Source organism: Ambystoma mexicanum, unplaced genomic scaffold (assembly GCF_040938575.1).
Source record: "Ambystoma mexicanum isolate Mex_15411 unplaced genomic scaffold, UKY_AmexF1_1 Mex_scaf4, whole genome shotgun sequence".
In the NCBI taxonomy this organism is placed as follows: domain Eukaryota; kingdom Metazoa; phylum Chordata; class Amphibia; order Caudata; family Ambystomatidae; genus Ambystoma; species Ambystoma mexicanum.
The window spans coordinates 5,602,219-5,674,307 of NW_027182455.1; positions in this window are offsets into that span (position 1 = coordinate 5,602,219).

The following is a 72,089-nucleotide window of genomic DNA, read 5'->3' on the forward strand; positions in this document are numbered from 1 at the left end:
ATATCACATCTCATGGGGTCTCAGGGTCTCAGGATTGGAATGGGAAGGAGTTGGATATCACATCTCATGTTATAGGAAAGATCTCAGGTTTGGTATTAGAAGCATTGAGACATCACATCTCATGTTATAGGAAGGGTCTCAGGATTGGAATGGGAAGAAGTTGGATATCACATCTCATGCTATAGGAAGAGTCTCAGGTTTGGAAGGGGAAGGAGTTGGATATCCAATCTCATGTTATAGGACTGGTCTCGGGTTTGGTATTAGAAGCATTGAGATATCACGTCGCATGCTGTAGGAAGGTTCTCAGGTTTGGAATGGGGAGGAATTGGATATCACATCTCATGTCATAGGAAGGATCTCAGGTTTGGTATTAGAAGCATTGAGATATCACATCTCATGCTATAGGAATGGTCTCAGGATTGGAATGGGAAGGAGTTGGATATTACACTCTTGCTATAGGAAGGGTCTCATGTTTGGAATGGGAAGGAGTTGGATATCACATATGCTATAGGAAGGGTCTCAGGTTTGGACCGGGAAGGAGTTGGATATCACATCTCATGTTATAGGAAGGGTCTCAGGTTTGGTATAAACATTGAGATATCACATCTCTGCTATCGGAAGTGTCTCAGGATTGGAATGGGAAGGAGTTGGATATCCCATCTCATGTTATAGGACGGGTCTCAGGTTTGTTATTAGAATCATTGAGATATCATATTGCATGCTGTAGGAAGGGTCTAAGGATTGGAATGGGAAGGAGTTGGATATCACATCTTATGCTATAGGAAGGGTCTCAGGTTTGGAACGGGAAGGAGTTGGATATCACATCTCATGTTATAGGAAGAGTCTCAGGTTTGGTATAAGCATTGAGATATCACATCTCTGCAATCGGAAGTGTCTCAGGATTGGGATGGGAAGGAGTTGGATATCACATCTCATGCTATAGGAAGGGTCTCAGGTTTGGAACGGGAAGGAGTTGGATATCCCATCTCATGTTATAGGACGGGTCTCAGGTTTGGTATTAGAAGCATTGAGATATCACATCGCATGCTGTAGGAAGGGTCTGAGGATTGGAATGGGAAGGAGTTGGATATTACATTCTTGCTATAGGAAGGGTCTCATGTTTGGAATGGGAATGTGTTGGATATCACATATGCTATAGGAAGGGTCTCAGGTTTGGAACGGGAAGGAGTTGGATATCACATCTCATGTTATAGGAAGGGTCTCAGGTTTGGTATAAGCATTGAGATATCACATCTCTGCTATCGGAAGTGTCTCAGGATTGGAATGGGAAGGAGTTGGATATCACATCTCATGTTATAGGACGGGTCTCAGGTTTGTTATTAGAATCATTGAGATATCATATTGTATGATGTAGGAAGGGTCTAAGGATTGGAATGGGAAGGTCTTGGATATCACATCTCATGCTATAGGTAGGCTCTCAGGTTTGGAAAGGGAAGGAGTTGGATATCACATTTCATGTTAGAGGAAGGATCTCAGGATTGGAATGGGAAGGAGTTGGATATCACATCTCATGCTATAGGAAGGGTCTCAGGTTTGGTATGAACAATGAGATATCACATCTCATGCTATAGGAAGGGTCTCAGGATTGGAATGGGAAGGAGTTGGATATCACATCTCATGCTATAGGAAGGGTCTCAGGTTTGGTATGAACAATGAGATATCACATCTCATGCTATAGGAAGGGTCTCAGGATTGGAATGGGAAGGAGTTGGATATCACATCTGATGTTATAGGAAGGATCTCAGGTTTGGTATTAGAAGCATTGAGACATCACATCTCATGCTATAGGAAGGGTCTCAGGATTGAAATGGGAAGGAGTTGGATATCACATCTCATGCTATAGGAAGGGTCTCAGGTTTTGTAGAAGCATTGGGATATCACATCCTATGCTATCGGAAGGGTATCAGGATTGGATTTGGAAGGAGTTGGATATCCCATCTCATGCTATAGGAAGGGTCTCAGGTTGGAATGGGAAGGAATTGGATATCACATCTCATGTTATAGGAAGGGTATCAGGATTGGAATGGGAAGGACTTGGATATCACATCTCATGCTATAGGAAGGCTATCAGGTTTGGAAGGGGAAGGAGTTGCATATCAAATTTCATTTTAGAGGTAGGATCTCAGGTTTGGTATTAGAGGCATTGAGATATCACATCTCATGCTATAGGAAGGGTCTCACGATTGGAATGGGAAGGATTTGGATATCACATCTCATGCTATAGGAAGGGTCTCAGGTTTGGTATAAGCATTGAGATATCACATCTCATGCTATAGAAACGGTCTCAAGATTGTAATGGGAAGGAGTTGGATATCACATCTCATGTTATAGGAAGGATCTCAGATTTGGTATTAGAAGCATTGAGACATCCCATCTCATGCTATAGGAAGGGTCTCAGGATTGGAATGGGAAGGAGTTGGATATCACATCTCATGTTATAGGAAGGGTCTCAGGATTGGAATGGGAAGCACTTCGATATCACATCTCATGTTATAGGAAGTCTCCCAGGTTTAGAAGGGGAAGGAGTTGGATATCACATTTCATGTTAGAGGTAGGATCTCAGGTTTGGTATTAGAGGCATTGAGATATAACATCTCATGCTATCAGAAGGGTCTCAGGATTGGAATGGGAAGGAGTTGGATATCACATCTCATGCTAAAGGGAGGGTCTCAGGTTTGGAAGGGGAAGGATTTGGATATCACATCTCATGCTATAGGAAGGGTCTCAGGATTGGAATGGGAAGGATTTGGATATCACATCTCATGCTATAGGAAGGGTCTCAGGTTTGGTATAAGCATTGAGATATCACATCTCATGCTATAGGAAGGGTCTCAGGATTGGAATGGAAAGGAGTTGGATATCACATTTCATGCTATAGGTAGGCTCTCAGTTTTGGAAAGGGAAGGTTTTGGATATCACATCTCATGCTATAGGAAGGGTCTCACGATTGGAATGGGAATGATTTGGATATCACATCTCATGCTATAGGAAGGGTCTCAGGATTGGAATGGGACGGAGTTGGATATCACATCTCATGCTATAGGAAGGGTCTCAGGAATGGAATGGGAAGGAGTTTTATATGACATCTCATGCCATCGGAAGGATCTCAGGTTTGGTATTAGAAGCATTGAGACATCACATCTCATGTTATAGGAAGGGTCTCAGGATTGGAATGGGAAGGAGTTGGATATCACATCTCATGCTATAGGAAGGGTCTCAGGTTTGGTATAAGCATTGAGATATCACATCTCATGCTATAGGAAGGGTCTCAGGATTGGAATGGGAAGGAGTTGTATATGACATCTCATGCCATAGGAAGGGTCTCAGGTTTGGTATCAGCATTGAGATATCACATCTCTGCTATCGGAAGGGTCTCAGGATTGGAATGGGAAGGAGTTGGATATCCCATCTTATGTTATAGGAAGGGTCTCAGGTTTGGTATTAGAAGCATTGAGATATCACATCTCATGCTATAGGAAGGCTCTCACGTTTGGAAAGGGAAGGAGTTGGATATCACATTTCATGTTAGAGGTAGGATCTCAGGTTTGGTATTAGAGGCATTGAATATCACATCTCTTGCTATCAGAAGGGTCTCAGGATTGGAATGGGAAGGAGTTGGATATCACATCTCATGCTAAAGGGAGGGTCTCAGGTTTGGAAGGGGAAGGATTTTGATATCACATCTCATGTTATAGGAAGGATCTCAGGTTTGGTATTAGAGGGATTGAGATATCACATCTCATGCTATCGGAAGGGTATCAGGATTGGATTTGGAAGTAGTTGGATATCCCATCTCATGCTATAGGAAGGGTCTCAGGTTGGAATGGGAAGGAGTTGGATATCACATCTCATGTTATAGGAAGGGTCTCAGAATTGGAATGGGAAATACTTCGCTATCACATCTCATGCTATAGGAAGGCTCTCAGGTTTGCAAGGGGAAGGAGTTGGATATCACATTTCATGTTAGAGGTAGGATCTCAGGTTTGGTATTAGAGGCATTGAGATATCACATCTCATGCTATCAGAAATGTCTCAGGATTGGAATGGGAAGGAGTTGGATATCACATCTCATGCTAAAGGGAGGGTCTCTGGTTTGGAAGGGGAAAGATTTGGATATCACATCTCATGTTATAGGAAGGATCTCAGGTTTGGTATTAGAAGCATTGAGATATCACATCTCATGCTATAGGAAGGGTCTCAGGTTTGGAATGGGAAGGAATTGGATATCACATCTCATGTCATAGGAAGGATCTCAGGTTTGGTATTAGAAGCATTGAGATATCACATCTCATGCTATAGGAATGGTCTCAGGATTGGAATGGGAAGGAGTTGTATATGACATCTCATGCCATAGGAAGGGTCACAGGTTTGGTATCAGCATTGAGATATCACATCTCTGCTATCGGAAGGGTCTCAGGATTGGAATGGGAACGAGTTGGATATCCCATCTTATGTTATAGGAACGGTCTCAGGTTTGGTATTAGAAGCATTGAGATATCACATCTCATGCTATAGGAAGGGTCTCAGGATTGGAATGGGAAGGACTTGAATATCCCATCTCATGCTATAGGGAGGCTCTCACGTTTGGAAAGGGAAGGAGTTGGATATTACATTTCATGTTAGAGGTAGGATCTCAGGTTTGGTATTAGAGGCATTGAATATCACATCTCATGCTATCAGAAGGGTCTCAGGATTGGAATGGGAAGGAGTTGGATATCACATCTCATGCTAAAGGGAGGGTCTCAGGTTTGGAAGGGGAAGGATTTTGATATCACATCTCATGTTATAGGAAGGATCTCAGGTTTGGTATTAGAGGGATTGAGATATCACATCTCATGCTATCGGAAGGGTATAAGGATTGGATTTGGAAGTAGTTGGATATCCCATCTCATGCTATAGGAAGGGTCTCAGGTTGGAATGGGAAGGAGTTGGATATCACATCTCATGTTATAGGAAGGGTCTCAGGATTGGAATGGGAAATACTTCGATATCACATCTCATGCTATAGGAAGGCTCTCAGGTTTGCAAGGGGAAGGAGTTGGATATCACATTTCATGTTAGAGGTAGGATCTCAGGTTTGGTATTAGAGGCATTGAGATATCACATCTCATGCTATCAGAAATGTCTCAGGATTGGAATGGGAAGGAGTTGGATATCACATCTCATGCTAAAGGGAGGGTCTCTGGTTTGGAAGGGGAAGGATTTGGATATCACATCTCATGTTATAGGAAGGATCTCAGGTTTGGTATTAGAAGCATTGAGATATCACATCTCATGCTATAGGAAGGGTCTCAGGTTTGGAATGGGAAGGAATTGGATATCACATCTCATGTCATAGGAAGGATCTCAGGTTTGGTATTAGAAGCATTGAGATATCACATCTCATGCTATAGGAATGGTCTCAGGATTGGAATGGGAAGGAGTTGGATATTAGATTCTTGCTATAGAAAGGGTCTCAGGTTTGGAACCGGAAGGAGTTGGATATCACATCTCATGTTATAGGAAGGGTCTCAGGTTTGGTCTAAGCATTGAGATATCACATCTCTGCTATCGGAAGTTTCTCAGGATTGAAATGGGAAGGAGTTGGATATCCCATCTCATGTAATAGGACGGGTCTCAGGTTTGGTAATAGAATCATTGAGATATCACATCTCATGCTGTAGGAAGTGTCTAAGGATTGGAATGGGAAGGACTTGGATATCACATCTCATGCTATAGGTAGACTCTCTGGTTTGGAAAGGGAAGGAGTGGGATATCACATTTCATGTTCAAGGAAGGATCTCAGGTTTGGTATTAGAGGCATTGAGATATCACATCTCATGCTATAGGAAGGGTCTCAGGATTGGAATGGGAAGGATTTGGATATCACATCTCATGCTATAGGAAGGGTCTCAGGTTTGGTATAAGCATTGAGATATCACATCTCATGCTATAGGAAGGGTCTCAGGATTGGAATGGGAAGGAGTTGGATATCACATCTCATGCTATAGGTAGGCTCTCAGGTTTGGAAAGGGAAGGATTTGGATATCACATTTCATGTTAGAGGAAGGATCTCAGGTTTGGTATTAGAGGCATTGAGATATCACATCTCATGCTATAGGAAGGGTCTCACGATTGGAATGGGAAGGATTTGGATATCACATCTCATGCTATAGGAAGGGTCTCAGGTTTGCTATAAGCATTGAAATATCACATCCCATGCTATAGGAAGGGTCTCAGGATTGGAATGGAAGGAGTTGGATATCACATCTCATGTTATAGGAAGGATCTCAGATTTGGTATTAGAAGCATTGAGACATCACATCTCATGCTATAGGAAGGGTCTCAGGATTGGAATGGGATGGAGTTGGATATCACATCTCATGTTATAGGAAGGGTCTCAGGATTGGAATGGGAAGGACTTCGATATCACATCTCATGTTATAGGAAGGCTCCCAGGTTTGGAAGGGGAAGGAGTTGGATATCACATTTCATGTTAGAGGTAGAATCTCAGGTTTGGTATTAGAGGCATTGAGATATAACATCTCATGCTATCAGAAGGGTCTCAGGATTGGAATGGGAAGGAGTTGGATATCACATCTCATGCTAAAGGGAGGGTCTCTGGTTTGGAAGGGGAAGGATTTGGATATCACATCTCATGTTATAGGAAGGATCTCAGGTTTGGTATTAGAAGCATTGAGATATCACATCTCATGCTATAGGAAGGGTCTCAGGTTTGGAATGGGAAGGAATTGGATATCACATCTCATGTCATAGGAAGGATCTCAGGTTTGGTATTAGAAGCATTGAGATATCACATCTCATGCTATAGGAATGGTCTCAGGATTGGAATGGGAAGGAGTTGGATATCACATCTCATGCTAAAGGGAGGGTCTCAGGTTTGGAAGGGGAAGGATTTGAATATCACATCTCGTGTTATAGGAAGGATCTCAGGTTTGGTATTAGAAGAATTGAAATATCACATCTCATGCTATCGGAAGGATCTCAGGTTTGGTATTAGAAGCATTGAGATATCACATCTCATGCTATCAGAACGGTCTCAGGATTGGAATGGGAAGGAGTTGGATATCACATCTCATGCTAAAGGGAGGGTCTCAGGATTGGAATGGGAAGGACTTGGATATCACATCTCATGTTATAGGAAGGGTCTCAGGTTTGGTATTAGAAGCATTGAGATATCACATCTCATGCTATAGGAATGGTCTCAGGATTGGAATGGGAAGGAGTTGGATATTAGATTCTTGCTATAGAAAGGGTCTCAGGTTTGGAACGGGAAGGAGTTGGATATCACATCTCATGTTATAGGAAGGGTCTCAGGTTTGGTCTAAGCATTGAGATATCACATCTCTGCTATCGGAAGTTTCTCAGGATTGAAATGGGAAGGAGTTGGATATCCCATCTCATGTTATAGGACGGGTCTCAGGTTTGGTAATAGAATCATTGAGATATCACATCTCATGCTGTAGGAAGTGTCTAAGGATTGGAATGGGAAGGACTTGGATATCACATCTCATGCTATAGGTAGACTCTCAGGTTTGGAAAGGGAAGGAGTGGGATATCACATTTCATGTTCAAGGAAGGATCTCAGGTTTGGTATTAGAGGCATTGAGATATCACATCTCATGCTATAGGAAGGGTCTCAGGATTGGAATGGGAAGGATTTGGATATCACATCTCATGCTATAGGAAGGGTCTCAGGTTTGGTATAAGCATTGAGATATCACATCTCATGCTATAGGAAGGGTCTCAGGATTGGAATGGGAAGGAGTTGGATATCACATCTCATGCTATAGGTAGGCTCTCAGGTTTGGAAAGGGAAGGATTTGGATATCACATTTCATGTTAGAGGAAGGATCTCAGGTTTGGTATTAGAGGCATTGAGATATCACATCTCATGCTATAGGAAGGGTCTCACGATTGGAATGGGAAGGATTTGGATATCACATCTCATGCTATAGGAAGGGTCTCAGGTTTGCTATAAGCATTGAAATATCACATCCCATGCTATAGGAAGGGTCTCAGGATTGGAATGGAAGGAGTTGGATATCACATCTCATGTTATAGGAAGGATCTCAGATTTGGTATTAGAAGCATTGAGACATCACATCTCATGCTATAGGAAGGGTCTCAGGATTGGAATGGGAAGGAGTTGGATATCACATCTCATGTTATAGGAAGGGTCTCAGGATTGGAATGGGAAGGACTTCGATATCACATCTCATGTTATAGGAAGGCTCCCAGGTTTGGAAAGGGAAGGAGTTGGATATCACATTTCATGTTAGAGGTAGAATCTCAGGTTTGGTATTAGAGGCATTGAGATATAACATCTCATGCTATCAGAAGGGTCTCAGGATTGGAATGGGAAGGAGTTGGATATCACATCTCATGCTAAAGGGAGGGTCTCAGGTTTGGAAGGGGAAGGATTTGAATATCACATCTCGTGTTATAGGAAGGATCTCAGGTTTGGTATTAGAAGAATTGAAATATCACATCTCATGCTATCGGAAGGATCTCAGGTTTGGTATTAGAAGCATTGAGATATCACATCTCATGCTATCAGAACGGTCTCAGGATTGGAATGGGAAGGAGTTGGATATCACATCTCATGCTAAAGGGAGGGTCTCAGGATTGGAATGGGAAGGACTTGGATATCACATCTCATGTTATAGGAAGGGTCTCAGGTTTGGTATTAGAAGCATTGAGATATCACATCTCATGCTATAGGAAGGGTCTCAGGAATGGAATGGGAAGGACTTGGATATCACATCTCATGATAAAGGAAGGGTCTAAGGTTTGGAAGGGGAAGGATTTGGATATCACATCTCATGTTATAGGACGGGTCTCAGGTTTGGTATTAGAAGCATTGTGATATCACATCTCATGCTATAGGAAGTGTCTCAGGATTGGAATGGGAAGGAGTTGGATATCACTTCTCATGCTATAGGAAGGGTTTCAGGTTTGGTAGAAGCATTGAGATATCACATCTCATGCTATAGGAAGAGTCTCAGGTTTGGGAAGGGAAGGATTTGGATTTCACATCTCATGTTATAGGATGGTTCTCATGTTTGGTTTTTGAAGCATTGAGATATCACATCTCATGCTATCGGAAGGGTCTCAGGTTTGGAATGGGAAGGAGTTGGATATCACATCTCATGTTATAGGAAGGATCTCATGTTTGGTATTAGAAGCATTGAGATATCACATCTCATGCTATAGGAAGGGTCTCCGGATTGGAATGTGAAGGATTTGGATATTACATCTCATGCTAAAGGAAGGATCTCAGGTTTGGAATGGGAAGGAGTTGGATATGACATCTCTTGTTATAGGGAGGGTCTCAGGATTTGAATGGCAAGGAGTTGGATATCACATCTCATGCCATAGGAAGGGTCTCAGGTTTGGTATAAGCATTGAGATATCACATCTCTGCTATCGGAAGGGTCTCAGGATTGGATTGGGAAGGAGTTGGATATCCCTTCTCATGCTATAGGAAGGGTCTCAGGTTGGAATGGGAAGGAGTTGGATATCACATCTCATGTTATAGGAAGGGTCTCAGGATTGGAATGGGAAGGATTTGGATATCGCATCTCTTGCTATAGGAAGGGTCTCAGGTTTTTTATTAGAAACATTGAGATATCACATCTCATGCTATAGGAAGGGTTTTAGGATTGGAATGGGAAGTATTTGGATATCACATCTCATGCTAAAGGAAGGTTCTCAGGTTTGGAAGGGGAAGGATTTGGATATCATATCTCATGTTATAGGACGGGACCCAGGTTTGGTATTAGAAGCATTGAGATATCACATCTCATGGTATAGGAAGGGTCTCAGGGTTGGAATGGGAAGGAGTTGGATATCACATCTCATCCAATAGTAAGGGTCTCAGGTTTGGAATGGGAAGGAATTGGATATCACATCTCATCTTATAGGAAGGGTCTCAGGTTTGGTAGAAGCGTTGAGATATCACATCTCTGCTATCGGAAGGGTCTCAGGATTGGATTGGGAAGGAGTTGGATATCCCTTCTCATGCTATAGGAAGGGTCTCAGGATTTGAATGGCAAGGAGTTGGATATCACATATCATGCCATAGGAAGGGTCTCAGGTTTGGCATAAGAAGGAGTTGGATATCCCATCTCATGCTATAGGAAGGGTCTCAGGTTGGAATGGGAAGGAGTTGGATATGACATCCCATGTTATAGGAAGGGTCTCAGGATTGGAATGGGAAGGACTTGGATATCACATCTCATGCTGTAGGAAGGCTCTCAGGTTTGGAAAGGGAAGGAGTTGGATATCACATTTCATGTTAGAGGTAGGATCTCAGGTTTGGTATTAGAGGCATTGAGATATCACATCTCATGCTATCAGAAGGGTATCAGGATTGGAATGGGAAGGAGTGGGATATCACATCTCATGCTAAAGGGAGGGTCTCAGGTTCGGAAGGGGAAGGATTTGGATATCACATCTCATGTTATAGGAAGGATCTCATGTTTGGTATTAGAAGCATTGAGATATCACATCTCATGCTATCGGAAGGATCTCAGGTTTGGTATTAGAAGCATTGAGATATCACATCTCATGCTATAGGAAGGGTCTCAGGATTGGAATGGGAAGGAGTTGGATATCACATCTCATGTTATAGGAAGGATCTCAGGTTTGGTATTAGAAGCATTGAGATATCACATCTCATGCTATAGGACTGGTCTCAGGATTGGAATGGGAAGGAGTTGGATATCACATCTCATGCTAAAGGAAGGGTCTCAGTTTTGGTAGAAGCATTGAGATTTCACATATCATGCTATAGGAAGGGTCTCAGGATTGGAATGGGAAGGAGTTGGATATCACATCTCATGCTATAGGAAGGGTCTCAGGTTTGGTATAAGCATTGAGATATCACATCTCTGCTATCGGAAGGGTCTCAGGATTGGAATGGGAAGGACTTAGATATCACATCTCATGCTATAGGGAGGGTCTCAGTATTGATATTAGAAACATTGAGATATCACATCTCAAGCTATCGGAAGGGTCTCAGGATTGGAATGGGAAGGAGTTGGATATCACATCTCATGCTATAGGAAGGGTCTCAGGTTAGGAAGGGGAAGGAGTTGGATATCACATTTCATGTTATAGGAAGGATCTCAGGTTTGGTATTAGAGGCCTTGAGATATCACATCTCATGCTATAGGAAGGGTCTCAGGATTGGAATGGGAAGGAGTTGGATATCACATCTCAAGCTATAGGAAGGGTCTCAGGTTTGGTATAAGCATTGAGATATCACATCTCATGCTATAGGAAGGGTCTCAGGATTGGAATGGGAAGGAGTTGGATATCACATCTCATGTTATAGGAAAGATCTCAGGTTTGGTATTAAAAGCATTGAGACATCACATCTCATGTTATAGGAAGGGTCTTAGGATTGGAATGGGAAGAAGTTGGATATCACATCTCATGCTATAGGAAGGGTCTCAGGTTTGGTATAAGCATTGAGATATCACATCTCATGCTATAGGAAGGGTCTCAGGATTGGAATGGGAAGGAGTTGTATATGACATCTCATGCCATAGGAAGGGTCTCAGGTTTGGTATACGCATTGAGATATCACATCACATGCTATAGGAAGGGTCTCAGGATTGGAATGGGAAGGACTTGAATATCACATCTCATGCTATAGGCAGGGTCTCAGGTTTGGAAAGGGAAGGAGATGGATATCACATTTCATGTTAGAGGTAGGATCTCAGGTTTGGTATTAGAGGCATTGAGATATCACATCTCATGCTATCAGAAGGGTCTCAGGATTGGAATGGGAAGGAGTTGTATATCACATCTCATGCTAAAGGGAGGGTCTCAGGTTTGGAAGGGGAAGGATTTGGAAATCACATCTCATGTTATAGGAAGGATCTCAGGTTTGGTATTAAAAGCATTGAGATATCACATCTCATGCTATCGGAAGTATCTCAGGTTTGGTATTAGAGGCATTGAGATATCACATCTCATGCTATCATAAGGGTCTCAGGATTGGAATGGGAAGGAGTTGGATATCACATCTCATGTTATAGGAAGGATCTCAGGTTTGGTATTAGAAGCATTGAGATATCACATCTCATGCTATAGGAAGGGTCTCAGGATTGGAATGGGAAGGAGTTGGATATCACATCTTATGCTATAGGAAGGGTCTCAGATTTGGTATAAGCATTGAGATATCACATCTCATGCTATAGGAAGGGTCTCAGGATTGGAATGGGAAGGAGTTGGATATCACATCTCATGCTATAGGAAGGGTCTCAGGTTTGGAACGGGAAGGAGTTAGATATCACATCTCATGTTATAGGAAGAGTCTCAGGTTTGGTATAAGCATTGAGATATCACATCTCTGCTGTCGGAGGTGTCTCAGGATTGGGATGGGAAGGAATTGGATATCACATCTCATGCTATAGGAAGGGTATCAGGTTTGGAACGGGAAGGAGTTGGATATCCGATCTCATGTTATAGGACAGGTCTCAGGTTTGATATTAGAAGCATTGAGATATCACATCTCATGCTATAGGAAGGGTCTCAGGAATGGAATGGGAAGGACTTGGATATCACATCTCATGATAAAGGAAGGGTCTAAGGTTTGGAAGGGGAAGGATTTGGATATCACATCTCATGTTATTGGACCGGTCTCAGGTTTGGTATTAGAAGCATTGAGATATCAAGACTCATGGTATAGGACGGGAGTTTGATATCACATCTCATGCCATGGTATGGGTCTCAGGTTTTGTAGAAGCATTGGGATATCACATCTCATGCTATCGGAAGGGTATCAGGATTGGATTTGGAAGGAGTTGGATATCCCATCTCATGCTATAGGAAGGGTCTCAGGTTGGAATGGGAAGGAGTTGGATATGACATCTCATGTTATAGGAAGGGTCTCAGGATTGGAATGGGAAGGACTTGGATATCACATCTCATGCTGTAGGAAGGCTCTCAGGTTTGGAAAGGGAAGGAGTTGGATATCACATTTCATGTTAGAGTTAGGATCTCAGGTTTGGTATTAGAGGCATTGAGATATCACATCTCATGCTATCAGAAGGGTATCAGGATTGGAATGGGAAGGAGTTGGATATCACATCTCATGCTAAAGGGAGGGTCTCAGGTTCAGAAGGGGAAGGATTTGGATATCACATCTCATGTTATAGGAAGGATCTCAGGTTTGGTATTAGAAGCATTGAGATATCACATCTCATGCTATCGGATGGATCTCAGGTTTGGTATTAGAAGCATTGAGATATCACATCTCATGCTATAGGAAGGGTCTCAGGATTGGAATGGGAAGGAGTTGGATATCACATCTCATGTTATAGGAAGGATCTCAGGTTTGGTATTAGAAGCATTGAGATATCACATCTCATGCTATAGGACTGGTCTCAGGATTGGAATGGGAAGGAGTTGGATATCACATATCATGCTAAAGGAAGGGTCTCAGTTTTGGTAGAAGCATTGAGATTTCACATATCATGCTATAGGAAGGGTCTCAGGATTGGAATGGGAAGGAGTTGGATATCACATCTCATGCTATCAGAAGGGTCTCAGGATTGGAATGGGAAGGACTTAGATATCACATATCATGCTATAGGGAGGGTCTCAGTATTGATATTAGAAGCATTGAGATATCACATCTCAAGCTATCGGAAGGGTCTCAGGATTGGAATGGGAAGGAGTTGGATATCACATCTCATGTTATAGGAAGAGTCTCATGCTAAGACCTGATAGACCCTTCCTATAACATGAGATGGGAATATCCAACTCCTTCCCATTCCAATCCTGAGACCCTTCCGATAGCAGAGATGTGATATCTCAATGCTTATACCAAACCTGAGACCCTTCCTATAGCATGAGATGTGATATCTCAATGCTTCTAATATCAAACTTGAGACCCTCCCTATAGCATGAGATGTGATATCCAAGTCCTTCCCATTCCAATCCTGAGACACTTCCTATAGCATGAGATGTGATATCTCAATGCTTCTAATACCAAACCTGAGACTCTTCCTATAACATGAGATGGGATATCCAACTCCTTCCCATTCCAATCCTGAGACCCTTCCGAAAGCAGAGATGTGATATCTCAATGCTTATACCAAACCTTAGACCCTTCCTATGGCATGAGATGTCATATACAGATCCTTCCCATTCCAATCCTGAGACCCTTCCTATAGCATGAGATGTGATATCTCAATGCTTATACCAAACCTAAAACCCTTCCTATAGCATGAGATGTGATATCCAACTCCTTCCCATTCCAATCCTGAGACCCTTCCTATAGCATGAGATGTGATATCCAATGGCTCTAATACCAAACCTGAGATCCTTCCTCTAACATGAAATGTGATATCCAACTCCTTCCCTTTCCAAACCTGAGAGCCTACCTATAGCATGAGATGTGATATCAAAGTCCTTCCCATTCCAATCCTTAGACCCTTCCTACAGCATGCAATATGATATCTCAATGATTCTAATAACAAACCTGAGACCCGTCCTATAACATGAGATGTGATATCCAACTCCTTCCCATTCCAATCCTGAGACACTTCCGATAGCAGAGATGTGATATCTCAATGCTTATACCAAACCTGAGACCCTTCCTATAACATGAGATGTGATATCCAATTCCTTCCCATTCCAAACCTGAGACCCTTCCTACAGCATGTGATGTGATATCTCAATGCTTCTAATACCAAACCTGAGACCAGTCCTATAACATGAGATGGGATATCCAACTCCTTCCCGTTCCAAACCTGAGACCCTTCCTATAGCATGAGATGTGATATCCAACTCCTTCCCATCCCAATCCTGAGACACTTCCGATTGCAGAGATGTGATATCTCAATGCTTATACCAAATCTGAGACTCTTCCTATAACATGAGATGTGATATCCAACTCCTTCCCGTTCCAAACCTGAGATCCTTCCTATAGCATGAGATATGATATCCAACTCCTTCCCATTCCAATCCTGAGACCCTTCTGATAGCATGAGATGTAATATCTCAATGCCTCTAATACCAAATCTGAGATTCTTCCGATAGCATGAGATGTGATATCTCAATGCTTCTTATACCAAACCTGAGATCCTTCCTATAACATGAGATGTGATATCCAAATCCTTCCCCTTCCAAACCTGAGACCCTCCCTTTAGCATGAGATGTGATATCCAAGTCCTTCCCATTCCAATCCTGAGACCCTTCCTATAGCATGTGATGTGATATCTCAATGCTTATACCAAACCTGAGACTCTTCCTATGGCATGAGATGTCATATACAACTCCTTCCCATTCCAATCCTGAGCCCTTCCTATATCATGAGATGTGATATCTCAATGCTTATACCAAACCTGAGACTCTTCCTATAGCATGAGATGTGATATCCAACTTCTTCCCATTCCAATCCTGAGACCCTTCCTATAACATGAGATGTGATGTCTCAATGCTTCTAATACCAAACCTGAGATCTTTCCTATAACATGAGATGTGATATCCAACTCCTTCCCATTCCAATCCTGAGACCCTTCCTATAGCATGTGATGTGATATCTCAATGCTTATACCAAACCTGAGACCCTTCCTATAGCTTGAGATGTGATATCCAACTCCTTCCCATTCCAATCCTGAGACCCTTCCTATAGCATGAGATGTGATATCTCAATACTTCTAATACCAAACCTGAGATCCTTCTGATAACATGAGATGTGATATCCAAATCCTTCCCCTTCCAAACCTGAGACCCTCCCTTTAGCATGAGATGTGATATCCAACTCCTTCCGATTCCAATCCTGAGACCATTCTGATAGCATGAGATGTGATATCTCAATGCTTCTAATACCAAACCTGAGATCCTTCCGATAGCATGAGATGTGATATCTCAATGCTTCTAATACCAAACCTGAGATCCTTCCTATAACATGAGATGCGATATCCAAATCCTTCCCCTTCCAAACCTGAGACCCTCCCTTTAGCATGAGATGTGATATCCAACTCCTTCCCATTCCAATCCTGAGACCCTTCTGATAGCATGAGATGTGATATATCAATGCCTCTAATACCAAACCTGAGATCCTACCTCTAACATGAAATGTGATATCCAACTCTTTCCCCTTCCAAACCTGAGAGCCTTCCTATAGCATGAGATGTGATATCCAAGTCCTTCCCATTCCAATCCTGAGACCCTTCCTATAACATGAGATGTGATATCCAACTCCTTCCCATTCCAACCTGAGACCCTTCGTATAGCATGAGATGGGATATCCAGCTCCTTCCAAATCCAATCCTGATACCCTTCCGATAGCATGAGATGTGATATCCCAATGCTTATACCAAACCTGAGACCCATACTATTGCATGAGATGTGATATCAAACTCCTTCCCATTCCAATCCTGAGACCCTTCCTATAGCTTGAGATGTGATATCCAACTCTTTCTGATTCCAATTCTGAGACCCTTCCTATACCATGAGACTTGATATCTCAGTGCTTCTAATACCAAACCTGAGACCCGTCCTATAACATGAGATGTGATATCCAAATCCTTCCCCTTCAAACCTTAGACCCTTCCTTTATCATGAGATGTGATATCCAACTCCTTCCCATTCCAATCCTGAGACCCTTCCGATATCGTGAGATGTGATATCTCAATGCGTCTAATATCAAACTTGAGACCCTCCCTATAGCATGAGATGTGATATCCAAGTCCTTCCCATTCCAATCCTGAGACCCTTCCCATAGCATGAGATGTGATATCTCAATGCTTCTAATACCAAACCTGAGACCCTTCCTATAACATGAGATGGGAATATCCAACTCTTCCCATTCCAATCCTGAGACCCTTCCGATAGAAGAGATGTGATATCTCAATGCTTATACCAAACCTGAGATCCTTCCTATAGCATGAGATGTGATATCCTACTCCTTCCCATTCCAATCCTGAGACCCTTCCTATAGCATAAGATGTGATATCTCAATGCTTCTAATATCAAACTTGAGACCCTCCCTATAGCATGAGATGTGATATCCAAGTCCTTCCCATTCCAATCCTGAGACACTTCCTATAGCATGAGATGTGATATCTCAATGCTTCTAATACCAAACCTGAGACTCTTCCTATAACATGAGATGGGATATCCAACTCCTTCCCATTCCAATCCTGAGACCCTTCCGATAGCAGAGATGTGATATCTCAAAGCTTATACCAAACCTGAGACCCTTCCTATGGCTTGAGATGTCATATACAACTCCTTCCCATTCCAATCCTGAGACCCTTCCGATAGCATGAGATGTGATATCTCAATGCTTATACCAAGCCTGAGACCCTTCCTATAGCATGAGATGTGATATCCAACTCCTTCCCATTCCAATCCTGAGACCCTTCCTATAGCATGAGATGTGATGTCTCAATGCTTCTAATACCAAACCTGAGATCCTTCGTTTAACATGAGATGTGATATCCAACTCCTTCCATTCCAATCCTGAGACCCTTCCTATAGCATGAGAAGTGATATCTCAATGCTTATACCAAACCTGAGACCCTTCCTATAGCATGAGATGTGATATCCAACTCCTTCCCATTCCAATCCTGAGACCCTTCCTATAGCATGAGATGTGATATCTCAATGCCTCTAATACCAAACCTGAGATCCTTCCTCTAACATGAAATGTGATATCCAACTCCTTCCCTTTCCAAACCTGAGAGCCTATCCATAGCATGAGATGTGATATCCAAGTCCTTCCCATTCCAATCCTTAGACCCTTCCTACAGCATGCAATATATATGATATCTCAATGATTCTAATAACAATCCTGAGACCCGTCCTATAACATGAGATGGGATATCCAACTCCTTCCCATCCCAATCCTGAGACACTTCCGATTGCAGAGATGTGATATCTCAATGCTTATACCAAACCTGAGACTCTTCCTATAACATGAGATGTGATATCTGTTAGGAAAGATTTCGTAATTGTAGGTAATTTTCCTTCCATGTGGCAACCCCTAAACTTTTTGCTGTTGTTTTTCACCTTGTTCTCGACTTTGCCAGAGAAGTGCAGCCTTCTGCCGCACTCCTCTGGGCTTTCGTTCCTTTCTTACGGGGAAACTTGCATGGCCTTAAGACAGTCAGTACCGGGAAACGCTGTTTTCCGTAGTTTCTTTTATCATGTTGCGGCTTTCGTGCAACATGACACAAGAGGGCACTGTAAGCTAAGTTACTGCTCTCTTGGGATTCTAGCCTTCTACAGGCCCTAGATACTCTTTCAGGATTGTAACTGATCGGTGCAAGTGATTCACGGACGGGAATGGTGGCAGCGATCGTTTCTTGTGTTTTGAGCTCCTTTTGGCGTTCTAAGCGCGTTTCTCGCACTTAACCCAAAATGATGGCCTGGCTCCCAAAATTGGCCAGACCACGAGGCTCCTTTGTCCTGTCCGCTGACCGTCTTGCTCCCTTCACCTTCCCCAGGTCGAGCCGACCCGGGGCCTTCCTTATTTGGGCATGTACTTTCCCGCGAAACACGGATGCTTTCGCGGGCTTCTACATGTCTTGTGTGTGCCTCCAGGATGTGGGCTGGGATGTCTGGTCCCGTGTGAATGCCTGGGACCACCGTGGTCCGTGATAGGTCCACGAATGGTGTGAGTGTTGATGAGCGGATCTCCCATTGGGTCCCCACCGTTTTGGCGCGAAGGGAACCGTGGATAAGAGGGGGCTGGAAACACCACTACCATGTCGATCTCCTGAGTTCTCACGAACGAAGGAATACAGGAGCCAAGTATCCTGCAACCAAGAGGCTGAACCGAGGAATCGCTGGTGACCCGCTGAAGGACTGCTCCTCTGCACTGCTGTCGCCTTGTGAAACCCTTTTCACCTTTGATCGAACCAGAAGGCCTGTACTAGTACTTCGACCCTTGGAATAGCGGGGACAGCTATTCTCGGCATCTTCACCAGCTCCTGCTAGTAAGCCTTCGGAAGCGTCTCTGGCCCATCCAGCAGACTGACCAGCCTACACAGGAGTCTTGCTCTGTAACTGCCACCAGGTTGTGTAGTATATCGAGTCCTTGTCACTCTCACACGATTCGTACACTTGGCGTTCCCAGGTCTGAAGTGAGTAGTGTACATTTGGCTCAGATACACACGGCCGCTCCGTTGCCCTGCTGTGGTAACAAACTGTGCGGGTTCCTTCGTTTGGGACGTCTTTTACTCAACTCTGCTGCTGCAGACTCAACACGACGACGAGACATCCCCTGCTCTTCTGAACCTGCCAGCGACTGAAACTGACGCGGAGAAGCCTGGGTCTGCTTGCATCGGGGACCGGTGAGTAGCATAGCTAGGAACTGGTCGCCCTCCTGCAGGAACCCATAGCTTTTCCCCGCTGTGTCAAAACAGCACGCCTTTCCGTACTCGCGCTCTGCTTCTGCCCTTGAGTCGCGGAACACTGTTCTTCTTCGTTTGTGCACTAAACTGAACTGCCTGATCTCCCTCGAAGAGACTCCCCTTTTGCCCGTTGGCACCAGCGTGTGCAGGTACTTTTGAGCACAAGGCTCCACTCTTCGTAGGGCTCGGACTTCCTTTTAGTTAGGTGCCTCTGAAGGCGGACTGGGTCTAAGCATTATTTCGCACTGCCTGTTTTCCTTCCCTTTTAGGTGGACTACACATTTCGTGCATCTAACGCTTGAGACTTGTTTGTATTTGTATATATATTGTATTGGTATGGTATGTGTTGGTTTACTAGAGTTGTATTGTGATTTCTCGCTACGGTCATTGTTTTAAAGGCCTTGGAATAAATGTGTATATATTTTTAATATAGCACCTGTTTGGAGTAGTTTGTAAGTGTCCTTGCTTTGTGTGCTCATTGCAGGCTTTCAGTCACCCTCACCCCTCTTGAGACCTAGTCTTGACCGCCGCGATCGCTACCTTGATTGGTCTGGCTTGTCCAGAGGTTACCCTGTTCCAAGTAATTAGGTTGGCCTTCTGAACTTCTGCGCCACCAGGACAGAGTTCAGAAATCCGTCTTAACAAATTGGTGTACAGCGGTGGGATACCACTGAAGGTATCCAGTGTTGCGCACGAACTAAGGCATTTCAAGTTATTCCTACCAGGACACGTAGTGAATTGTTGTAGTATAACTTTAAAAAGGCCATAGTCCTATCTAACAGTATGGAAACAAATACCTTGTTAACTTTAAATGCTTACAAATCAGAAACATTGAAAAAGATGTGTGCGGAGAGAGGTGTTTCCTCTCATGGCACGAAATTGGATATGATCCAAAGAATCGTGGCGTGGCAAGAAGCGCAGCTTGACGCTATAACTTCTGAGGACAGTGCGGAAGGAAGTGGGGCTGCTCTCACTGGTAGAACCGACGGTTCTGCCGCTGCACTGATCCACCGCGACCACGAGGACAGGGAGGATGAGATGTCTAATGTTTCCTCTGCCAGTGTAGATGGGGAGGCTATGCTTGAATTCAAGAAGCAAGAGCTGCGGTTTAGGCAGAAGGAGCTTGAATTCAGCATAGCCAAACTAAAAATCGAACAGTCAGAAAAACAGAAAGACAGGGATCACCAGTTGGAACTGGCCAAGCTTCAGGTTGCAAATGGGTCCAAGGGTCCTGGACATGGGTCTGGGGCCTCCTCTCATCCACGGTTGTTAAGACGGATTTCTGAACTCTGTCCTGGTGGCGCAGAAGTTCAGAAGGCCAACCTAATTACTTGGAACAGGGTAACCACTGGACGAGCCAGACCAATCAAGGTAGCGATCGCGGCGGTCAAGACTAGGTCTCAAGAGGGGTGAGGGTGACTGAAAGCCCGCAATGAGCACACAAAGCAAGATCACTTACAAACTACTCCAAACAGTTGTTATATCAAAAATATATACACATTTATTTTAAGGCCTTTAAAACAATGACCGTAGCGAGAAAATCACAATATCAATATTAAGCCAACTCTTACAATATATACAAATACGACAGTCGCAAGCGTTATATGCACGAAATGTGTAGTCCACCTGAAAGGGAAGGAAAACAGGCAGTGCGATAATGCTTTAGACTCAGTTCGCCTTCAGGGGCACCTAACTAGATGGAAGTCCGAGCCCTGCGAAGAGTGGAGCCTTGTGCTCAAAGTACCTGCACACGCTGGTGCCAACGGGCAAAAGGAGAAGCTCTTCGGAGGAAGTCAGGCAGTTCGGGTTAGTGCACAACAGAAGAAGAACAGGTTCCGCGACTCAAGCGCAGCCTCCACAGTGAGCAGAAGCAGAGCGCGAGTACGGACAAAAGGGTGCTGTTTTTACACAGCGGGGAAAAGCAATGGGCTACTGCAGGAGGGCGACCAGATCCTAGCTATAGTACTCACCGGTCCCCGATGCAAGCAGACCCAGGCTTCTCCACGTTAGTTTCAGCAGCTGGCAGGTTCAGAAGAGCCGGGAATACCTCGTCGTCGTGTAGAGAAAAAAGACGTCCCAATCGAAGAAACCTGCACAGTTTTGTCACCACAGCAGGGCAACGGAGCGGCTGTGTGTATCTGAGCCAAATGTACACTACTCACTTCAGACTTGGGAACGCCAAGTGTACTAAGCGTGTGAGAGTGACAAGGACTCGAAATACAACACAACCTGGCGGCGGTTACAGAGCAGGTCTCCCGTGTAAGCTGGTCAGTCAACTGGATGGCCCAGAGACGCTTCCGAAGGCTTACTGGCAGGAGATGATGAAGTCGCCGAGAATAGCTGTTCCTGCTATTCCAAAGGTCGAAGCACCAGTACAGGCCTTCTGGTTCGATCAAAGGAGGAAAGGGTTTCACAGGACGACAGCAGTGCAAAGGAGGAGTCCTTCAGCGGGTCACCAGCGATTCCTCGGTCCAGCCTCTTGGTTGCAGGATACTTGGCTCCTGTATTCCTTTGTTCGTGAGAACTCAGGAGATCGACATGGTAGTGGTGTTTCCAGCCCCCTCTTATCCACGGTTCCCTTCGCGCCAAAACGGAGGGGAGCCAATGGGAGATCCGCTCATCAACACACACACCATTCGTGGACCAATCACGGACCACGGTGGTCCCAGGCATTCACACTACCCTAGACTCTCTGGCACCCAGGATGTGTATTGGGACCAGACATCCCAGCCCACACCCTGGAGGCACACAAAAGACATGTAGAAGCCGCGAAAGCATCTGTGTTTCGCGGGAAAGTACATGCCCAAATAAGGAAGGCCCCGGGTCGCTCGACCTGGGGAAGGTGAAGGGGGCAAGACGGTCAGTGGACAGGACAAAGGAGCCTCGTGGTCTGGCCATTTTGGGAGCCAGGCCACCATTTTGGGTTCAGCGCGAAAAACGCGCTTAGAACGCCAAAAGGAGCTCAAAATACACAAAACGATCGCTGCCACCATTCCAGTCCCTGAATGACTTGCACCGATCAAATACAATCCTAAACGAGTATCTAGGGCCTGTAGAAGGCTAGAGACCCAAGAGAGCTGTAACTTAGCTTACAGTGCCCTCTTGTGTCATGTTGCACTAAAGCCGCAACATGATAAAAGAAACTACGGGAAACAGCGTTCCCCGGTGCTGAATGTCTTAAGGGCATGTCAGTTTCCCCGTAAGAAAAGAGCGAAAGCCCAGAGGAGTGCGGCAGAAGGCTGCACTTCTCTGGCAAAGTCAAGAACAAGGTGAAAAACAACAGCAAAAAGTTTAGGGGTTGCCACATGGAAGGAAAATTACCTACAATTACGAAATCTTTCCTAACACTCGCCCCTCCCAGACTATGGACAGGGGGAACTAATCCACCCCTGGATGAGTCTCTTGTTCAGGTCGATTAAACATTCTGGACAACCCATCAGCATTGCTATGTTGGACACCTGGCCTATGCTCAATAGTGAAGTCGAAGCCTTGTAGACTTATGGACCACCTAAGCAAATTTGGATTCTCCCCCTTCATGTTCATTAGCCACTTTAACGGCTTATGGTCAGTTTGCACAGTGAAGTGGGTCCCATAGAGGTATGGCCTCAGCTTCGTTAGGGCCCACACAACAGAGAAACATTCTTTCTCTACCGTGGACCATCTGAGCTCTCTGTCCTTAAGCTGGCGACTAATAAAACCGATAGGGTGTTCCTTACCCTTCTCATCTACTTGTGATAGTACAGCTCCTATCCCAGTGTCAGAGGCGTCCGTCTGCACGATAAAAGGTCTTTGATAATCAGGGGCCCTGAGGACAGGGGCCTGGCACAAGGAGTCTTTTAAGCCATTGAAGGCCTTCTCACACTCGTCGGTCCAAGTTACCTTCTTGGGTTTCTTCGGAGTTGGGAGGGCAGTCAGAGGAGCAGCTATGGTGCCATAGTCTGCCACAAAATTGCGGTAATACCCCGTGAGTCCTAAGAAGGCTCTCACTTGGGTTTGCGTAGTGGGGGTAGGCCAGTCTTGTACTGCTTGTACTTTACTGGGTAGAGGCTGTATCCTCCCTCCACCTACTTCATGTCCAAGGTAAACCACTGAGCCTTGTCCAATCTGGCATTTACTAGCCTTAATGGTCAAGTGGGCTTTCTGAAGAGCCTGGAGCACAATCCCGAGGTGTTTTACATGGTCTTCCCAGGTGGCACTGAAAACTGCTATATCATCCAGATATGCAAGACAGAATTCGTCCAACCCATTCAACACATGATTCACAAGCCTCTGGAAAGTGGCAGGTGCATTCTTCAACCTGAACAGCATTACCCGGAATTGGTAAAGGCCGTCTGGAGTAGAAAATGCTGTCTTCTCCTTGGCATGTTCTGCTAAAGCTATTTGCCAATAGCCAGCAGTGAGGTCAAACGTGCTGAGGTACTTGGAGGCACCCAAAGTATCCACCAGCTCATCTGTTCGAGGCAAGGGGTGTGCATCTGTCTTGGTGACAGCATTCAGAGCCCTGTAATCCATGCAGAACCTCAATTCAGAAGTGCCTGCCTTTGGAACCAAAACCACAGGGCTGGACCAAGGACTACTAGAGGGTTCAATCACCCCAAGGTCTAACATTTTGTTGACCTCGGTCTTAATATAAGACCGTACTTTGTCTGAAATCCTGTATCCCCTACTTTTGGTAGGTACACTGTCTCCTGTGTCAATGTTATGTTTGCACCAAGGTGTCAAACCAGGCGACTGTGAAAACAGGGGGGAAAACTGCCTAAGCAAACTTTTCACCTCAGCCTGCTGATCAGAAGTCAGGTGAGGGGCCACTCGGACACCCTCAAAGGAGCTATCTGAAGGACCGCTTTGGAACAGGTCGGGGAGAGGTTCAGACTCCTCTTCCTCAACATCTGAAGCCAGTAGCAGTGCTGCGATTTCGACTCTTGGGACGAAAGCCTTCAGCCTATTTACGTGAAACACTTTTGGAGCCTGTCCAGGCCTTCCAAGGTCCACTAAATAGTTAACCTCACCCAGGGGCTCCACCACTGTGTAAGGGCCTGACCATTTGTCCTGTAAAGCTCGAGGCCTTATGGGATTCATGATCAGGACTTGCTGACCAGGTGTAAAGTTGATGAGGGAAGCTTTCTGGTCGTACCAATGTTTCACCAGCGCTTGCCCTGCCTTCAATTTATCACTAGCCAAGCCCTTCAGAAGTACCATCCGTTTTCTGAGCCCTAGCACATAATCAACTACGTTGGTAGTGACAGGGGGAGTGGGCATCTCCCATCCCTCTTTGACGATGGATAAGGGTCCCCGTACGGGATGACCGAACAGAAGTTCGAAGGGGCTCAAGCCAACACCCTCCTGTGGTACCTCTCGGTAGGCAAACAGTAAGCATGGTAACAGAAGATCCCATTTTCTTCTCTGAGGCTCCTCCAGAGCCCCAATCATGCTCTTTAACGTTCTATTGAAACGTTCCACCAGACCATTGGTCTGGGGGTGGTATGCAGAAGAGAACTTGTAGGTGACCCCACATTCTTTCCACATAGCCTGCATATACTTCGACATAAAGTTGCTGCCACGATCTGACACAACTTCTTTAGGGAAGCCAACCCTAGTAAATATGCCGAGTAAAGCTTTTGCAACTGACTTGGCAGTTACAGTTTTCAATGGGATGGCCTCAGGATACCTGGTTGCATGGTCGACCAGCACCAGGATAAACCTATTTCCCGAGGATGTTTGCGGGTCAAGGGGACCAACGATGTCGATCCCTACCCTTTCAAATGGTACCCCCACAACTGGGAGCGGTACCAACGGAGCTTGGATTGTCGCGCCAACCTTACCAGACAACTGGCAGGAGGTACAACTCCTGCAGTGACTTTCTACTTGCACCCCCATCTTGGGCCAGTAGAAGTGCATGGATAACCTTTGCTTGGTCCTCTTCATACCAAGGTGACCAGCAAGGGGAACTTCATGCGCCAACTGCAGGAGGAAGGGCCTAACAGCAAGGGGAACCACCAACCTCCTATGGTCTCCTTCTGTAGACTCTGTGGGCTCGCTATACAGGAGTCCACCTTCCCAATAAATCCTATGCGTCCCAGGAGGTTCACCCTCAAGCTGGGCGCAGGCCTGTCTCCTTAGGCCTTCCAGAGATGGGCACTCACGTTGGCCTTTACTGAATTCGTCCCTATCAGGACCTCCTTCAACTAACAAGTCTTTTAGTTCAGGATGATCGTTGGGGTCAAATACTTCAGGCATCGCCACCTCCTCGTCAGGCCCGGGCGATTGACCAACTTCCTCCACCGCAGTGGTAGGCGAGCTCGGGGGAATATTCTCTTTCCCTCGTCGTGACTTGTTGACTCCTTTCTCCTTGGGTTTCCCCTTTGGCTGGGGCGGCGTATTGGACTTGGCCAATGCTGCCCGTGCTTGAGACCGTGTGTAGGGTCTTTCGGCAGTGTCTCCTACGAGCCCTAAAGCTCTGAGATCATTACCTAACAAGACCTTTCCCGGGACGTTTCTCTGAATGCTCACTGGAATCCTGACTGCTGTACCATTTAAAGTAAGATTTACAGGTATTACTGGAAACATACGGAGGGGGCCGTCAGCCAACTTAGTGGGCATCAGAGTAGCTCTGGCAACTTCCTCTGAGTCTACCAAGGTAGAATCCACTACAGTGCGACTGCACCCACTATCCCTAAGAGCTGGAGTATCCACTCCATTGATCAGCACACTGTCTTTATAGTAGTGCTTGGTATTATCCGGAATCCTAGCATAAGCCTCTGCGACTTTAGGCTCCCAGGAACCCAGGGACACTAAAACTACCTCAGCCTCTATCCCGCTGGGAAATGAGTCTGAGGAGAAGGATGCTCCTGTAATCTCTTCTTCCTCGTAGGAGGAGAAGGCCAGATTAGCGGAGTGGACCCCCAAAGGTCTAACCTTACAACGGGGATCCCCCTTCACATGGTCAGTTGATCCACAAGCAAAACACGATCCATTGGGTCTGTTTACATAGGGAGGCTTATTGTAACCAGAGTTCTGTTTCGGAGGCGGACCTCCACTACCCTGCGAGTTCTCTTGTGTCTTACCCTTATTTTTCTTTTTGTGGCCCTTATGAGAAGAAGATTTAGCAGATTCTCCACCCTCCATATCTTTGGACTTTTTCCCTTCCTCCTGCTTACCAGGATGAGTTTTGTCCTTATGGGACACTCGATGTGACACCCATAAGTCTGCTGCAATGGCCAGCTTCTTAGGATCTATCTCCTTCGAATCGGCCAAATGCTGCTTAAGCTACGGGGAAGAAGAAGCAAAAATGTGTTCCAGCATGACAAGATTTATCATGCCTTCGAAGGTAGAAACCTTATAACCTTCGACCCAGCCAGTTAAGTTTTTCAAGGATTCAGTGACATAAGATACCCAAGTACCACCTTCCTTTTTCTTATACTCTCTGAAACGTTTCAAATATTGGGCCGGAGTCTTCCCAAACTTTAAAATGAGAGTTTGCTTTAACATTGCGAAATCAGCTCGCTCAGCCTTCGACATTTCCATAATGGCACTACAGCCAGAATGGGGCAGTCTGCTGAGTAACCAGGCAATCTTATCAGCATTGTCAACTTGTTGAACTTCGCATGCATACTCAAGCGCATTCAGCCAGTCCATAATGTCATTCCTTTCTTCATACACACTGAGCAGATCTTTCGGAAACCGTGGATGAGAGGAAGCCCCAGACCCATGTCCAGGACCCTTGGACCCATTTGCAAACTGAAGCTTGGCCAGTTCCAACTGGTGATCCCTGTCTTTTTGTTTTTCTGCCTGTTCGATTTTTAGTTTGGCTATGCTGAATTCAAGCTCCTGCTGCCTAAACCGCAGCTCTTGCTTCTTGAATTCAAGCATAGCCTCCCCATCAACACTGGCAGAGGAAACATTAGACATCACATCCTCCCTGTCCTCGTGGTCGCGATGGATCAGTGCAGCGGCAGAACCGTCGGTTCTACCAGTGAGAGCAGCCCCACCACCTTCTGCACTGTCCTCAGAAGTTATAGCGTCAAGCTGCGCTTCTTGCCACGCCACGATTCTTTGGATCATTTCCAATTTAGTGCCTTGAGAGGAAACACCTCTCTCCGCACACATCTTCTTCAATGTTTCTGATTTGGAAGCATTTAAAGTTAACAAGGTATTTGTTTCCATACTGTTAGATAGGACTATGGCCTTTTTAAAGTTATACTACAACAATTCACTACGTGTCCTGGTTGGAATAACCTGAAATGCCCTAGTTCGTGCGCAACACTGGATACCTTCAGTCGTATCCCACCACTGTACACCAATTTGTTAAGACGGATTTCTGAACTCTGTCCTGGTGGCGCAGAAGTTCAGAAGGCCAACCTAATTACTTGGAACAGGGTAACTTCTGGACGAGCCAGACCAATCAAGGTAGCGATCGCGGCGGTCAAGACTAGGTCTCAAGAGGGGTGAGGGTGACTGAAAGCCCGCAATGAGCACACAAAGCAAGATCACTTACAAACTACTCCAAACAGTTGTTATATCAAAAATATATACAAATTTATTTTAAGGCCTTTAAAACAATGACCGTAGCGAGAAAATCACAATATCACAATATTAAGCCAACACATACCATATCAACACAATATATATACAAATACGACAGTCGCAAGCGTTATATGCACGAAATGTGTAGTCCACCTGAAAGGGAAGGAAAACAGGCAGTGCGATAATGCTTTAGACTCAGTTCGCCTTCAGGGGCACCTAACTAGATGGAAGTCCGAGCCCTGCAAAGAGTGGAGCCTTGTGCTCAAAGTACCTGCACACGCTGGTGCCAACGGGCAAAAGGAGAAGCTCTTCGGAGGAAGTCAGGCAGTTCGGGTTAGTGCACAACAGAAGAAGAACAGGTTCCGCGACTCAAGCGCAGCCTCCACAGTGAGCAGAAGCAGAGCGCTAGTACGGACAAAAGGGTGCTGTTTTTACACAGCGGGGAAAAGCAATGGGCTACTGCAGGAGGGCGACCAGATCCTAGCTATACTACTCACCGGTCCCCGATGCAAGCAGACCCAGGCTTCTCCACGTTAGTTTCAGCAGCTGGCAGGTTCAGAAGAGCCGGGAATGCCTTGTCGTCGTGTAGAGAAAAAAGACGTCCCAATCGAAGAAACCTGCACAGTTTTGTCACCACAGCAGGGCAACAGAGCGGCCGTGTTTATCTGAGCCAAATGTACACTACTCACTTCAGACTTGGGAACGCCAAGTGTACTAAGCGTGTGAGAGTGACAAGGACTCGAAATACAACACAACCTGGCGGCGGTTACAGAGCAGGACTCCCGTGTAAGCTGGTCAGTCAACTGGATGGCCCAGAGACGCTTCCGAAGGCTTACTGGCAGGAGATGATGAAGTCGCCGAGAATAGCTGTTCCTGCTATTCCAAAGGTCGAAGCACCAGTACAGGCCTTCTGGTTCGATCAAAGGAGGAAAGGGTTTCACAGGACGACAGCAGTGCAAAGGAGGAGTCCTTCAGCGGGTCACCAGCGATTCCTGCTTGTCATGCTGGAACACATTTTTGCATCTTTTTCCCCGGAGCTTAAGCAGCATTTGGCCTATTCGAAGGAGATAGATCCTAAGAAGCTGGCCATTGCAGCAGACTTATGGGTGTCACATCGAGTGTCCCATAAGGACAAAACTCATCCTGGTAAGCAGGAGGAAGGGAAAAAGTCCAAAGATAAGGAGGGTGGAGAATCTGATAAATCTTCTTCTCAAAAGGGCCACAAAAAGAAAAATAAGGGTAAGACACAAGAGAACTCACAGGGTAGTGGAGGTCAGCCTCCGAAACAGAACTCTGGTTACAATAAGCCTCCCTATGTAAACAGACCCAATGGATCTTGTTTTGCTTGTGGAGCAACTGACCACGTGAAGGGGGATCCCCGGTGTAAGGTTAGACCTTTGGGGGTCCACTCCGCTAATCTGGCCTTCTCCTCCTACGAGGAAGAAGAGATTACAGGAGCATCCTTCTCCTCAGACTCATTTCCCAGCGGGATAGAGGCTGAGGTAGTTTTAGTTTCCCTGGGTTCCTGGGAGCCTAAAGTCGCAGAGGCTTATGCTAGGATTCCAGATAATACCAAGCACTACTTTAAAGACAGTGGCCCTCATTACGACCCTGGCGGAAATCGAAAAACGATGGCGGAAATGGAATACCGCCATCGAATAGCGCTCGGTGCGATTATGACCCGTCACCGTAAAGTACGATGCCATTAGCGACACCATAGTGAACGCCAACGCTAACTGCACCAAGTACGCGCACGCGCGCCATGCCAAACCGTAATTACCACCATGGCGCAATGGTACGCGAATTCTGACCCTAGCGGACATGTACCTAACGCCATCAAGCATGGCGGAAAGTACCATTCCGCCATGGTGAGAAGTACGGCATCGCGAATCAACCGTAAACGGCCCTACTGAGTGCCTGTACACCACTCCCTGGCCACATTGCACAACTCCTCGTAGGTGCAATGAAGTCACACAATGCAACCAGTCAAATGTACAAGTCACCCATGCATGCCAACGAACAAATGAATCTAGGGGCTCCAAGTGCCTTGTGAGTGGCCATCCATATTTGCCATGGCACCATTGCCGCACTGATGCAGCACAGGCATGTGAAGGTTCAAGTACAGCAACATGAGCAGAAAAATGAGACAAACAAAAACAGGCCCCCCCATCGACTGACACCAGTGTAAGGCAACATTCAAAGCAGTATCCTGAGTGAGACTGCACCAGCCCTGTACTCCTGCCAGTAAACAAACCAACCATCAGCATAAGCATGTACCACACAAGTTGGCAGAGTGACTGAGCAGCCAGGCACATCTCAAGAGGGGCCAATGGGAGCTGCAGGGCACAGATGGCACGAATACAGAAGCTATTCCAATGGACATGACCTCAGTCTCCCTCCAAGAAGCGCACGCAAACACAGGCACCTGTGACCAGCCATATACTGATAATCACATCATTCCACCAATCCACCTGGCTGACCGGCATCTGTTACACAAAAGCTAATCCCCCGCCCCTGAGCATGACATCATCAAAACAGTCATAATGGTAGCCCCTATCCCTGACCACACTGGGCTTCGTAGGCAAACGCGGCCAGTACAGTACCACGCAACTATACTCAGAAGCCGGAACCCAATGCAGATCTACTCACAATACATCGCTCCACAAATAGGAATATGCTACATTACTTGCAAAGAATAACGCTACACGGTTAATATCAGAATAGAAATGTAATGCACCACAAAATCACCAAGCCCATACAGCCATTAGGTCATGAACCCCAAAATATATTTCATCATTGTGGGCTGCATCCGCAATAAATGACCAGCTTCTTCTTGTGTGACGCCCTGTTCCTTCATGGTACACAGGGGCTACATTCACGTTAAAAAAGGCAACATGGAAGCGCCTAGAACCGCAGGGCCGTCCCATTAGGTAGGCACTAGTCCAGCTGAAAGGTCGAAATGTTGCTCCTAGCCACTAGTACCGCGTAAGGGCATGTGGCCCATTGGCGATCGTCCCATAAGATCGTAATGGTGCTCCACTGATTAACTCGAAGCAGCAGGTGTCGGGAGTAAAAGCCATCTGCAGGAGTGGCATACAGATGGCAGCGGCAAAAGGGGAGGAGATACCTGTCACCCAAATGAAATGAAAAAGAATAGTATGGCCATCAGAACTTGATTTGTATTACTCACTTCAATGATCACACTAAATCTACAGCCATATGCATGCTAGCCCACTCCAAAGGATTATTCCCACCCAAATATCACTTGCGAATCATAACTATAAATATTGAGGTGAAAACACTATTACAAACGAGTGTTTGTGTGCATGCGTCTGTCAAAACAGAATCCATTCGATGGGATTAGTAACGTGCATAGACACAAGTGTTTGAAGGCGCGTCGAGACAGGGAGGGTTCAACATGGCCAGATAGACGATGGTCCCACTATGGCAGCTCTGCATCACATAGCGCAGGGGAGGTGGATAGATTCCAAAAAGCCCTGTACATGGCAAACTCTCCATCAAATCATCTGTCCATGCATCCATACATCATTCCCTCATCCCGGTATGAAAACGCCTGATTATGTACTCACATAACATGTGAAATTTCCATTGAGTCTGTGCGTAATGCAGTCTGCAAAATCCACTGTGCTCCAGGCCGGAATTCCAGTGTTGTGAAGTAACATGTATTTGGGAACGTCCTGACTTATCGTCCACCACGCTATTGCGCATCCCATACTATTCATATCAATCATTGCATTCTCGCCATGGCCCCTGTCCCAAGGACATTAAACAATAGAACGTTATATTTGCAGTCAGACCTGTGGGCGTCTCCTCGCCGCTAGCTGAAGACCGAAAGCGCCGTCCTTCGAATTCCTCATTTGCAACATCACGTCGAAAAGGCATCTGTGACCGCTTGAAATAACAAATCCATCCATGTAGTGCGGCAATGTGTGAAAATGCAAAGTTGCTTCACTCACAAATGGGACGCCCCGCCCGTCGGTGAACCGCGGTACAGTGCTGCATGAGGGTCCACCGTTAATCGAGTACTACATTCCACTGACCCTTCACAAGTTTGTTCGCGACTGCAAAGATAGTATGTGAAACAATGGGACCATAGCAGAATGAACATATGAACCAATATTTCACTGCCATCGGGATCAAATACATGATTGTAATAGCAAGATGCCATGCGTCGAATTGCAGCGTTGCGTGCGGGACGTGCTCGCCCAAAGGGGATTGCAGCTTGCACAGGTGGAATGAATCACCACAGGTGGAGGCAATACAGCTTGAAAACACATAAATTGCACACCCAACCCCCTCACACAACCACACCCACTCCAAAATGCTACCGGCAGGACTAGCGATGTTGGCCCTGGGGGACCTGATAGCACTGCAAGTACTCCAACTTCAAGAAGAAGACGAACACCAACTACTACAACAACCGGCCGCACAGAGGAGACGCAGGAGGAGGAGGAGGGCAAGGCAGGGCCAGCAAGGCCCGCCAGCACAGCCACTACCACCACGCAGGCAGCCCGCAATCCCACGCCTCCGAGCACATCCGTTCAACCTCACGGATGAGCAGATCCACACCCTCTACCGTTTGGACCGGGACACCATAACCGCCATTGTGGACATGACACAGGCTGACCTTGTCAGCATGATAGATAGCCCAACCGCCATCCCACCCTTACTGAAGGTGGTGTCTGTACTCCACTTCCTGGCCACAGGCACCTACCAGCACACAGTGGGACAGTTGCATGGCATTTCACAGCCAGTGTTCTCACGGACACTATTGTAAGTGCTCGATGCCCTCCTGAAGCACGCAGACGACTACATCTCTCTACCACGCTCGGAGCAGGAAATTACGAACACAAAAGTGGGATTCCATGCACTTGGCGGCATACCGGGTTGCATTGGTGCCATCGACTGCACCCATGTTGAATTGGTCGTCCCACATGCCATGGAGGCTCAGTACCGCAACCGAAAACAATTTCATTCTCTTAATGTACAAATGGTGTGTGACTCCAACAGGATCATTACACATTGTTGTGCACGCTTTCCTGGATCAACCCATGATTCTATGGTCTTGAGGAACTCTAGAATACCACGCTACATGGAGCGACACGCAGGGAACAGATCCTGGCTACTCGGTGAGTCTCATTTCATGCATGATAATGTGGGGTATGTGATGCGGCAATGACCTGGCAGGAGGGGGGGGGGCGTACGTAGCAATGTCATTCCACAAACATCCTTTATTGTCCACATACAGGTGATGCCGGGTATCCACTGAAGAGATGGCTCCTTACACCACTCCGGAACCCACAGAACCAGCCTGAGGAGGACTACAACCATGCCCACTCACGTACCCATGTAGTCATAGAACAGGCATTCGGCCTACTGAAGACTCGTTTCCGCTGCCTCAGCTGGTCTGGCGGGGCACTCCTGTACCGCCATGAGAAGGTTGCAAAGATGGTCATGGCATGTGTCATGCTACACAACATGTGCGTACGTAGAAATGTGCCCATGCCCCCTGACGCAGAACTGCAAGCACCTGAAGATGGTCATGATGAGGGTGGGGATGTGGCAGCACCTCAAGGAGTCCGCGAGGCACAGGAGGGCCGTGAGATTCGTCAGAATATCATAGATGCATGCTTCTAGCACTCACGCCTGGTGGCTGTTACATGGACACGGGACTTGTGGCACTGTGTGTGTCTGGAACATGCACAATGTGGACTGTACGCCTATAAAGGCCTCGTACACAAAGATCAATGTCCACACATCTCATTGGATGATTATGAAATGTTTATAGCATATGTGAAATTATGTTACACACCCCATCGACCCGCCACCCAAGTGAGCCCAACACACCCCCTCCACCCTCCTACCTCCCCCCCGAACACCAGTGTCCGAAGATGCTCATTGTCAGTGGGCAGACGCTATTGCAAGCCCCCTCTCCGGGTATCAGGGGCACCCCTGCCTGTGGAGCGCAGGTTCCTCCCAGATCTACGTTGGGGGCTGCCCTGGATGGAACTTGCAACGGATGATGTCTCTGCCTGCTCACGTCCATGCATGTCCCTAAGGGTTTGTGAGAGCTCAGTGAGCACACGGCGCACAGCGGCAAGTTCAGCACATACGTCTTTGGACGTCGCATGCAGTTGCCCCCTCAGGCTCTCGGTGCTTCTCTCCATTTGTGCCCTTAGTGTCTCTGTACTTCTCTCCATTTCTGCCCTAAGTGTCTCAGTTGATGTTTCTATGGCTGCCTTAGTGCCCCCACATTCATCAGCATGGTCCTTGAGGAGCGTGGCCAGTTGCTGCTGTTGCACGATCACCTGGTCGAGGGACTGTTGCCTCTGCTGTGCCATGGCCATTTGCGGTGGTGTCACAGAGGGGCTGGGCACCTCATGTTGCCTTGCCACAGGGCTTGTGGGGGATGGCCAGTCGTCGTCTTGTGGGTTCCCCTGCGTGGTATCCTCATGGTGTACGGGATGGAACAAACAGGGGGATTGAGACAGGTCATGGATGGATCTTACTTCGACATCCCCGTTTTCTGTGTCGGAGCATGCTGCCATTAATGCAGTGTCACCTATGGTGCTGCTGCCACCAGAAGCAGTGCCTTCTGTGGCATCCATTGGGGGGACCTGTGGTGGTGCTGTTGTGGGCATGCTGGCTGCTGGGGTGCCTGTTGAAGTTCCCTCCTGTGTGCTGCCACTTGATTTGTGCTGCTGCCGTGTCTTGATGCGTGCAGCTGAGGTGGAGGGTCTTTGGCCGTTGGTCTTGGCCGTCTTTGCAGGTGTGCTGGTAGGGGTGTCCTGGAGCTCGTCGTTTGAATCGGACCCTGTGGTGGAGTAAAGGAGGGCGAGCGTTATTAATGGGTCTGTTGAAATTGGAATGGCAATGTATCACATGCATTGGGGTGTTACCTAAGGGTGATTTGGGTCGGGGCCTTGGAGGTGGTTTCATTTTTGTGTGGATTGAGGATGCAGTTGTTTTGCAGCCTGCAGTTAGGGTGTGCCTGCTGCACGTGTAGAGGGTGTTTTTAGGATTTTTAATGATTTCTGTATTTAATGTGAGTTTTAAAGTGCGCTATCAGGCCAATGTATGTGGACGTTCTCCTGGACATGTGTTACTGTTGCACTATGTGGACACATGGTACTTCACATGATTGGACATTGTGAATTTAGCATTGTTTTATTTGGCCCACCTACCTGATTCTTCGGATGTCTGCACTCCTTTCTCCATCCCTCCGACTCCCTCTATACTCTCCATTCCAATGGTGGAGGCACAGATTTCTTCCCAGGGGGTCAACTTGATGGGTGATTCCGATCCTCCCCCGGTAGCTGTGGCAATGTTACGGTTGGCGGATAGTATGCTCCGTACGCGTATCCGCAGGTCGTCCCATCGCTTTCTGCATTGCTGTGGGTTGCGGGGTGCGGTCCCCACCGCATTTACCCGCTGTGCCACCAGGGCCCATATGGCCTTCTTGTTCGCAAGTGCTGCCCTGGTCATTTGCGTCGAGAAGACGACGGCAGCATTCTCCTGGAGGGTCTCTGTGAGCACGGTGAGTTCCTCACGGGAGAAGTGGACCTGCCGCTTGCGGTCGCACGCTTTTTTCGCTACTTTTCCCATTTTTATTGCTTTCACTGGGGTGGATGACGGGTTGGGATGTGTCTCAGGGTAGTATTTTTTATGGTTGTGTGGGAATTCAGATTTTATAGGTGTACGCCGTGCTGTTTCCCGTTCCGGGACCATTTTTTAACTTCCGTTTCCGTATATTTACGGTCACCGTACTTTCCGATTGCCGCTCATTACGGTGACCGCTCAGATGGGTGGCGGAATTGCACCTAGGGCGCCGTACGACGGCGGTGAGGGGCGTTTTGGGGACATTTCCGCCATCGCGGACTTTGCACTTCCGCCATGGCGTAGTGCTCGTGCACGATGGGTCGGAATTAGCCAAACTTTGCTACGTCGTGCAATGGCGGAAACGCTATTTACGCTATGGCGGTCAGGTCAGTCACTTTCCGCCAGGGTCGTAATGAGGGCCAGTGTGCTGATCAATGGAGTAGATACTCCAGCTCTTAGGGATAGTGGGTGCAGTCGAACTGTAGTGGATTCTACCTTGGTAGACTCAGAGGAAGTTGCCAGAGCTACTCTGATGCCCACTAAGTTGGCTGACGGCCCACTCCGTATGTTCCCAGTAATACCTGTAAATCTTACTTTAAATGGTACAGTAGTCAGGATTCCAGTGAGCATTCAGAGAAACGTCCCGGGAAAGGTCTTGTTAGGTAATGATCTCAGAGCTTTAGGGCTCGTAGGAGACACTGCCGAAAGACCCTACACACGGTCTCAAGCACGGGCAGCATTGGCCAAGACCAATACGCCACCCCAGCCGAAGGGGAAACCCAAGGCGAAAGGAGTCAACAAGTCAAGACGAGGGAAAGAGAATATTCCCCCGAGCTCGCCTACCACTGCGGTGGAGGAAGTTGGTCAATCGCCCGGGCCTGACGAGGAGGTGGCGATGCCTGAAGTATTTGACCCCAACGACCATCCTGAACTAAAAGACTTGTTAGTTGAAGGAGGTCCTGATAGGGACGAATTCAGTAAAGGCCAACGTGAGTGCCCATCTCTGGAAGGCCTAAGGAGACAGGCCTGCTCCCAGCTTGAGGGTGAACCTCCTGGGACGCATAGGATTTATTGGGAAGGTGGACTCCTGCATAGTGAGCCCACAGAGTCTACAGAAGGAGACCATAGGAGGTTGGTGGTTCCCCTTGCTGTTAGGCCCTTCCTCCTGCAGTTGGCGCATGAAGTGCTCCTTGCTGGTCACCTTGGTATTAAGAGGACCAAGCAAAGGTTATCCATGCACTTCTACTGGCCCAAGATGGGGGTGCAAGTAGAAAGTCACTGCAGGAGTTGTGCCTCCTGCCAGTTATCTGGTAAGGTTGGCTCGACAATCCAAGCTCCGTTGGTACCGCTCCCAGTTGTGGGGGTACCATTTGAAAGGGTAGGAATCGACATCGTTGGTCCCCTTGACCCGCAAACATCCTCGGGCAATAGGTTTATCCTGGTGCTGGTCGACCATGCAAACAGATATCCTGAGGCCATCCCATTGAAAACTGTAACTGCCAAGTCAGTTGCAAAAGCTTTACTTGGCATATTTACTAGGGTTGGCTTCCCTAAAGAAGTTGTGTCAGATCGTGGCAGCAACTTTATGTCAAAGTATATGCAGGCTATGTGGAAAGAATGTGGGGTCACCTACAAGTTCTCTTCTGCATACCACCCCCAGACCAATGGTCTGGTGGAACGTTTCAACAGAACGTTAAAAAGCATCATTGGGGCTCTGGAGAAGCTTCAGAGAAGACAATGGGATCTTCTTTTACCATGCTTACTGTTTGCCTACCGAGAGGTACCACAGGAGGGTGTTGGCTTCAGCCCCTTCAAACTTCTGTTTGGTCATCCTGTACGGGGACCCTTAGCCATAGTCAAAGAGGGATGGGAGATGCCCACTCCCCCTGTTACTACCAACGTAGTTGATTATGTGCTAGGGCTCAGAAAACGGATGGTACTTCTCATGGGCTTGGCTAGTGATAAATTGAAGGCAGTACAAGCGCTGGTGAAACATTGGTACGACCAGAAAGCTTCCCTCATCAACTTTACACCTGGTCAGCAAGTCCTGATCATGAATCCCATAAGGCCTTGAGCTTTACAGGACAAATGGTCAGGCCCTTACACAGTGGTGGAGCCCCTGGGTGAGGTTAACTATTTAGTGGACCTTGGAAGGCCTGGACAGGCTCCAAAAGTGTTTCACGTGAATAGGCTGAAGGCTTTCGTCCTAAGAGTCGAAATCGCAGCACTGTTACTGGCTTCAGATGTTGAGGAAGAGGAGTCTGGACCTTTCCCCGACCTGTTCCAAAGCGGTCCTTCAGATAGCTCCTTTGAGGGTGTCCGAGTGGCCCCTCACCTGACTTCTGATCAGCAGGCTGAGGTGAAAAGTTTGCTTAGGCAGTTTTCCCCCCTGTTTTCACAGTCGCCTGGTTTGACACCTTGGTGCAAACATAACATAGACACAGGAGACAGTGTACCTACCAAAAGTAGGGGATACAGGATGTCAGACAAAGTACGGTCTTATATTAAGACCGAGGTCAACAAGATGTTAGACCTTGGGGTGATTGAACCCTCTAGTAGTCCTTGGTCCAGCCCTGTGGTTTTCGTTCCAAAGGCAGGCACTTCTGAATTGAGGTTCTGCGTGGATTACAGGGCTCTGAATGCTGTCACCAAGACAGATGCACACCCCTTGCCTCGAACGGATGAGCTGGTGGATACTTTGGGTGCCTCCAAGTACCTCAGCACGTTTGACCTCACTGCTGGCTATTGGCAAATAGCTTTAGCAGAACATGCCAAGGAGAAGACAGCGTTTTCTACTCCAGACGGCCTTTACCAATTCCGGGTAATGCCGTTCGGGTTGAAGAATGCACCTGCCACTTTCCAGAGGCTTGTGCATCATGTTTTGAATGGGTTGGACGAATTCTGTCTTGCATATCTGGACGATATAGCAGTTTTCAGTGCCACCTGGGAAGACCATGTGAAACACCTCGGGATTGTGCTCCAGGCTCTTCAGAAAGTACACTTGACCATAAAGGCTAGTAAACGCCAGATTGGACAAGGCTCAGTGTTTTACCTTGGACATGAAGTAGGTGGAGGGAGGATACAGCCTCTACCCAGTAAAGTACAAGCAGTACAAGACTGGCCTACCCCCACTACACAAACCCAAGTGAGAGCCTTCTTAGGACTCACGGGGTATTACCGCAATTTTGTGGCAGACTATGGCACCATAGCTGCCCCTCTGACTGCCCTCACAACTCTGAAGAAACCCAAGAAGGTAACTTGGACCGACGAGTGTGAGAAGGCCTTCAATGGCTTAAAAGACTCCTTGTGCCAGGCCCCTGTCCTCAGGGCCCCTGATTATCAAAGACCTTTTATCGTGCAGACGGACGCCTCTGACACTGTGATAGGAGCTGTACTATCGCAAGTAGATGAGAAGGGTAAGGAACACCCTATTGGTTTTATTAGTCGCCAGTTTAAGGACAGAGAGCTCAGATGGTCCACGGTAGAGAAAGAATGTTTCTCTGTTGTGTGGGCCCTAAGGAAGCTGAGGCCCTACCTCTATGGGACCCACTTCACTGTGCAAACTGACCATAAGCCCTTAAAGTGGCTAATAAACATGAAGGGGGAGAATCCAAAGTTGCTTAGGTGGTCCATAAGTCTACAAGGCTTCGACTTCACTATTGAGCATAGGCCAGGTGTCCAACATAGCAATGCTGATGGGTTGTGCAGAATGTTTAACCGACCTGAACAAGAGACTCATCCAGGGGTGGAATAGTTCCCCCTGTCCATAGTCTGGGAGGGGCGAGTGTTAGGAAAGATTTCGTAATTGTAGGTAATTTTCCTTCCATGTGGCAACCCCTAAACTTTTTGCTGTTGTTTTTCACCTTGTTCTCGACTTTGCCCGAGAAGTGCAGCCTTCTGCCGCACTCCTCTGGGCTTTCGCTCCTTTCTTACGGGGAAACTGTCATGCCCTTAAGACAGTCAGTACCAGGAAACGCTGGTTTCCGTAGTTTCTTGTATCATGTTGCGGCTTTCGTGCAACATGACACAAGAGGGCACTGTAAGCTAAGTTACTGCTCTCTTGGGTCTCTAGCCTTCTACAGGCCCTAGATACTCTTTCAGGATTGTAACTGATCGGTGCAAGTGATTCACGGACGGGAATGGTGGCAGCGATCGTTTCTTGTGTTTTGAGCTCCTTTTGGCGTTCTAAGCGCGTTTCTCGCGCTTAACCCAAAATGGTGGCCTAGATCCCAAAATGGCCAGATCACGAGGCTCCTTTCTCCTGTCCGCTGACCGTCTTGCTCCCTTCACCTTCCCCAGGTCGAGCCGACCTGGGGCCTTCCTTATTTGGGCATGTGCTTTCCCGCGAAACACAGATGCTTTCGCAGGCTTCTACATGTCTTGTGTGTGCCTCCAGGATGTGGGCTGGGATGTCTGGTCCCAATACACATCCTGGGTGCCAGAGAGTCTAGGGTGGTGTGAATGCCTGGGACCACCGTGGTCCGTGATAGGTCCACGAATGGTGTGAGTGTTGATGAGCGGATCTCCCATTGGGTCCCCTCCGTTTTGGCGCGAAGGGAACCGTGGATAAGAGGGGGCTGGAAACACGACTACCATGTCGATCTCCTGAGTTCTCACGAACGAAGGAATACAGGAGCCAAGTATCCTGCAACCAAGAGGCTGAACCGAGGAATCGCTGGTGACCCGCTGAAGGACTGCTCCTCTGCACTGCTGTCGCCTTGTGAAACCCTTTTCACCTTTGATCGAACCAGAAGGCCTGTACTGGTACTTCGACCCTTGGAATAGCGGGGACAGCTATTCTCGGCATCTTCACCATCTCCTGCTAGTAAGCCTTCGGAAGCGTCTCTGGGCCATCCAGCAGACTGACCAGCCTACACAGGAGTCTTGCTCTGTAACCGCCGCCAGGTTGTGTAGTATATCGAGTCCTTGTCACTCTCACATGATTCGTACACTTGGCGTTCCCAGGTCTGAAGTGAGTAGTGTACATTTGGCTCAGATACACACCGCCGCTCCGTTGCACTACTGTGGTAACAAACTGTGCGGGTTCCTTCGTTTGGGACGTCTTTTACTCAACTCTGCTGCTGCAGACTAAACACGACGACGAGACGTCCCCTGCTCTTCTGAACCTGCCAGCGACTGAAACTGATGCGGAGAAGCCTGGGTCTGCTTGCATCGTGGACCGGTGAGTAGCATAGCTAGGAACTGGTCGCCCTCCTGCAGGAGCCCATAGCTTTTCCCCGCTGTGTCAAAACAGCACGCCTTTCCGTACTCGCGCTCTTCTTCTGCCCACAGTGGAGGCTGCGCTTGAGTCGCGGAACACTGTTCTTCTTCGTTTGTGCACTAAACTGAACTGCCTGATCTCCCTCGAAGAGACTCCCCTTTTGCCCGTTGGCACCAGCGTGTGCAGGTACTTTTGAGCACAAGGCTCCACTCTTCGTAGGGCTCGGACTTCCTTTTAGTTAGGTGCCTCTGAAGGCGGACTGGGTCTAAGCATTATTTCGCACTGCCTGTTTTCCTTCCCTTTTAGGTGGACTACACATTTCGTGCATCTAACGCTTGAGACTTGTTTGTATTTGTATATATATTGTATTGGTATGGTATGTGTTGGTTTACTAGAGTTGTATTGTGATTTCTCGCTACGGTCATTGTTTTAAAGGCCTTGGAATAAATGTGTATATATTTTTAATATAGCACCTGTTTGGAGTAGTTTGTAAGTGTCCTTGCTTTGTGTGCTCATTGCGGGCTTTCAGTCACCCTCACCTCTCTTGAGACCTAGTCTTGACCGCCGCGATCGCTACCTTGATTGGTCTGGCTTGTCCAGAGGTTACCCTGTTCCAAGAAATTAGGTTGGCCATCTGAACTTCTGCGCCACCAGGACAGAGTTCAGAAATCCGTCTTAACAATATCCAACTCCTTCCCGTTCCAAACCTGAGACCCTTCCTATAGCATGAGATGTGATATCCAACTCCTTCCCATCCCAATCCTGAGACATTTCCGATTGCAGAGATGTGATATCTCAATGCTTATACCAAATCTGAGACTCTTCCTATAACATGAGATGTGATATCCAACTCCTTCCCGTTCCAAACCTGAGACCCTTCCTATAGCATGAGATGTGATATCCAACTCCTTCCCATTCCAATCCTGAGACCCTTCCGATAGCATGAGATGTGATATCTCAATGCTTCTAATACCAAACCTGAGATCCTTCCTATAACATGTGATGTGATATCCAAATTCTTCCCCTTCCAAACCTGAGACCCTCCCTTTAGCATGAGATGTGATATCCAACTCCTTCCCATTCCAATCCTGAGACCCTTATGATAGCATGAGATGTGATATCTCAATGCCTCTAATACCAAACCTGAGATCCTTCCTATAACATGAGATGTGATATCCAAATCCTTCCCCTTCCAAACCTGAGACCCTCCCTTTAGCATGAGATGTGATATCCAACTCCTTCCCATTCCAATCCTGAGACCCTTCTGATAGCATGAGATGTGATATCTCAATGCCTCTAATACCAAACCTGATATCCTACCTCTAACATGAAATGTGATATCCACCTCCTTCCCTTTCCAAACCTGAGACCCTGCCTATAGCATGAGATGTGATATCCAAGTCCTTCCCATTCCAATCCTGAGACCCTTCCTATAGCATGTGATGTGATATCTCAATGCTTATACCAAACCTGAGACCCTTCCTATGGCATGAGATGTCATATACAACTCCTTCCCATTCCAATCCTGAGACCCTTCCTATAGCATGTGATGTGATATCTCAATGCTTATACCAAACCTGAGACCCTTCCTATAGCTTGAGATGTGATATCCAACTCCTTCCCATTCCAATCCTGAGACCCTTCCTATAGTATGAGATGTGATATCTCAATACTTCTAATACCAAACCTGAGATCCTTCCGATAACATGAGATGTGATATCCAAATCCTTCCCCTTCCAAACCTGAGACCCTCCCTTTAGCATGAGATGTGATATCCAACTCCTTCCCATTCCAATCCTGAGACCCTTCTGATAGCATGAGATGTGATATCTCAATGCTTCTAATACCAAACCTGAGATCCTTCCGATAGCATGAGATGTGATATCTCAATGCTTCTAATACCAAACCTGAGCTCCTTCTTATAACATGAGATGTGATATGCAAATCCTTCCCCTTCCAAACCTGAGACCCTCCCTTTAGCATGAGATGTGATATCCAACTCCTTCCCATTCCAATCCTGAGAACCTTCTGATAGCATGAGATGTGATATCTCAATGCCTCTAATACCAAACCTGAGATCCTACCTCTAACATGAAATGTGATATCCAACTCTTTCCCCTTCCAAACCTGAGAGCCTTCCTATAGCATGAGATGTGATATCCAACTCCTTCCCGTTCCAAACCTGAGACCCTTCCTATAGCATGAGATGTGATATCCAACTCCTTCCCATCCCAATCCTGAGACATTTCCGATTGCAGAGATGTGATATCTCAATGCTTATACCAAACCTGAGACTCTTCCTATAACATGAGATGTGATATCCAACTCCTTCCCGTTCCAAACCTGAGACCCTTCCTATAGCATGAGATGTGATATCCAACTCCTTCCCATTCCAATCCTGAGACCCTTCCGATAGCATGAGATGTGATATCTCAATGCTTCTAATACCAAACCTGAGATCCTTTCTATAACATGTGATGTGATATCCAAATTCTTCCCCTTCCAAACCTGAGACCCTCCCTTTAGCATGAGATGTGTTATCCAACTCCTTCCCATTCCAATCCTGAGACCCTTATGATAGCATGAGATGTGATATCTCAATGCCTCTAATACCAAACCTGAGATCCTTCCTATAACATGAGATGTGATATCCAAATCCTTCCCCTTCCAAACCTGAGACCCTCCCTTTAGCATGAGATGTGATATCCAACTCCTTCCCATTCCAATCCTGAGACCCTTCTGATAGCATGAGATGTGATTTCTCAATGCCTCTAATACCAAACCTGAGATCCTACCTCTAACATGAAATGTGATATCCATCTCCTTCCCTTTCCAAACCTGAGACCCTGCCTACAGCATGATATGTGATATCCAAGTCCTTCCCATTCCAATCCTGAGACCCTTCCTATAGCATGTGATGTGATATCTCAATGCTTATACCAAACCTGAGACCCTTCCTATGGCATGAGATGGCATATACAACTCCTTCCCATTCCAATCCTGAGACCCTTCCTATAGCATGAGATGTGATATCTCAATGCTTATACCAAACCTGAGACCCTTCCTATAGCATGAGATGTGATATCCAACTTCTTCCCATTCCAATCCTGAGACCCTTCCTATAGCATGAGATGTGATATCTCAATGCTTATACCAAACCTGAGACCCTTCCTATAGCTTGAGATGTGATATCCAACTCCTTCCCATTCCAATTCTGAGACCCTTCCTATAGCATGAGATGTGATATCTCAAGGCCTCTAATACCAAACCTGAGATCCTTCTTCTAACATGAAATGTGATATCCAACTCCTTCCCCTTCCAAACCTGAGAGCCTTCCTATAGCATGAGATATGATATCCAAGTCCTTCCCATTCCAATCCTGAGACACTTCCTATAACATGAAATGTGATATCCAACTCCTTCCCATTCCAACCTGAGACCCTTCCTATAGCATGAGATGGGATATCCAACTCCTTCCAAATCCAATACTGATACCCTTCCGATAGCATGAGATGTGATATCCCAATGCTTCTACCAAACCTGAGACCCATACTATGGCATGAGATGTGATATCAAACTCCTTCCCATTCCAATCCTGAGACCCTTCTTATACCATGAGACTTGATATCTCAATGCTTCTAATACCAAACCTGAGACCCGTCCTATAACATGAGATGTGATATCCAAATCCTTCCCCTTCCAAACCTTAGACCCTTCCTTTATCATGAAATGTGATATCCAACTCCTTCCCATTCCAATCCTGAGACCCTTCCGATATCATGAGATGTGATATCTCAATGCTTATACCAAATCTGAGACCCTTCCTATGGCCTGAGATGTCATATACAACTCCTTCCCATTCCAATCCTGAGACCCTTCCTATAGCATGAGATGTGATATCTCAATGCTTATACCAAATCTGAGACCCTTCCTATAGCATGAGATGTGATATCCAACTCCTTCCCATTCCAATCCTGAGACCCTTCCTATAGCATGAGAAGTGATATCTCCATGCTTATACCAAACCTGAGACCCTTCCTATAGCATAAGATGTGATATCCAAATCCTTCCCATTCCAATCCTGAGACCCTTCCTATAGCATGAGATGTGATATCTCAATGCTTATACCAAACCTGAGACCCTTCCTATAGCATGAGATGTGATATCCAACTCCTTCCCATTCCAATCCTGAGACCCTTCCTATAGCATGAGATGTGATGTCTCAATGCTTCTAATACCAAACCTGAGATCCTTCCTATAACATGAGATGTGATATCCAACTCCTTCCCATTCCAATCCTGAGACCCTTATGATAGCATGAGATGTGACATCTCAATGCCTCTTATACCAAACCTGAGATCCTTCCGATAGCATGAGATGTGATATCTCAATGCTTCTAATACCAAACCTGAGATCCTTCCTATAATATGAGATGTGATTTCCAAATCCTTCCCCTTCCAAACCTGAGACCCTCCCTTTAGCATGAAATGTGATATCCAACTCCTTCCCATTCCAATCCTGAGACCCTTCTGATAGCATGAGATGTGATATCTCAATGCCTCTAATACCAAACCTGAGATCCTACCTCTAACATGAAATGTGATATCCATCTCCTTCCCTTTCCAAACCTGAGACCCTGCCTATAGCATGAGAAGTGATATCCAAGTCCTTCCCATTCCAATCCTGAGACCCTTCCTATAGCATGTGATGTGATATCTCAATGCTTATACCAAACCTGAGACCCTTCCTATGGCATGAGATGTCATATACAACTCCTTCCCATTCCAACCCTAAGACCCTTCCTATAGCATGAGATGTGATATCTCAATGCTTATACCAAACCTGAGACCCTTCCTATAGCATGAGATGTGATATCCAACTTCTTCCCATTCCAATCCTGAGACCCTTCCTATAGCATGAGATGTGATATCTCAATGCTTATACCAAACCTGAGACCCTTCCTATAGCATAAGATGTGATATCCAAATCCTTCCCATTCCAATCCTGAGACCCTTCCTATAGCATGAGATGTGATATCTCAATGCTTATACCAAACCTGAGACCCTTCCTTTAGCATGAGATGTGATATCCAACTCCTTCCCATTCCAATCCTGAGACCCTTCCTATAGCATGAGATGTGATGTCTCAATGCTTCTAATACCAAACCTGAGATCCTTCCTATAACATGAGATGTGATATCCAACTCCTTCCCATTCCAATCCTGAGACCCTTATGATAGCATGAGATGTGATATCTCAATGCCTCTTATACCAAACCTGAGATCCTTCCGATAGCATGAAATGTGATATCTCAATGCTTCTAATACCAAACCTGAGATCCTTCCTATAATATGAGATGTGATTTCCAAATCCTTCCCCTTCCAAACCTGAGACCCTCCCTTTAGCATGAAATGTGATATCCAACTCCTTCCCATTCCAATCCTGAGACCCTTCTGATAGCATGAGATGTGATATCTCATTGCCTCTAATACCAAACCTGAGATCCTACCTCTAACATGAAATGTGATATCCATGTCCTTCCCTTTCCAAACCTGAGACCCTGCCTATAGCATGAGATGTGATATCCAAGTCCTTCCCATTCCAATCCTGAGACCCTTCCTATAGCATGTGATGTGATATCCAAGTCCTTCCCATTCCAATCCTGAGACCCTTCCTATAGCATGTGATGTGAAATCTCAATGCTTATACCAAACCTGAGACCCTTCCTATGGCATGAGATGTCATATACAACTCCTTCCCATTCCAACCCTGAGACCCTTCCTATAGCATGAGATGTGATATCTCAATGCTTCTACCAAACCTGAAACCCTTCCTATAGCATGAGATGTGATATCCAACTCCTTCCCATTCCAATCCTGAGACCCTTCCTATAGCATGAGATGTGATATCACAATGCTTCTAATACCAAACCTGAGACCCATACTATGGCATGAGATGTGATATCCAAATCCTTCCCCTTCCAAACCTGAGACCCTTCCTTTAGCATGAGATGTGATATATAGCTCCTCCCATTCCAATCCTGAGACCCTTCCGATAGCAGAGATGTGACATTTCAATGCTTATACCAAACCTGAGACCCTTCCCATAGCATGAGATGTGATATCCAACTCCTTCCCATTCCAATCCTGAGACCCTTCCTATAGCATGAGATGTGATATCTCAATGCTTCTAATACCAAACCTGAGATCCTTCCTATAACATGAGATGTGATATCCAACTCCTTCCCATTCCAATCCCGAGACCCTTCCTATAGCATGAGATGTGATATCTCAATGCTTCTAATACCAAACCTAAGGTCCTTCCTATAACATGAGATGTGATATCCAAATCCTTCCCATTCCAAACCTGAGACCCTCCCTTTAGCATGAGATGTGATATCCAACTCCTTCCCATTCCAATCCTGATACCCTTCTGATAGCATGAGATCTGATATCTCAATGCCTCTAATACCAAACCTGAGATCCTACCTCTAACATGAAATGTGATATCCAACTCCTTCCTTTTCCAAACCTGAGACCCTTCCTACAGCATGAGATGTGATATCCAAGTCCTTCCCATTACAATCCTGAGACCCTTCCTATAACATGAGATGTGATATCCAACTCCTTCTATTCCAACCTGAGACCCTTCCTATAGCATGAGATGGGATATCCAACTCCTTCCAAATCCAATCCTGATACCCTTCCGATAGCATGAGATGTGATATACCAATGCTTCTACAAAACCTGAGACCCATACCATGGCATGAGATGTGATATCAAACTCCCGTCCTATACCATGAGACTTGATATCTCAATGCTTCTAATACCAAACCTGAGACCGGTCCAATAACATGACATGTGATATCCAAATCCTTCCCCTTCCAAACCTTAGACCCTTCCTTTATCATGAGATGTGATATCCAAGTCCTTCCCATTCCATTCCTGAGACCCTTCCTATAGCATGAGATGTGATATCTCAATGCTTCTAATACCAAACCTGAGACCCTTCCTATAACATGAGATGTGATATCCAAGTCCTTCCCATTCCAATCCTGAGACCCTTCCTATAGCATGAGATGTGATATCTCAATGCTTCTAATACCAAACCTGAGACCCTTCCTATAACATGAATTATGATATCCAAATCCTTCCCATTCCAATCCTGAGACCCTTCCGATAGCAGAGATGTGATATCTCAATGCTTATACCAAACCTAAGACCCTTCCGATAGCATGAGATGTGATATCTCAATGCTTCTAATACCAAACCTGAGATCCTTCCAATAACATGAGATGTGATATCCAACTCCTTCCCATTCCAATCCCGAGACCCTTCCTATAGCATGAGATGTGATATCTCAATGCTTCTAATACCAAACCTAAGGTCCTTCCTATAACATGAGATGTGATATCCAAATCCTTCCCATTCCAAACCTGAGACCCTCCCTTTAGCATGAGATGTGATATCCAACTCCTTCCCCTTCCAAACCTGAGACCCTCCCTTTAGCATGAGATGTGATATCCAGCTCCTCCCATTCCAATCCTGAGACCCTTCCGATAGCAGAGATGTGATATTTCAATGCTTATACCAAACCTGAGACCCTTCCCATAGCATGAGATGTGATATCCAGCTCCTCCCATTCCAATCCTGAGACCCTTCCGATAGCAGAGATGTGATATTTCAATGCTTATACCAAACCTGAGACCCTTCCCATAGCATGAGATGTGATATCCAACTCCTTCCCATTCCAATCCTGAGACCCTTCCTATAGCATGAGATGTGATATCTCAATGCTTCTAATACCAAACCTGAGATCCTTCCTATAACATGAGATGTGATATCCAACTCCTTCCCATTCCAATCCCGAGACCCTTCCTATAGCATGAGATGTGATATCTCAATGCTTCTAATACCAAACCTAAGGTCCTTCCTATAACATGAGATGTGATATCCAAATCCTTCCCATTCCAAACCTGAGACCCTCCCTTTAGCATGAGATGTGATATCCAACTCCTTCCCATTCCAATCCTGATACCCTTCTGATAGCATGAGATGTGATATCTCAATGCCTCTAATACCAAACCTGAGATCCTACCTCTAACATGAAATGTGATATCCAACTCCTTCCTTTTCCAAACCTGAGACCCTTCCTACAGCATGAGATGTGATATCCAAGTCCTTCCCATTCCAATCCTGAGACCCTTCCTATAACATGAGATGTGATATCCAACTCCTTCTATTCCAACCTGAGTCCCTTCCTATAGCATGAGATGGGATATCCAACTCCTTCCAAATCCAATCCTGATACCCTTCCGATAGCATGAGATGTGATATCCCAATGCTTCTACAAAACCTGAGACCCATACCATGGCATGAGATGTGATATCAAACTCCCGTCCTATACCATGAGACTTGATATCTCAATGCTTCTAATACCAAACCTGAGACCGGTCCAATAACATGAGATGTGATATCCAAATCCTTTATCATGAGATGTGATATCCAAGTCCTTCCCATTCCATTCCTGAGACCCTTCCTATAGCATGAGATGTGATATCTCAATGCTTCTAATACCAAACCTGAGACCCTTCCTATAACATGAGATGTGATATCCAAGTCCTTCCCATTCCAATCCTGAGACCCTTCCTATAGCATGAGATGTGATATCTCAATGCTTCTAATACCAAACCTGAGACCCTTCCTATAACATGAATTGTGATATCCAAATCCTTCCCATTCCAATCCTGAGACCCTTCCGATAGCAGAGATGTGATATCTCAATGCTTATACCAAACCTAAGACCCTTCCGATAGCATGAGATGTGATATCTCAATGCTTCTAATACCAAACCTGAGACCGGTCCAATAACATGAGATGTGATATCCAAATCCTTCCCCTTCCAAACCTTAGACCATCCCTTTAGCATGAGATTTGATATCCAACTCCTTCCCATTCCAATCCTGAGACCCTTCTGATGGCATGAGATGTGATATCTCAATGCCTCTAAAACCAAACCTGAGATCCTACCTCTAACATGAAATGTGATATCCATCTCCTTCCCCTTCCAACCCTGAGAGCCTTCCTATAGAATGAGATGTGATATCCAAGTCCTTCCCATTCCAATCCTGAGACCCTTCCTATAACATGAGATGTGATATCCAACTCCTTCCCATTCCAATCATGAGACCCTTCCTATAGCTTGAGATGTGATATCCAACTCCTTCTCATTCCAATTCTGAGACCCGTCCTATACCATGAGACTTGATATCTCAATGCTTCAAATACCAAACCTGAGACCGGTCCTATAACATGAGATGTGATACCCAAATCCGTCCCCTTCCAAACCTTAGACCCTTCCTATAGCATGAGATGTGATATCTCATTGCTTCTAATACCAAACCTGAGACCCTTCCTATAACGAGATGGGATATCCAACTCCTTCCCATTCCAATCCTGAGACCCTTCAGATAGCAGAGATGTGATATCCAACTCCTTCCCATTCCAAACCTGAGACCCTTCCTATAGCATGAGATGTTATAATTTAATGCTTCTAAAACCAAACCTGAGAACCATCCTATAACATGTGAAATCCAAATCCTTCCCTTTCCAAACCTGAGACCCTTCCGATAGCATGAGATGTGATATCTCAATGCTTCTAAAACCAAACATGAGAACCATCCTATAACATGAGATGTGAAATCCAAATCCTTCCCTTTCCAAACCTGAGACCCTTCCTATAGCTTGAGATGAAATATCAAACTCCTTCCCATTCCAATCCTGAGATAGCTTGAGATGTGATATCCAACTCCATCCCATTCCAATCCTGAGACCCTTCCGATAGCATGAGATGTGATAGCTCAATGCTTCTAATATCAAAACTGAGACCCTCCCTATAGTATGAGATGTGAATTCTAAGTCCTTACCATTCCTATCCTGAGACCCTTCCGATAGCAGAGATGTGATATCTCAATGCTTATACCAAACCTGATGACCCTTCCTATGGCATTAGATGTGATATCCAACTCCTTCCCATTCCAATCCTGAGTTCCTTCCTATAGCATGAGATGTGATATCTCAATGCTTCTATCAAACCTGATACCCTTCCTTTAGCATGAGAGGTGATATTCAACTCCTGCCCATTCCAATCCTGAGACCCTTCCTATATCATGAGACGTGATATCCAACTCCTTCCCATTCCAATCCTGAGACTCCTCCTATAGCATGAGATGTGATATCTCAATGCTTCTAATACCAGACCTGGGACCGGTCCTATAACATGAGATATGATATCCAAATCCTTCCCCTTCCAAACCTGAGACCCTTCCTATAGCAAGAGATGTGATATCCAATTCCTTCCCATTCCAATCCTGAGACCCTTCCTATAACGAGATGTGATATCCAACTCCTTACCATTCCAACCTGAGACCCTTCCTGTAGCATGAGAAGGGAGATCCAACTCCTTCCCATTCCAATCCTGAGACCCTTCCTATACCATGAGATGTGATATCTCAATGCTTCTAATACCAAACCTGGGACCCGTCCTATAACATGAGATATGTCCTATAACATGAGATATGATATCCAAATCCTTCCCCTTCCAAACCTGAGACCCTTCCTTTAGCATGAGATGTGATATCCAAATCCTTCCCATTCCAATACTGAAACCCTTCCTATAGCATGAGATGTCATATCTCAATGTTTCTAATAGAAAACCTGAGACCCTTCCTATAGCAAGAGATGTGATATCCAAATCCTTCCCATTTCAATCTTGAGACCCTTCCTATAACATGAGATGTGATATCCAACTCCTACCCATTCCAACCTGAGACCCTTCCTATAGCATGAGAAGGGATATCCAATTCCTTCCCAATCCAATCCTTAGACCCTTCCGATAGCAGAGATGTGATATCTCAATGCTTATACCAAACCTGAGACCCTTCCTTTAGCATGAGATGTGATATCCAAATGCTTCACATTCCAATCCTGAGACCCTTCCTATAGCATGAGATGTGATATCTCAATGCTTCTAATACAAAACCTGAGATCCTTTCTATAACATGAGATGTGATATCCAAGTCCTTCCCATTCCAATCCTGAGACCCTTCCTATAACATGAGATGTGATATCCAACTCCTTCTACTCCAACCTGAGACCCTTCCTATAGCATGAGATGGGATATCCAACTCCTTCCAAATCCAATCCTGATACCCTTCCAATAGCATGAGATGTGATATCCCAATGCTTCTACAAAACCTGAGACCCATACCATGGCATGAGATGTGATATCAAACTCCCGTCCTATACCATGAGACTTGATATCTCAATGCTTCTAATACCAAACCTGAGACCGGTCCAATAACATGAGATGTGATATCCAAATCCTTCCCCTTCCAAACCTTAGACCCTTCCTTTATCATGAGATGTGATATCCAAGTCCTTCCCATTCCATTCCTGAGACCCTTAATATAGCATGAGATGTGATATCTCAATGCTTCTAATACCAAACCTGAGACCCTTCCTATAACATGAGATGTGATATCCAAATCCTTCCCATTCCAATCCTGAGACCCTTCCGATAGCAGAGATGTGATATCTCAATGCTTATACCAAACCTGAGACCCTTCCGATAGCATGAGATGTGATATCTCAATGCTTCTAATACCAAACCTCAGATCCTTCCAATAACATGAGATGTGATGTCCAAATCCTTCCCCTTCCAAACCTTAGACCCTCCCTTTAGCATGAGATGTGATATCCAACTCCTTCCCATTCCAATCCTGAGACCCTTCTGATGGCATGAGATGTCATATCTCAATGCCTCTAATACCAAACCTGAGATCCTACCTCTAACATGAGATGTGATATCAAACTCCTTCCCATTCCAAACCTGAGACCCTTCAGATAGCATGAGATGTGATATTTCAATGCTTCTAAAACCAAACATGAGAACCATCCTATAACATGAGATGTGAAATCCAAATCATTCCCATTCCAAACCTGAGACCCTTCCTATAGCATGAGATGTTATAATTTAATGCTTCTAAAACCAAACCTGAGAACCATCCTATAACATGTGAAATCCAAATCCTTCCCTTTCCAAACCTGAGACCCTTCCGATAGCATGAGATGTGATATCTCAATGCTTCTAAAACCAAACATGAGAACCATCCTATAACATGAGATGTGAAATCCAAATCCTTCCCTTTCCAAACCTGAGACCCTTCCTATAGCTTGAGATGAAATATCAAACTCCTTCCCATTCCAATCCTGAGATAGCTTGAGATGTGATATCCAACTCCATCCCATTCCAATCCTGAGACCCTTCCGATAGCATGAGATGTGATAGCTCAATGCTTCTAATATCAAAACTGAGACCCTCCCTATAGTATGAGATGTGAATTCTAAGTCCTTACCATTCCTATCCTGAGACCCTTCCGATAGCAGAGATGTGATATCTCAATGCTTATACCAAACCTGATGACCCTTCCTATGGCATTAGATGTGATATCCAACTCCTTCCCATTCCAATCCTGAGTTCCTTCCTATAGCATGAGATGTGATATCTCAATGCTTCTATCAAACCTGATACCCTTCCTTTAGCATGAGAGGTGATATTCAACTCCTGCCCATTCCAATCCTGAGACCCTTCCTATATCATGAGACGTGATATCCAACTCCTTCCCATTCCAATCCTGAGACTCCTCCTATAGCATGAGATGTGATATCTCAATGCTTCTAATACCAGACCTGGGACCGGTCCTATAACATGAGATATGATATCCAAATCCTTCCCCTTCCAAACCTGAGACCCTTCCTATAGCAAGAGATGTGATATCCAATTCCTTCCCATTCCAATCCTGAGACCCTTCCTATAACGAGATGTGATATCCAACTCCTTCCCATTCCAACCTGAGACCCTTCCTGTAGCATGAGAAGGGAGATCCAACTCCTTCCCATTCCAATCCTGAGACCCTTCCTATACCATGAGATGTGATATCTCAATGCTTCTAATACCAAACCTGGGACCCGTCCTATAACATGAGATATGTCCTATAACATGAGATATGATATCCAAATCCTTCCCCTTCCAAACCTGAGACCCTTCCTTTAGCATGAGATGTGATATCCAAATCCTTCCCATTCCAATACTGAAACCCTTCCTATAGCATGAGATGTCATATCTCAATGTTTCTAATAGAAAACCTGAGACCCTTCCTATAGCAAGAGATGTGATATCCAAATCCTTCCCATTTCAATCTTGAGACCCTTCCTATAACATGAGATGTGATATCCAACTCCTACCCATTCCAACCTGAGACCCTTCCTATAGCATGAGAAGGGATATCCAATTCCTTCCCAATCCAATCCTTAGACCCTTCCGATAGCAGAGATGTGATATCTCAATGCTTATACCAAACCTGAGACCCTTCCTTTAGCATGAGATGTGATATCCAAATGCTTCACATTCCAATCCTGAGACCCTTCCTATAGCATGAGATGTGATATCTCAATGCTTCTAATACAAAACCTGAGATCCTTCCTATAACATGAGATGTGATATCCAAGTCCTTCCCATTCCAATCCTGAGACCCTTCCTATAACATGAGATGTGATATCCAACTCCTTCTACTCCAACCTGAGACCCTTCCTATAGCATGAGATGGGATATCCAACTCCTTCCAAATCCAATCCTGATACCCTTCCAATAGCATGAGATGTGATATCCCAATGCTTCTACAAAACCTGAGACCCATACCATGGCATGAGATGTGATATCAAACTCCCGTCCTATACCATGAGACTTGATATCTCAATGCTTCTAATACCAAACCTGAGACCGGTCCAATAACATGAGATGTGATATCCAAATCCTTCCCCTTCCAAACCTTAGACCCTTCCTTTATCATGAGATGTGATATCCAAGTCCTTCCGATTCCATTCCTGAGACCCTTAATATAGCATGAGATGTGATATCTCAATGCTTCTAATACCAAACCTGAGACCCTTCCTATAACATGAGATGTGATATCCAAATCCTTCCCATTCCAATCCTGAGACCCTTCCGATAGCAGAGATGTGATATCTCAATGCTTATGCCAAACCTGAGACCCTTCCGATAGCATGAGATGTGATATCTCAATGCTTCTAATACCAAACCTCAGATCCTTCCTATAATATGAGATGTGATTTCCAAATCCTTCCCCTTCCAAACCTGAGACCCTCCCTTTAGCATGAAATGTGATATCCAACTCCTTCCCATTCCAATCCTGAGACCCTTCTGATGGCATAAGATGTCATATCTCAATGCCTCTAATACCAAACCTGAGATCCTACCTCTAACATGAGATGTGATATCAAACTCCTTCCCATTCCAAACCTGAGACCCTTCAGATAGCATGAGATGTGATATTTCAATGCTTCTAAAACCAAACATGAGAACCATCCTATAACATGAGATGTGAAATCCAAATCATTCCCATTCCAAACATGAGGCCCTTCCTATAGCTTGAGATGTAATATCAAACTCCTTCCCATTCAATGTGATATCCAACTCCTTCCCATTCCAATCCTGGGACCCTTCCTATACCATGAGATGTGATAGTTCAATGCTTCTAATACCAAACCTGAGACCCGTCCTAAAACATGAGATGTGAGATCCAAATCCTTCCCCTTCCAGACCTGAGACCTTTCCTTTAGCATGAGATGTGATAACCAACTCCTTCCCATTCCAAACCTGAGACCCTTCCCATAGCATGAGATGTGATATCTCAATGCTTCTAAAACCAAACATGAGAACCATCCTATAACATGAGATGTGAAATCCAAATCCTTCCCTTTCCAAACCTGAGACCCTTCCTATAGCTTGAGATGAAATATCAAACTCCTTCCCATTCCAATCCTGAGATAGCTTGAGATGTGAGATCCAAATCCTTCCCCTTCCAAACCTGAGACCCTTCCTATAGCTTGATATGTGATATCAAACTCCTTCCCATTACAATCCTGAGATAGCTTGAGATGTGATATCCAACTCCATCCCATTCCAATCCTGAGACCCTTCCGATAGCATGAGATGTGATAGCTCAATGCTTCTAATATCAAAACTGAGACCCTCCCTATAGTATGAGATGTGAAATCTACGTCCTTCACATTCCTATCCTGAGACCCTTCCGATAGCAGAGATGTGATATCTCAATGCTTATACCGAACCTGATGACCCTTCCTTTAGCATGAGATGTGATATTCAACTCCTTCCCATTCCAAACCTGAGACCCTTCCTATAACATGAGACGTGATATCCAACTCCTTCCCATTCCAAACCTGAGAACTTTCCTTTAGCATATGTGATATCCAACTCCTTCCAATTCCAATACTGAGACCCTTCCAATAGCATATGTGATATCTCAATGCTTCTAATATCAAAACTGAGACCCTCCCTATAACATGAGATGTGATATCCAACTCCTTCCCATTCCAATACTGAGACCCTTCCAATAGCATATGTGATATCTCAATGCTTCTAATATGAAAACTGAGACCCTCCCTATAACATGAATTGTGATATCCAAATCCTTCCCATTCCAATCCTGAGACCCTTCCGATAGCAGAGATGTGATATCTCAATGCTTATACCAAACCTAAGACCCTTCCGATAGCATGAGATGTGATATCTCAATGCATCTAATACCAAACCTGAGATCCTTCCAATAACATGAGATATGATGTCCAAATCCCTCCCCTTCCAAACCTTAGACCATCCCTTTAGCATGAGATTTGATATCCAACTCCTTCCCATTCCAATCCTGAGACCCTTCTGATAGCATGAGATGTGATATCTCAATGCCTCTAATACCAAACCTGAGATCCTACCTCTAACATGAAATGTGATATCCATCTCCTTCCCTTTCCAAACCTGAGACCCTGCCTATAGCATGAGATGTGATATCCAAGTCCTTCCCATTCCAATCGTGAGACCCTTCCTATAGCATGTGATGTGATATCTCAATGCTTATACCAAACCTGAGACCCTTCCTATGGCATGAGATGTCATATACAACTCCTTCCCATTCCAACCCTGAGACCCTTCCTATAGCATGAGATGTGATATCTCAATGCTTATACCAAACCTGAGACCCTTCCTATAGCATGAGATGTGATATCCAACTTCTTCCCATTCCAATCCTGAGACCCTTCCTATAGCATGAGATGTGATATCTCAATGCTTATACCAAACCTGAGACCCTTCCTATAGCTTGAGATGTGATATCCAACTCCTTCCCATTCCAATCCTGAGACCCTTCCTATAGCATGAGATGTGATATCTCAAGGCCTCTAATACCAAACCTGAGATCCTTCCTCTAACATGAAATGTGATATCCAACTCCTTCCCCTTCCAAACCTGAGAGCCTTCCTATAGCATGAGATATGATATCCAAGTCCTTCCATTCCAATCCTGAGACCCTTCCTATAACATGAAATGTGATATCCAACTCCTTCCCATTCTAACCTGAGACCCTTCCTATAGCATGAGATGGGATATCCAACTCCTTCCAAATCCAATACTGATACCCTTCCGATAGCATGAGATGTGATATCCCAATGCTTCTACCAAACCTGAGACCCATACTATGGCATGAGATGTGATATCAAACTCCTTCCCATTCCAATCCTGAGACGCTTCCTATAGCTTGAGATGTGATATCCAACTCCTTCCCATTCCAATTCTGAGACCCTTCTTATACCATGACACTTGATATCTCAATGCTTCTAATACCAAACCTGAGACCCGTCCTATAACATGAGATGTGATATCCAAATCCATCCCCTTCCAAACCTTAGACCCTTCCTTTATAATGAGATGTGATATCCAACTCCTTCCCATTCCAATCCTGAGACCCTTCCTATAGCATGAGATGTGATATCTCAATGCTTCTAATACCAAACCTGAGACCCTTCCTATAACATGAGATGGGATATCCAACTCCTTCCCATTCCAATCCTGAGACCCTTCCGATAGCAGAGATGTGATATCTCAATGCTTATACCAAACCTGAGACCCTTCCTAAGGCCTGAGATGTCATATACAACTCCTTCCCATTGCAATCCTGAGACCCTTCCTAGAGCATGAGATGTGATATCTCAATGCTTATACCAAATCTGAGACCCTTCCTATAGCATGAGATGTGATATCCAACACCTTCCCATTCCAATCCTGAGACCCTTCCTATAGCATGAGAAGTGATATCTCCATGCTTATACCAAACCTGAGACCCTTCCTATAGCATGAGATGTGATATCCAAATCCTTCCCATTCCAATCCTGAGACCCTTCCTATAGCATGAGATGTGATATCTCAATGCTTATACCAAACCTGAGAGCCTACCTATAGCATGAGATGTGATATCCAAGTCCATCCCATTCCAATCCTTAGACCCTTCCTACAGCATGCGATGTGATATCTCAATGATTCTAATACCAAACCAGAGACCCGTCCTTTAACATGAGATGGGATATCCAACTCCTTCCCATTCCAATCCTGAGCCACTCCTGATAGCAGATATGTGATATCTCAATGCTTATACCAAACCTGAGACCCTTCCTATAACATGAGATGTGATATCCAACTCCTTCCCGTTCCAAACCTGAGACACTTCCTATAGCATATGTGATATCCAACTCCTTCCCATTCCAAACATGAGACCCTTCCTATAGCAAGAATGTAATATCCAACTCCTACCCATTCCAATCCTGAGACCATTCCTATAGCATGAGATGTGATGTCTCAATGCTTCCAATACCAAACCTGAGATCCTTCCTCTAACATGAGATGTGATATCCAACTCCTTCCCATTCCAATCCTGAGACCCTTATGATAGCATGAGATGTGATATCTCAATGCCTCTTATACCAAACCTGAGATCCTTCCGATAGCATGAGATGTGATATCTCAATGCTTCTAATACCAAACCTGAGATCCTTCCTATAATATGAGATGTGATTTCCAAATTCTTCCCCTTCCAAACCTGAGACCCTCCCTTTAGCATGAGATGTGATATCCAACTCCTTCCCATTCCAATCCTGAGACCCTTCTGATAGCATGAGATGTGATTTCTCAATGCCTCTAATACCAAACCTGAGATCCTACCTCTAACATGAAATGTGATATCCATCTCCTTCCCTTTCCAAACCTGAGACCCTGCCTATAGCATGATATGTGATATCCAAGTCCTTCCCATTCCAATCCTGAGACCCTTCCTATAGCATGTGATGTGATATCTCAATGCTTATACCAAACCTGAGACCCTTCCTATGGCATGAGATGGCATATACAACTCCTTCCCATTCCAATCCTGAGACCCTTCCTATAGCATGAGATGTGATATCTCAATGCTTATACCAAACCTGAGACCCTTCCTATAGCATGAGATGTGATATCCAACTTCTTCCCATTCCAATCAGGAGACCCTTCCTATAGCATGAGATGTGATATCTCAATGCTTATACCAAACCTGAGACCCTTCCTATAGCTTGAGATGTGATATCCAACTCCTTCCCATTCCAATCCTGAGACCCTTCCTATAGCATGAGATGTGATATCTCAAGGCCTCTAATACCAAACCTGAGATCCTTCCTCTAACATGAAATGTGATATCCAACTCCTTCCCCTTCCAAACCTGAGAGCCTTCCTATAGCATGAGATATGATATCCAAGTCCTTCCCATTCCAATCCTGAGACCCTTCCTATAACATGAAATGTGATATCCAACTCCTTCCCATTCCAACCTGAGACCCTTCCTATAGCATGAGATGGGATATCCAACTCCTTCCAAATCCAATACTGATACCCTTCCGATAGCATGAGATGTGATATCCCAATGCTTCTACCAAACCTGAGACCCATACTATGGCATAAGATGTGATATCAAACTCCTTCCCATTCCAATCCTGAGACCCTTCTTATACCATGAGACTTGATATCTCAATGCTTCTAATACCAAACCTGAGACCCGTCCTATAACATGAGATGTGATATCCAAATCCTTCCCCTTCCAAACCTTAGACCCTTCCTTTATCATGAAATGTGATATCCAACTCCTTCCCATTCCAATCCTGAGACCCTTCCGATAACATGAGATGTGATATCTCAATGCTTATACAAAATCTGAGACCCTTCCTATGGCCTGAGATGTCATATACAACTCCTTCCCATTCCAATCCTGAGACCCTTCCTATAGCATGAGATGTGATATCTCAATGCTTATACCAAATCTGAGACCCTTCCTATAGCATGAGATGTGATATCCAACTCCTTCCCATTCCAATCCTGAGACCCTTCCTATAGCATGAGATGTGATGTCTCAATGCTTCTAATACCAAACCTGAGATCCTTCCTATAACATGAGATGTGATATCCAACTCCTTCCCATTCCAATCCTGAGACCCTTATGATAGCATGAGATGTGATATCTCAATGCCTCTTATACCAAACCTGAGATCCTTCCGATAGCATGAGATGTGATATCTCAATGCTTCTAATACCAAACCTGAGATCCTTCCTATAATATGAGATGTGATTTCCAAATCCTTCCCCTTCCAAACCTGAGACCCTCCCTTTAGCATGAAATGTGATATCCAACTCCTTCCCATTCCAATCCTGAGACTCTTCTAATAGCATGAGATGTGATATCTCAATGCCTCTAATACCAAACCTGAGATCCTACCTCTAACATGAAATGTGATATCCATCTCCTTCCCTTTCCAAACCTGAGACCCTGCCTATAGCATGAGATGTGATATCCAAGTCCTTCCCATTCCAATCGTGAGACCCTTCCTATAGCATGTGATGTGATATCTCAATGCTTATACCAAACCTGAGACCCTTCCTATGGCATGAGATGTCATATACAATTCCTTCCCATTCCAACCCTGAGACCCTTCCTATAGCATGAGATGTGATATCTCAATGCTTATACCAAACCTGAGACCCTTCCTATAGCATGAGATGTGATATCCAACTTCTTCCCATTCCAATCCTGAGACCCTTCCTCTAGCATGAGATGTGATATCTCAGTGCTTATACCAAACCTGAGACCCTTCCTATAGCATAAGATGTGATATCCAAATCCTTCCCATTCCAATCCTGAGACCCTTCCTCTAGCATGAGATGTGATATCTCAATGCTTATACCAAACCTGAGACCCTTCCTATAGCATGAGATGTGATATCCAACTCCTTCCCATTCCAATCCTGAGACCCTTCCTATAGCATGAGATGTGATGTCTCAATGCTTCTAATACCAAACCTGAGATCCTTCCTATAACATGAGATGTGATATCCAACTCCTTCCCATTCCAATCCTGAGACCCTTATGATATCATGAGATGTGATATCTCAATGCCTCTTATACCAAACCTGAGATCCTTCCGATAGCATGAGATGTGATATCTCAATGCTTCTAATACCAAACCTGAGATCCTTCCTATAATATGAGATGTGATTTCCAAATCCTTCCCCTTCCAAACCTGAGACCCTCCCTTTAGCATGAAATGTGATATCCAACTCCTTCCCATTCCAATCCTGAGACCCTTCTGATAGCATGAAATGTGATATCTCATTGCCTCTAATACCAAACCTGAGATCCTACCTCTAACATGAAATGTGATATCCATCTCCTTCCCTTTCCAAACCTGAGACCCTGCCTATAGCATGAGATGTGATATCCAAGTCCTTCCCATTCCAATCCTGAGACCCTTCCTATAGCATGAGATGTGATATCTCAAGGCCTCTAATACCAAACCTGAGATCCTTCCTCTAACATGAAATGTGATATCCAACTCCTTCCCCTTCCAAACCTGAGAGCCTTCCTATAGCATGAGATATGATATCCAAGTCCTTCCATTCCAATCCTGAGACCCTTCCTATAACATGAAATGTGATATCCAACTCCTTCCCATTCTAACCTTAGACCCTTCCTATAGCATGAGATGGGATATCCAACTCCTTCCAAATCCAATACTGATACCCTTCCGATAGCATGAGATGTGATATCCCAATGCTTCTACCAAACCTGAGACCCATACTATGGCATGAGATGTGATATCAAACTCCTTCCCATTCCAATCCTGAGACGCTTCCTATAGCTTGAGATGTGATATCCAACTCCTTCCCATTCCAATTCTGAGACCCTTCTTATACCATGACACTTGATATCTCAATGCTTCTAATACCAAACCTGAAACCCGTCCTATAACATGAGATGTGATATCCAAATCCATCCCCTTCCAAACCTTAGACCCTTCCTTTATAATGAGATGTGATATCCAACTCCTTCCCATTCCAATCCTGAGACCCTTCCTATAGCATGAGATGTGATATCTCAATGCTTCTAATACCAAACCTGAGACCCTTCCTATAACATGAGATGGGATATCCAACTCCTTCCCATTCCAATCCTGAGACCCTTCCGATAGCAGAGATGTGATATCTCAATGCTTATACCAAACCTGAGACCCTTCCTAAGGCCTGAGATGTCATATACAACTCCTTCCCATTGCAATCCTGAGACCCTTCCTAGAGCATGAGATGTGATATCTCAATGCTTATACCAAATCTGAGACCCTTCCTATAGCATGAGATGTGATATCCAACACCTTCCCATTCCAATCCTGAGACCCTTCCTATAGCATGGAAAGTGATATCTCCATGCTTATACCAAACCTGAGACCCTTCCTATAGCATGAGATGTGATATCCAAATCCTTCCCATTCCAATCCTGAGACCCTTCCTATAGCATGAGATGTGATATCTCAATGCTTATACCAAACCTGAGAGCCTACCTATAGCATGAGATGTGATATCCAAGTCCATCCCATTCCAATCCTTAGACCCTTCCTACAGCATGCGATGTGATATCTCAATGATTCTAATACCAAACCAGAGACCCGTCCTTTAACATGAGATGGGATATCCAACTCCTTCCCATTCCAATCCTGAGCCACTCCTGATAGCAGAGATGTGATATCTCAATGCTTATACCAAACCTGAGACCCTTCCTATAACATGAGATGTGATATCCAACTCCTTCCCGTTCCAAACCTGAGACACTTCCTATAGCATATGTGATATCCAACTCCTTCCCATTCCAAACATGAGACCCTTCCTATAGCAAGAATGTAATATCCAACTCCTACCCATTCCAATCCTGAGACCATTCCTATAGCATGAGATGTGATGTCTCAATGCTTCCAATACCAAACCTGAGATCCTTCCTCTAACATGAGATGTGATATCCAACTCCTTCCCATTCCAATCCTGAGACCCTCATGATAGCATGAGATGTGATATCTCAATGCCTCTTATACCAAACCTGAGATCCTTCCGATAGCATGAGATGTGATATCTCAATGCTTCTAATACCAAACCTGAGATCCTTCCTATAATATGAGATGTGATTTCCAAATCCTTCCCCTTCCAAACCTGAGACCCTCCCTTTAGCATGAGATGTGATATCCAACTCCTTCCCATTCCAATCCTGAGACCCTTCTGATAGCATGAGATGTGATTTCTCAATGCCTCTAATACCAAACCTGAGATCCTACCTCTAACATGAAATGTGATATCCATCTCCTTCCCTTTCCAAACCTGAGACCCTGCCTATAGCATGATATGTGATATCCAAGTCCTTCCCATTCCAATCCTGAGACCCTTCCTATAGCATGTGATGTGATATCTCAATGCTTATACCAAACCTGAGACCCTTCCTATGGCATGAGATGGCATATACAACTCCTTCCCATTCCAATCCTGAGACCCTTCCTATAGCATGAGATGTGATATCTCAATGCTTATACCAAACCTGAGACCCTTCCTATAGCATGAGATGTGATATGCAACTTCTTCCCATTCCAATCAGGAGACCCTTCCTATAGCATGAGATGTGATATCTCAATGCTTATACCAAACCTGAGACCCTTCCTATAGCTTGAGATGTGATATCCAACTCCTTCCCATTCCAATCCTGAGACCCTTCCTATAGCATGAGATGTGATATCTCAAGGCCTCTAATACCAAACCTGAGATCCTTCCTCTAACATGAAATGTGATATCCAACTCCTTCCCCTTCCAAACCTGAGAGCCTTCCTATAGCATGAGATATGATATCCAAGTCCTTCCCATTCCAATCCTGAGACCCTTCCTATAACATGAAATGTGATATCCAACTCCTTCCCATTCCAACCTGAGACCCTTCCTATAGCATGAGATGGGATATCCAACTCCTTCCAAATCCAATACTGATACCCTTCCGATAGCATGAGATGTGATATCCTAATGCTTCTACCAAACCTGAGACCCATACTATGGCATAAGATGTGATATCAAACTCCTTCCCATTCCAATCCTGAGACCCTTCTTATACCATGAGACTTGATATCTCAATGCTTCTAATACCAAACCTGAGACCCGTCCTATAACATGAGATGTGATATCCAAATCCTTCCCCTTCCAAACCTTAGACCCTTCCTTTATCATGAAATGTGATATCCAACTCCTTCCCATTCCAATCCTGAGACCCTTCCGATAACATGAGATGTGATATCTCAATGCTTATACAAAATCTGAGACCCTTCCTATGGCCTGAGATGTCATATACAACTCCTTCCCATTCCAATCCTGAGACCCTTCCTATAGCATGAGATGTGATATCTCAATGCTTATACCAAATCTGAGACCCTTCCTATAGCATGAGATGTGATATCCAACTCCTTCCCATTCCAATCCTGAGACCCTTCCTATAGCATGAGATGTGATGTCTCAATGCTTCTAATACCAAACCTGAGATCCTTCCTATAACATGAGATGTGATATCCAACTCCTTCCCATTCCAATCCTGAGACCCTTATGATAGCATGAGATGTGATATCTCAATGCCTCTTATACCAAACCTGAGATCCTTCCGATAGCATGAGATGTGATATCTCAATGCTTCTAATACCAAACCTGAGATCCTTCCTATAATATGAGATGTGATTTCCAAATCCTTCCCCTTCCAAACCTGAGACCCTCCCTTTAGCATGAAATGTGATATCCAACTCCTTCCCATTCCAATCCTGAGACTCTTCTAATAGCATGAGATGTGATATCTCAATGCCTCTAATACCAAACCTGAGATCCTACCTCTAACATGAAATGTGATATCCATCTCCTTCCCTTTCCAAACCTGAGACCCTGCCTATAGCATGAGATGTGATATCCAAGTCCTTCCCATTCCAATCGTGAGACCCTTCCTATAGCATGTGATGTGATATCTCAATGCTTATACCAAACCTGAGACCCTTCCTATGGCATGAGATGTCATATACAACTCCTTCCCATTCCAACCCTGAGACCCTTCCTATAGCATGAGATGTGATATCTCAATGCTTATACCAAACCTGAGACCCTTCCTATAGCATGAGATGTGATATCCAACTTCTTCCCATTCCAATCCTGAGACCCTTCCTCTAGCATGAGATGTGATATCTCAGTGCTTATACCAAACCTGAGACCCTTCCTATAGCATAAGATGTGATATCCAAATCCTTCCCATTCCAATCCTGAGACCCTTCCTATAGCATGAGATGTGATATCTCAATGCTTATACCAAACCTGAGACCCTTCCTATAGCATGAGATGTGATATCCAACTCCTTCCCATTCCAATCCTGAGACCCTTCCTATAGCATGAGATGTGATGTCTCAATGCTTCTAATACCAAACCTGAGATCCTTCCTATAACATGAGATGTGATATCCAACTCCTTCCCATTCCAATCCTGAGACCCTTATGATAGCATGAGATGTGATATCTCAATGCCTCTTATACCAAACCTGAGATCCTTCCGATAGCATGAGATGTGATATCTCAATGCTTCTAATACCAAACCTGAGATCCTTCCTATAATATGAGATGTGATTTCCAAATCCTTCCCCTTCCAAACCTGAGACCCTCCCTTTAGCATGAAATGTGATATCCAACTCCTTCCCATTCCAATCCTGAGACCCTTCTGATAGCATGAGATGTGATATCTCATTGCCTCTAATACCAAACCTGAGATCCTACCTCTAACATGAAATGTGATATCCATCTCCTTCCCTTTCCAAACCTGAGACCCTGCCTATAGCATGAGATGTGATATCCAAGTCCTTCCCATTCCAATCCTGAGACCCTTCCTATAGCATGTGATGTGATATCCAAGTCCTTCCCATTCCAATCCTGAGACCCTTCCTATAGCATGTGATGTGATATCTCAATGCTTATACCAAACCTGAGACCCTTCCTATGGCATGAGATGTCATATACAACTCCTTCCCATTCCAACCCTGAGACCCTTCCTATAGCATGAGATGTGATATCTCAATGCTTATACCAAACCTGAGACCCTTCCTATAGCTTGAGATGTGATATCCAACTTCTTCCCATTCCAATCCTGAGACCCTTCCTATAGCATGAGATGTGATATCCCAATGCTTCTACCAAACCTGAGACCCATACTATGGCATGAGATGTGATATCAAACTCCTTCCCATTCCAATCCTGAGACGCTTCCTATAGCTTGAGATGTGATATCCAACTCCTTCCCATTCCAATTCTGAGACCCTTCTTATACCATGAGACTTGATATCTCAATGCTTCTAATACCAAACCTGAGACCCGTCCTATAACATGAGATGTGATATCCAAATCCTTCCCCTTCCAAACCTTAGACCCTTCCTTTATAATGAGATTTGATATCCAACTCCTTCCCATTCCAATCATGAGACCCTTCCGATATCATGAGATTTGTTATCTCAATGCTTCTAATATCAAACTTGAGACCCTCCCTATAGCATGAGATGTGACATCCAAGTCCTTCCCATTCCAATCCTGAGACCCTTCCTATAGCATGAGATGTGATATCTCAATGCTTCTAATACCAAACCTGAGACCCTTCCTATAACATGAGATGGGATATCCAACTCCTTCCCATTCCAATCCTGAGACCCTTCAGATAGCAGAGATGTGATATCTCAATGCTTATACCAAACCTGAGACCCTTCCTAAGGCTTGAGATGTCATATACAACTCCTTCCCATTCCAATCCTGAGACCCTTCCTATAGCATGAGATGTGATATCTCAATGCTTATACCAAATCTGAGACCCTTCCTATAGCATGAGATGTGATATCCAAATCCTTCCCATTCCAATCCTGAGACCCTTCCTATAGCATGAGATGTGATATCTCAATGCTTATACCAAACCTGAGAGCCTACCTATAGCATGAGATGTGATATCCAAGTCCATCCCATTCCAATCCTTAGACCCTTCCTACAGCATGCGATGTGATATCTCAATGATTCTAATACCAAACCAGAGACCCGTCCTTTAACATGAGATGGGATATCCAACTCCTTCCCATTCCAATCGTGAGCCACTCCTGATAGCAGAGATGTGATATCTCAATGCGTATACCAAACCTGAGACCCTTCCTATAACATGAGATGTGATATCCAACTCCTTCCCGTTCCAAACCTGAGACACTTCCTATAGCATATGTGATATCCAACTCCTTCCCATTCCAAACATGAGACCCTTACTATAGCAAGAATGTAATATCCAACTCCTACCCATTCCAATCCTGAGACCATTCCTATAGCATGAGATGTGATATATCAATGCTTCTAATACCAAACCTGAGATCCTTCCTATGACATGAGATGTGATATCCAAATCCTTCCCATTCCAATCCTGAGACCCTTCCTATAGCAAGAGATGTGATATCCAAATCCTTCCCATTCCAATCCTGAGACCCTTCCTATAACATGAGATGTGATATTCAACTCCTTCCCATTCCAACCTGAGACACTTCCTATAGCATGGGAAGGGATATCCAACTCCTTCCCAATCCAATCCTGAGAACCTTCCGATAGCAGAGATGTGATATCTCAATGCTTATACCAAACCTGAGACGCTTCCTATGGCATGAGATGTGATATCCAACTCCTTGCCATTCAAATCCTGAGACCCTTCCTATAGCATGAGATGTGATATCTCAATGCTTCTACCAAACCTGAGACCCTTCCTTTAGCATGAGATGTGATATCCAAATCCTTCACATTCCAATCCTGAGACCCTTCCTATAGCATGAGATGTGATATCTCAATGCTTCTAATACCAAACCTGAGATCCTTCCTATAACATGAGATGTGATATCCAATTCCTTCCCATTCCAAACCTGAGACCCTTCCTATTGGATGAGATGTGATATCCAACTCCTTCCCATTCCAACCCTGAGACCCTTCCTATACCATGAGATGTGATATCTCACTGCTTCTAATACCAAACCTGGGAACCGTCCTATAACATGAGATGTGATATCTCAATGTTTCTAATGAAAAACCTGAGACCCTTCCTATAACATGAGATGTGATCTCCAATTCCTTCCCATTCCAAACCTGAGACCCTTCCTATTGGATGAGATGTGATATCCAAATCCTTCCCCTTCCAAACCTGAGACCCTTCCTTTAGCATGAGATGTGATATCCAAATACTTCCCATTCCAATCCTAAAACCCTTCCTATAGCATGAGATGTGATATCTCAATGTTTCTAATAAAAAACCTGAGACCCTTCCTATAGCAAGAGATGTGATATCCAAATCCTTCCCATTCCAATCCTGAGACCCTTCCTGTATATAACATGAGATGTGATATCCAACTCCTTCCCATTCCAACCTGAGACCCTTCCTATAGCATGAGATGTGATATCCAACTCCTTACCATTCAAATCCTGAGACCCTCCCTATAACAAGAGATGTCATATCCAACTCCTTCCCATTCCAAACCTGAGACCCGTCCTATAACATGAGATCTGATATCCAACTCCTTCCCATTCCAAACCTGAGACCCTTCCGATAGCATGAGATGTGATATCTCAATGCTTCAAAAACCAAACATGAGAACCATCCTATAACATGAGATGTGAAATCCAAATCCTTCCCTTCCCAAACCTGAGACTCTTCCTATAGCATGAGATGTGATATCTCAATGCTTCTACCAAACCTGAAACCCTTCCTATAGCATGAGATGTGATATCCAACTCCTTCCCATTCCAATCCTGAGACACATCCTATAGCATGAGATGTGATATCACAATGCTTCTAATACCAAACCTGAGACCCGTCCTATAACATGAGATGTGATATCCAAATCCTTCCCCTTCCAAACCTGAGACCCTTCCTTTAGCATGAGATGTGATATATAGCTCCTCCCATTCCAATCCTGAGACCCTTCCTATAGCATGAGATGTGATATCTCAATGCTTCTAATACCAAACCTGAGATCCTTCCTATAACATGAGATGTGATATCCAACTCCTTCCCATTCCAATCCCGAGACCCTTCCTATAGCATGAGATGTGATATCTCAATGCTTCTAATACCAAACATAAGGTCCTTCCTATAACATGAGATGTGATATCCAAATCCTTCCCATTCCAAACCTGAGACCCTCCCTTTAGCATGAGATGTGATATCCAACTCCTTCCCATTCCAATCCTGATACCCTTCTGATAGCATGAGATCTGATATCTCAATGCCTCTAATACCAAACCTGAGATCCTACCTCTAACATGAAATGTGATATCCAACTCCTTCCTTTTCCAAACCTGAGACCCTTCCTACAGCATGAGATGTGATATCCAAGTCCTTCCCATTCCAATCCTGAGACCCTTCCTATAACACGAGATGTGATATCCAACTCCTTCTATTCCAACCTGAGACCCTTCCTATAGCATGAGATGGGATATCCAACTCCTTCCAAATCCAATCCTGATACCCTTCCGATAGCATGAGATGTGATATACCAATGCTTCTACAAAACCTGAGACCCATACCATGGCATGAGATGTGATATCAAACTCCCGTCCTATACCATGAGACTTGATATCTCAATGCTTCTAATACCAAACCTGAGACCGGTCCAATAACATGAGATGTGATATCCAAATCCTTCCCCTTCCAAACCTTAGACCCTTCCTTTATCATGAGATGTGATATCCAAGTCCTTCCCATTCCATTCCTGAGACCCTTCCTATAGCATGAGATGTGATATCTCAATGCTTCTAATACCAAACCTGAGACCCTTCCTATAACATGAGATGTGATATCCAAGTCCTTCCCATTCCAATCCTGAGACCCTTCCTATAGCATGAGATGTGATATCTCAATGCTTCTAATACCAAACCTGAGACCCTTCCTATAACATGAATTATGATATCCAAATCCTTCCCATTCCAATCCTGAGACCCTTCTGATAGCAGAGATGTAATATCTCAATGCTTATACCAAACCTAAGACCCTTCCGATAGCATGAGATGTGATATCTCAATGCTTCTAATACCAAACCTGAGATCCTTCCAATAACATGAGATGTGATATCCAACTCCTTCCCATTCCAATCCCGAGACCCTTCCTATAGCATGAGATGTGATATCTCAATGCTTCTAATACCAAACCTGAGAACCTTCCAATAACATGAGATGTGATATCCAACTCCTTCCCATTCCAATCCCGAGACCCTTCCTATAGCATGAGATGTGATATCTCAATGCTTCTAATACCAAACCTAAGGTCCTTCCTATAACATGAGATGTGATATCCAAATCCTTCCCATTCCAAACCTGAGACCCTCCCTTTAGCATGAGATGTGATATCCAACTCCTTCCCCTTCCAAACCTGAGACCCTTCCTTTGGCATGAGATGTGATATCCAGCTCCTCCCATTCCAATCCTGAGACCCTTCCGATAGCAGAGATGTGATATTTCAATGCTTATACCAAACCTGAGACGCTTCCCATAGCATGAGATGTGATATCCAGCTCCTCCCATTCCAATCCTGAGACCCTTCCGATAGCAGAGATGTGATATTTCAATGCTTATACCAAACCTGAGACCCTTCCCATAGCATGAGATGTGATATCCAACTCCTTCCCATTCCAATCCTGAGACCCTTCCTCTAGCATGAGATGTGATATCTCAATGCTTCTAATACCAAACCTGAGATCCTTCCTATAACATGAGATGTGATATCCAACTCATTCCCATTCCAATCCCGAGACCCTTCCCATAGCATGAGATGTGATATCTCAATGCTTCTAATACCAAACCTAAGGTCCTTCCTATAACATGAGATGTGATATCCAAATCCTTCCCATTCCAAACCTGAGACCCTCCCTTTAGCATGAGATGTGATATCCAACTCCTTCCCATTCCAATCCTGATACCCTTCTGATAGCATGAGATGTGATATCTCAATGCCTCTAATACCAAACCTGAGATCCTACCTCTAACATGAAATGTGATATCCAACTCCTTCCTTTTCCAAACCTGAGACCCTTCCTACAGCATGAGATGTGATATCCAAGTCCTTCCCATTCCAATCCTGAGACCCTTCCTATAACATGAGATGTGATATCCAACTCCTTCTATTCCAACCTGAGACCCTTCCTATAGCATGAGATGGGATATCCAACTCCTTCCAAATCCAATCCTGATACCCTTCCGATAGCATGAGATGTGATATCCAAATGCTTCTACAAAACCTGAGACCCATACCATGGCATGAGATGTGATATCAAACTCCCGTCCTATACCATGAGACTTGATATCTCAATGCTTCTAATACCAAACCTGAGACCGGTCCAATAACATGAGATGTGATATCCAAATCCTTCCCCTTCCAAACCGTAGACCCTTCCTTTATCATGAGATGTGATATCTAAGTCCTTCCCATTCCATTCCTGAGACCCTTCCTATAGCATGAGATGTGATATCTCAATGCTTCTAATACCAAACCTGAGACCCTTCCTATAACATGAGATGTGATATCCAAGTCCTTCCCATTCCAATCCTGAGACCCTTCCTATAGCATGAGATGTGATATCTCAATGCTTCTAATACCAAACCTGAGACCCTTCCTATAACATGAATTGTGATATCCAAATCCTTCCCATTCCAATCCTGAGACCCTTCCGATAGCAGAGATGTGATATCTCAATGCTTATACCAAACCTAAGACCCTTCCGATAGCATGAGATGTGATATCTCAATGCTTCTAATACCAAACCTGAGATCCTTCCAATAACATGAGATATGATGTCCAAATCCCTCCCCTTCCAAACCTTAGACCATCCCTTTAGCATGAGATTTGATATCCAACTCCTTCCCATTCCAATCCTGAGACCCTTCTGATGGCATGAGATGTGATATCTCAATGCCTCTAAAACCAAACCTGAGATTCTACATCTAAC